Raw genomic sequence first — 72089 nt, 5'->3', positions numbered from 1 at the left:
AATGAAAGAACCAGTTTCTAGGGGAAGTGTCATTGTTCCTATTTATGTTACCGCGCCACCGGATTATGTGGTGAGAGCACCTAAGAAATGAAAGAGGATTATTGGAATCAATAAACCGGAATGTTTGATATGAAAGAAGAGCCACTCGGGTTTAGCCGATCAGGTTTATGTTGGATGACTCTTGAAATATGTTATGGTTGTGGAAAGAGGGGGAACAGGGAGGGGGAGTACAAGAAGAACAAATGCCCTTAGGTTGGATACACCCATCCCAGTCTGTCCGATATGCGGGAAAAAATATTTTGCGTTATGTTGTGAGTATGCTCAGAAACGTGTTAGGGGTGGTAGATTTGGGCAATTCCAAAAGTCCATACAACGAGCTATTGCAGAGATTGTTACTCTCGCCATGAAGGCTTGGAGGAAGACTAAGGGGAATGCTTATGATGTATGCGAAAAGGGTAAATATCAGGTAAGTGGGGTGAGTTAGTTTAGCGGACCCCATCCTCGTTGTGTGAAGTGTATGAGATGTCATTCGGGGGTATGTCACTATGGTACTAATGTATGTTTTGGATGTGGAGTAGAGGGGCTTCAATTAAGGTACTGCCTTGTCAATCTAAAGTCATCAAGTAAGTCACTCCTTAGTACATCATTATGAACACCACATTATTTTCCTTGTTGTATATGTATATCTATATTGAAAGGGCCTACATAAATATGGTCTTAACCAAAATGTTGAATCACAAAATGTTGCATGCACCTACTCTTGTACGAGATGCATTATTCATGAATCCACTCTATCACAAATTCTCTTATTTACAACCTCTTGTGGAACTGAGCTATATAATTATGTCCTTGAATTAAATTACAACTCTAGGAGTAATACTTATCACTTGATTTCCTAAATTCTCAACAAGAGACCATACCTGATGAATTTTGTACAGAACCTTTTGATTCAAATGGATAACATCTGCTCACTTGTGCCTATGCACGCACTACCATAATATTTACCTATGTGGTATCAAATCTAATGTAAAGCAGCCTAGTGTTGAGGTCCTTCTTGACCCACTCTTTTCTCTCCGGTGTATGTTGCTCCTATGGTTTGAACAACCACTTTGTTCCTTTGTGTATATTGTCAAGAATCCTTTTCACCGCTAGTAACATGAGAGCATATTGATTTGAAAGAAAAGTTCGTTGTATCTCTAGTCCTCTTATATAGAATCAACTATCAGGAAGGGTTAAGCTGTCAGAATGATAATAATCTCACAAATGTTCAACTTCTGTTTCATCCTCATTGGGTTTGTGGCATAGATTCCCTGTGTCAAATACTGTTAAGAGTGTAATATAACTTCGTGTATCTTGAAACCCATATCACATTCAGAGCGTTAGAATATTCTCATTTCGAGTTAAACGGATTTTTCCTACATTCCAAGAGGCGACTAGTGTCACATACTTGGCTATCTCACTTTGAGGCCTACTATTGCCGAACAAGGCACATATGAAATGAAATAATTGTTGTTGTCCTTTTCATGACTCATTTCTTTTAAATCTCAGAATCATGAACATGGTCCCCACATTATCAATTCATACTAGGCAACTCTATGCCTCATTTGTCAAATCAATGATGTCATCATAATGATTAACCATGCCAGTGCTATTGGTAGTAACCTTCATATCTCTTAGGATATAACCTCCTGAAATGCCCTGCTCAGCACATTGATGGATTCTTGAAAAATTTCAGCCCAATCTCGGACCTCGTTGTTCCTATTTATAGTAACCTATGGGGGTTGAAGGTTCAAACATGTCAAAAAAGAAGCATCATCCCGTGATCAAATATATTGGATAGGAAATTTTATGGTCATATTTATGCTAGCACATCTTAGAGTAATTGTTGGAGGTCGCCAAAGGTTTACTTTGGGTGTTCGGCGTAGGGATTTAGAGTTGAAGAAAGTGAACAGGCTATTCTCAAGATTTTCTTTATGAATATATTGGTTGAATTGTTAAGAAAGGTAAAACATGTGTAGTCACATTAGGCCTTATGGAATATTAAAGGAAATAGGTCAAACGATGAGTATGATGTTTTCCTATTGTTATCCTCCATGCACCTGATGCATAATGTATCTAGTTTCCAGAAGGTTGTTGTAAATCCTTTACCTATCGTTTCGGTGAAACTATTGAAGGTGAAGTTAATGGGTAATTTGCTTATAAGAGGTACCTAGTTGTCATCTCTGTCAGATAAGTCCGGAAATTGAGATCAGCCTCTGTCAAAGTAAAGGAAGTATTTTCACATGCTTGTATAACGAAATGGTTGTGGTTCAAAAGGGTACTTGTTATGTGTTATGATTTAAATATGTGCAACTTATGTCTAGATACCACTTCTATTAATGTAATGCCCTTAATGTTGAGATCAGTGTTATTGATATATACTGTGATTCTTTGTTGAGTTATGGATATGTTGTTAGGGTGGTTTTGGTGATTCTCTGGCAGATGGTTAGGCCCAATTACAGGCGAGACTCTGCCGAAATTTCTGAAAAGTTTTGGAGTTAGTCAATTTGGGGGATTGAAATGTTTGAAAGAAGAGTCGAGTTATGTTAAGTGTTTGGAGCCGGACTCTACTCCTCATTCGAGGACGAATGATCCTAAGTGGGGGAGAATGTAAGGCCTCGTAAAAATTTTCTAATGGTCTAAGATTTTAAAGTGCGCCAACGGTATTTGGGAATAACATATTGGAGTACTAAAGGAGACCTATGGGATAGAGCCACATCAATGTTGAATTGATAATGTATGTTTAAGATGTATTGGAACATACTAAGGAGTTTTGGGAATGGCAAGAACTTGTGTGGAACAAGTTGGACACATTAAGTGGAAAGGATGTTTCAATTAGCACAAGACCCGACTTCAAATGAATATAACTTCCTCAATATAATGACATAGGTGGTTATCTACCTATCAAATTAAAGTCCTTTGAGTCTAGTTTCCAACGCATCAAACCACTCATCATTTGTATATTCCCAACGCATCATATGTATAGAGAAAGTTATGGCCATTTTACTGGACCTGTGTCATATGCGCGCTCAGATGCGCGGCCGCGCATATTTGAGAGTTTTTGCCTCAGGTGCGTGGCCATATGCGCGGCCACTTGCCCAGGTGCTCGGCCGCATACGTAGGAGCCCATTAAATAACCCCAAGGACGGGTAGAGAGAGGGGCTAAGTCATTTCTTCAAGACTAGGGCTTTCTCTCCACCACCCAACCGGCCAAGGCTTCCAATACACACTTAAGGTGAGTTTTTAAGGGTGTTTTTATGATGATTTCACTTCTCAATCACTAGTTACAACAAGGTTTTGTATTGGATTCCATAGGATTTCTTCAAAATCTCAAGAACACCCCAAAAGTTGACTTTCAAGATTTGGTCTACAAGAGGTAATCTTTCACCCTTAAACCTACATGCATGGATTGTTAGTGAATAAATGAGCAAGGAATAAGTACTAGCACTTATGAGATTATTGGGTGTGGTAGAGATTTTGTAATGAGTTAATTAGTAAAATTTGGTAGATGTGAGTTCATTGATGATTATAATGGTGCTAATAAAGGTAGTTAGTAGACAAAAGATGTCGTAGTATCTCTTGTTGGTGGTAAAGAGGTATTGTTGGATGAAAAAACATCATTACTAGAGGTAGTTGGATGCTATGCACTCTAAGTGTTTGATAAAATACCAAAATGACCAAAAACCTGGAAATATTTACTAATATTGGTCCAATTGAATTATATTAATGTAGATTGAAGTTGTAAGAGTAGTGGGTGATTTTAATATCGCTAAAGAGCTCCATCAAGGTATGTTGGCTAAACTTTCTCTTTTAGAATCGAATTCCATAATGTTTTCGTAAGATCAAGTATGATTAGCTCAAGATTCCTAACTTCTATATTCTGGGTTATTTCCTATAAATTTGATTATCCCGAATGAGCCTTATGTCGAAAGATAGATGTTCAAAGTATGGTTTACATATTAAAATGCTATGTCTTTGAGTCGTGTTCCAAATGAAGGTTATGATGCCAAGTTGTGTGAGCAAATCTCAATATTTTTAAGACTCTTAATTGCTCATATGTGTACCTAAAGTCTTGATTGAAAATGTCTTATTGGTAATAATTTATAAAGATGGTTGGATGTGAAATAAGTGAATTGGGGATATAGAGTGTGGCCAACGTACCTAGAATGAAGGTTATAGTTGTGGCTAGTGGTGCCAATGAAATGAGAATATGTGATAAAGATTATGAAATGCCTCGAGTCAAATATTTTAAAATGACTTCGAAAATAGAATTGCCTAAAAGCTTTCGTACTCAAGGCATGCCATATGTGGCTATTTTAACAAATACTATGCTTTGTGAGTATTTCTAATATGTTTTGCGTTCTTACATATTCATGAGTGGAAATTGTATATTGTTCTTTTTGGAGAAAAATAATTCAAGAATAAATGGTGTGTTACTTGTTGATGATTTTAACTTGCGCATCAATTGCCAATTATATTACTCCATTTCTGGAAAAGAAATCTATTGTGCTTAAATTGTTCATTTCTAATGAACTTAAAGTTGTGATTTCCGGAATATTATATGTATGTTGATATTTATGATGATGATACATGAGAGGGAAGAAATGAAAGTGTGGAATATCAAATATGGCCACAGTGCCTTGAATAAAGAATCTTGTGAATGGCCAAAAGAGCCAAGGAAATATTATCGTTGCGAATGACTGAAAATACTAATGGAGATTTATACAATGTGAAAGATGATGAGGTAAATACATTTGCACCTATGTTATTTTTGTGAATTATTTTAATGGTTTCGTTAGGTCCGGAGAGTTATTTTGGACTTGGGTGTGTGCTCGGATTTTAGTTCCAGTGTTCCTAGATGATTTTGAGGCTAATTGCCGAAAGTTGAAAGTTTGAAGGCTTGGAGAGTTGATAGGTTTGGCCCATAGTTGATTTTGTGGTTATTGATATCTGTTCGGGATTCTGAGCCCTGGAATAGGTTCTTATGGTGATTTATGACTTGTGAGTAAAATTTTTGGTCATTCCGAGTTGTTTAGATGTGTTCAGCGTGAGTTTGGAATTCAAAAATTTATACTAGTTCATTAAGCTTGAATTGAGATGCGGCTCATGGTTTTGATGTTATTTTGCGTGATTTGAGGCCTCTAGTAGGTCTGTATTATATTTTGAGACTTGGTTGGTGTGATTGGACGGGGTTACCGGGGCCTCGGGTGTGTTTCAGGTAGTTTCGGACAATTCTCCCTTGCTATGGAGCAGCTGGTTTTCTGGTGTTTTGGTATTCATCGTGATCGCAGATGCGGTACCGCGATCGTGGAGTGCATTTTGGTGGCTGGCATTTTCCTTATTCTCCTTCACATAGATTAGGTCGCAATCGTGGACTGTTAAGGGGCTAAAGCTTTGCGATCGGTAGTCGCGATCACATTGGTTTGTGTGAGGATATGGGAAGGCAGGTGGTTTGTTCTTCGCGTTCGCGGAAAGGCATCGCATTCGTGCAGGCATGAGGTGTTGTTTTCCTCGATCGCAGGCCTGGGGTTGCGCTCGCATTGGGTCTTCTTATGGCAGCAGTTGTCTTCTGCTTCATGATCGCTAAGTAGGTCCCGTGATCCCGAAAGGGACCCCAGGGAAGACTTAAGTATTCTATTTTTGACGGTTTGAGTTATTTTATCTATTTGGATATTGGGAGCTCGGATTTGGGCGATTGTTGAGGGGATTTTCACTACTTGGACTGGGTAAGTGTTCTTGACTCTGATTTGATTATTATTCATAATTCCATCCTTGATTTTAGCATTTGATTGATGAATCTAATTGAGCAAAGTTAGGAGTTTTGTCAAAACCTTTTAAAATGAAAAAAATAGGGATTTGAACCACAATTCGGAGTCAGATTTGGATGAAAATTATATGATTGGACTCGTATTCGAATGGGTCGTCAGAATTGTGAGTTTTGTCAGGTGCCAGGGTGCGGTACCAAGGTTGACTTTTGGGTGACTTCGCATATTTATTTAATAATTTGACCTTTATCGTTTGGGGTTGATTGCTATGACATTATTTGATGTTCTTGAGTTGTTTTCGGGTAGATTTGACCCGCTCGGAGACCGATTCGAGTGGCAATGGTTTCTTAGAGCATTGATTTGGCTTGTTTGAGGTAAGTATCTTGCCTAACCTTGTGTGGGGGAAAACCCTTAGGATTTGTCCTTAATTTCCTATTTGTGTTATGTGAAAAGCAACGTGTACGTGTGCATGGGTGCTATGTGTGGCTTGTGATCAAATTAGACCTTAGGCTATTAATATGCCTTAATTTGAGGATGCATTATATATGAAACATGCTTAATCACTTTTAGCTATGTGAACATGATCACTACACTTGTTTTAGGCATAGTAAAGCTTTGTTTGTTAAACACCCATCCGCATTTTACTATTTTCATGTCCTTGTGCACCTTGTTGATAAATTATGAACTCATATCCGTGATAAAAACTTTGGCATAATTATTTTGTGATAATTATGTCACATGTGGACATGTTGAGCTGATTGTTTGGGTGTTGACACGAGGTCTTTTTCATGCGAGTGTGATTTATATTGTGGTACGGTCTTTGCCGAGCGAGTGTGATTTATATTGTAGCACAAGGTCTTTGTCGTGCGAGTGTGATTCATATGGCACGAGGTCTTTGTCGTGCGAGTGTGATTGATTTTGGCATGAGGTCTTTGTTGTGCGAGTGTGGCTGATAATGTAGGCACGAGGGGCCATATGTGTGTTTCTAGTTGATGACTTGTTGTTAAAGCTGAGCCTTTACTTGAATTGAATTGTTATCACTAGTTCTGATGAAATTATTATTGTTGTTTTTCTCCTATGCTTTCTATTGCCAGTTTTTGATATATTGCACAGGTTATTTGACTAGTGAGTATCACATGACTTGAACCTCGCCACTACTTCACCTAGGTTAGTCATGATACTTACAAAAATCCAATATTACAGTCATGACTATCATACTTACTGTCACAATTTAAAAAAATATAACAAATTCGTAGCATGAAATCCAATATTACAGTTGTGGCAGGAAAATATTTATATTTGTAGCACACAGTTTCATTAAAATAAGAATATTAATTATTAATCTCTAAACATAAGCAATTTGAATGGAAAGTCAATAATTCTTTGTACAAAAATCATGGCTTTTTTTCTCTTTATCTATTAGCTTTTTTTCTTTTTCTTCATCTTCTTAATTTTATTTTATGTCGAAGCCAATATATTTTCTAAATTTGTTCCATTCGTTTTCTTTTTAATTATCTTTCTAAAGTTCTTCTCTTCCTTCTTTCTTCCTTTCTTAAAATAAAGATCTTACTTCGATAATAATATACGTTAATATATACAAAACGTATATAAAAAAATATATATTGAATTAACACATATGCAGAACAGGGGGATCTCCCGAGGATCCGTCTCATAGTCCCAAAGTAAATATGCAGTACAGGGGATCTCCCGAGGAACCGCTTCGTAGTCCCAAAGTGAATATGTAGTGCAGGGGGATCTCCCGAGTAAACGCCTCATAGTCTCAAAGTAAATATGCAGCAGATAACTGAACCAAAGGAACAACGAATTTACAGCAAGAAATCTTACAGTTAAAGATTTAATTCAAATCAAGGGAAGCAAAAAATTCAATTAAGCATGTTGCACAAATTGCAAGTAAGAGTTAAGACACGTAGACATATGATACTAGGCTAATCGTGATCACTGCATATGCTAAAGAAACTCAGTTAAGGAATTTAAATAGAAGAAAACTCAGCAAGAACCGATATTTCCACAAATAGCTCGTGTACGCACTCGTCACCTCACGTACACGGCGCTCACATATCACAAATTTTTACAACAGTACCAAATCCTAAGGGGATTTCCTCCATACAAGGTTAGACAAGTCACTTACCTCAAATCTCGCTCAATAAATCGATAAGGATGCCTTTCCCTCGATTTTCCGACTCCGAATGGCCCAAATCTAGCCAAAAGTAATTACATAACATGAATACAACTACAAGAAACTAATTCAAATCATAAATCTACTACTTTAGCAAAGAATCAAAAAATCGCCCCAAAAGGTCGACCCAGGCCCACGTCACAGAATCGGGTAAAAGTCATAAATTACGAACACCCATTCGACCATAAGTCCAACTATACCATTTTTACCAAATTCCAACACCAAATCGCCACTCGAATCCCCAACTTATACTCTCCAAATCCCTAGCCTCAAACTCCCAAATAACACCTTAAATACATACTAACTAGTTGGGAAAATCAATGGGGAAACAAGATTATTGATCAAAAATAAGCACAAGGGACTCACCTCAAGAAATCTCTCGAAAATGCTCTCAAAGATTGCCAAGACCCGAGCTCAAAATGTCCAAAATGATAAAAATCCCAACCCTTGAATTAATAGAGTCTGCCTAGGACTTCCGCTTCTGCGGATCACTTGAGCGCATTTGCGGTCTCACTTTTACGAAAAATGCACTGCTTCTGTTGTTAACCACTGGAGTTGGACCTCCGCTTCTACGGTCTTCTCCCTCGTATCTGTGCAACCGCAGGTGCGGAACTAACCATCACGCCTGCGCACCTTCCGCATATGCGACCATCTTCTCGCTTCTGTGAGCTTACGTCTGCAGGGCCATGAGCGCATCTGCGGGCTCAACTGGACAGTCCCAATTCCGCTTTTGCAGCTGCGGTGCTGCTTCTGTGGTGCCGCTTCTACGGTGAAAAATGCGCAGGTGCGATTACACCAGACACAACAAAGCTTCAGCTATGCTCCAAGTCCAATTTTTGATCTGTTAACCATCTGAAAACCACCTGAGGCCCCCGGTGTCACGCCCCGAACCTGAGGGGCGAGACCGGCACCCGGTGCCTCACCTATCCTTGCGTACCAACTTGCGACTAAGGGACTCTAAACATATAATGTCATACTTTGGCCATGGCCACATGGCAAGACAATTTTTGAAGCAAAATATAAAACTGAACGGAAGCTAACACTGACTAAACATCAATATACAACTGGACCGACAAGGCCATCATAACTACTATAGCTGACAAACCAACAAAATAAACATACAAGGCCTACAAGCCCAACATACTGCACTAATTGACAGGATATGTCTACAAGACTCTACTGATAAATGTACTGTGATCGGAATAGGACCCCGACCTATCCATAACATATATATATACATATATACACAAGATGTACGTAAAACTCTAGACCCGGCAACTCCGAAGGGCATGGAGCTTAGCGATCAAGCTGAACTCGGGCAACACGTAATGAGGAGGTCTACTCGTCTGTCTGTCTGAACCTGCACGCATCAAATGTAGCGCCCCCAGTAAAGGGACGTCAGTACAAAATAATGTACCGAGTATGTAAGGCAATAGACTGAAAGCTGAAACTGAACTGATAATATAATAATTGAAAGTAACTGGGAGTCAAAGATAATCTGAAGATATGCTCACCTACTGATACTGACTCAACTCTCTCAATATAGTAAGTAAAATAGATGTCCGGCCTTATAAGGCTCGGTATATATATAACTGCTCTGCTGTAGTAGGCTCGCTCATAGGTGCTCGGCCATACTAGGCTCTATATCTCGGCCATTCTGGGCTCGCTCATATGCGCTCGGCCATAGTAGGCTTGGTATATAACTTACCATCTGATCAGAGGTTGCCCAATAGGGGCCTGCCCATCGATTATAGCTCGATGGTAATGAAAATACTGTAATACTGTATATATAGGCTCTCTTTTCTCTTGACTGGAAGAAGACAATACTCAATTAAATATGAAGTCTCGATAAGGAGAATATTGTAATTTATGAGACTAGGATAATGTATATAAATTTAGGAGTATGAACTTCTCTTTATGCCTCGTTATCAAACACATGTAATTACGAGATCATGCCAAAATGAAGGAAGGGCTTAGCCTTAACATATCTGAGCCGATTCTCTTGACAATCCCTTTAACACTCGTTGACTGCGACAACACGTAACGGCGGATCGAAGTAGGGGAAAATTCGTATGATATTCTTGAGAAAGATTGCACCGTACTCCCTTAAAATTGCAAAATCTCACGTTGCTAAGGTGCTAAGAAATCTCGTTGGAATTTTTGTTTCAAGAAATTCACATTACTGCTACATGAGTTTTTGTTTCAAGAAATCTCATTGGATTCACGTTGCTAACATTGGAATCCTTGTATGAATTGGTTGAAGTCTTAATCCCTTATACTGTAGAGATATTCCATCTCTTTAAGTGATTTAGAGGGATGTTTTAAACTTTGGGGGTGTGGGCCCCACTGAGTGATGACTAAGCTTTGGCCTAAAGGCCCCTAACATGCCAACTTGTTTTGTGAGTTAAGACTCATTATAAATGCCTCTTTGGGCCGCCACGTTGGGGGGGTGTTACATTTATCCAAAAATTCACTCCTTTCCCTAATCAAATTTTTAATCCCCCACTAATCCAATAATTAATCAATTACCCACATAATTAAGAATTATCTCAAATTACTTAAAATACTACTCATTCTTAACACACATTATACATTATACCATCATGGTCATGTGGTACCTTGTATGGCACTAGTCCATAAATATAGGGTATTGTAGCTTGGACTGTATTTTATCTCAAAATGCCAAACTTCGACGAAACTCATTTCCTTCGATTTGCTTACCTTTTCTCTTTCATGAATTTACTCATCACGTGTTTGAAATAGCATAATGCTTATAATCTCCAAATAATCTTGTCCTTGAACTGAGGTCAATTATCTTACGATAATTTCACGTATAATACTATAGGGTGTAACATCGTCGCAATATAATACTGCGGAGCGTAACATCATCGTAATGTAATACTGTAGGGCGTAACATCATTCCCCCCTTTGGAACATTCGTCCTCGAATGTTGACTGATTCACTTATCATCCTCATAACCCAGAGCCCTTACGAATACTTTAACATTCTACTTTCCATTTAGGCAATTGTTCTTTGAATAACTCTAAAGTCCAGGGCATTCCCCCCTTTAGGCCTCTTTCTCACACCACGACTCGTGGTCGGAATCCTTCCAATCTTGTAACTGTTGCTACTTTTTATCATGCAGCATGTACGACTCTGACTTTGTAAGTGCGCTTATGTGACTCTTCTCTCCCCTTTTTTTCCTATCTTTTAGCCAATCTCTAGGCCTCACTTTGTAAACATATACATAGCTTAATAAGATGTCCCTCTAGGCATCTATAGGTATATTGAAATTCTTCGCTCGGTACTTTGTTGAACTGACGAATATTGTTGTATCTCATTTCATAGATCTATTTTTCCATCCGTATGACTTTACTGCATCTAGGTAGGTCATACTATAACATAACTCTTACTTTGATTTATCATTACTGAGGTCTGCTACCAAACTCCAGGTTATTTTCGTTGCTTATCCCATAAGTATAAATCTATGTCCTTTAATGCTTCCTTATTAATGTTCATCTTAAGAATTACGGCCTAATCTCATCTCATACTTTGTGACTTTTGTCCATCCATTGTTGATTCACCTCAATATTGATCTATAATCTACCACTGATAACTTGAAACCTCTTACGTAATCACTAGGGCTTACGTCTCATCGGGGAGCATTTGAAGTGATTTCCTGACCCGCCTAGGGGCGATATGATACTATACTTCCATAATCGTATTTCATAGCATCCCAATATGATTTACCTTACGTGGGTATTTTAATCTTGTTCAATTCATGAAATCATTACTCAATCGCAGGCCCAAACGCCATCCTTCATCTAACACAATTACACCTTCATTCTACTACCAGGGCAGCATTCCGTCTCTTCTAAATGCTACTAGTCTTAGACTCCTTTGAGTCCATTCTTGTCACCTTCTCACTCACCCTTTCTTACCCGTACTCATGTCTTTCTAAAACCTTGTCTCTTTACCATACTTTAGCTTGCGACCTATACATATTTATTTATACTTCTCGCAACCTTCCTTCAACTTGCTTGCACTACAGATTTCTTGTGTTATTTTAGAACATCAAGCGAGACATCACATCGTCTCTAATTCTTTTTTTACTCTCTTAAATGGACCTCTCGATACCTAAAAATCATCGACTGGAAGGTATGCCACTGACGACGCCGCTATCATTCCTGGATACTGAATCCCAGCGCTTCTAGCCTTCTATCTGAAGTATGGACTATTATCACATCTTTTATCTCTTTCATAACCTTCTTTCCACATAGGTATAATTCACATCCACAACTTGAAGCTCTATTATAATACTTGCACCTTTGGTGCATACACAATCTGGTGGGAGCTTCCTAATGACTTCTTATGAGGCTGGTACTTCTTCTAACTGGCTTTTTCATAGGGTCGTTATAGAATATGGCTACTGTATTGTCTCTATTGTACCTCTGATATTAAGAGTGGTCCTGCAATGTTCACAATCACTATGTCCATAATTTTCTGGGTTTAATAATCCAACTCCTGATTTACTTAGTTGGTGTAACTTTTTAGTTTCCTCTTTCCTCAGACCAAACTTTATGTAGGCTTAAGCTATCTCCTGATCTGCGGCTCATGGTATTATTTATTACTTTAGCCTTCCATGGGCACTATAGAATATCCATGATACAATCTTCTAACAATTCAATCCGTTGTTTATACCCTGGGCTCAATTCTTTCTTTTAACTTATACCGGAATCTTCTACGGCTGTATGAATGTCAATATATATGATGCATGGGTAATATTCCGAAATCATAAGTGCGTTCAAGACGTAACTAACTCTGGATCACTGATCGAATAATTCCTTTCGTCCCTTCTCAGCTTTCTTTAAATGTAGGCAGTTACTTTTCCTGGTCTTTATGAACCTTTGTTGCGTGCATACTTAACTTATCTTAGTGCCAATACATATTGGAATTCCATACCACTCATATGATCTTGAATATCACTTCTGATTTTTATTTCCTGTCTGTTAGCCACGGTAGGTGCCACTTTCTTATGGAGTGCATACAACGTTGTTGTGAGACTGTTGTTATAAGATCACTTCCTCTTTAGGTCACTGAGCTTAGGTCGAAGCCTTCTTCCTTACTTCCTCAGCTAGTCTTTCATTGTAGTACTTAGGGAGGACCCTCCGATTATTGCAAGGCTGTGAGCTTATTACATCGTTTACCCGGCAAAATTTTTGATGTTCTTTCTTACTTGTAATTATCCTTACTTACTTACCTCATGCCCTTGTGCTCGTAGGGTTGCTTCTGAGATGATATTTTAATTGTCTTCCCAGTGGCACTCTCTTTTTCCTCTATAACACTCATACGGTACCTTTAACTACTCCAAATCCTATCTTAATATTTCTCAAGGTTACGATGTCATATCTGCGAGACTGAATTCACTATATTGGGTTTTACTATGTTTATCTTGCACGATCTGCTGATTCGTCTGTAACCACCTGTCTATCCATAACTAGGCACTTCCTGAGTTAACTACTAACTACTCTTTGGCCCATTCTCATATCAATATTCCACGTAATCTTTCTTGGGTTATTCCTTTTGTCTTAACTTACCTTCGCACTGGCTCCTTATTTATCAAAAACATCCCGGGCAGGAACCCTTACTTCCTTTCTTTGACGGCGTGTTTGCATAATGTTTTGGAATCGTAGCATATCTGTAGGATTTGAATAAGTGCAATCTCATCCCTTTCTTATTTTTTTATCGCATTCTTTCTTTACCATTCCATAGTTACTAGAACCACTTAATTCTGACTTAATGCCACATCACTCCATATTCCCCCCTTTAGGGGAGTACTAAGATTTAGAGCTACGACGATCTACCTATAGATGTTTTACCTCTTTATCTTTTTCGTCTTTTCACATCATCGATGACCCTTACTCGCCTCGCGGTAATCCTTCTGTACCAAGGATAATAAATTTCCTTACTCGCGAGGGTGACACTTAGTATAACTGGCACATACAGTCCCTTAAGCTGAACTTTGCTCACATTGCTTGCTTTAGGGAAGCGTCTTCCTGAATGACCATTCTCTAAATTTCTCATGAATCTTCTTCTGTTGTCCATTCTATTATCACTGGAACAAAATCTAAAATTCTCATGACGTCGACCATTATCAAACCATTTAGTCCCTAATTCATGTTTAGTTTATCTTGTTCACTAGCCCATACTGATTTCTATTACTCTGGGGTCTAACTTTTCCTTCCGGTAGTTGCGTTGGAGTCACAAACTTATTTCTCGAAATTAGGATATGACTTTATGGCCTATACTCTTTTGCTGTCTCAAGGCCTCTCTCGTCTTTTCCTTCACTTGACTATAGACTTTGTAATACTGTCATCTTTTGATCTACCGTTGTCGTCCATGTATCACATCTTACTCATAATGCTTCATTAACTCTCTTCTTATTTCCACCTAACATCTATGTCTATCACTTTATTCTGAAAACTCGAACAAAACAATCTTTTGCTTTTAGCTCTCCTTGCTCCATCCATTTGCTCTTCCAATTGCCTAACATTCTTTCTTTACTAGGGACGGGAGCCACACTAAGGTAATATTTATCCCTTCAACGCTTCCAGTGCCTATCTTTGTAGTACTCATATCTAGCTGTTCTATTTTAGAGTGCACCATCTGGGTGTATCACAAGGAGATCTATTACCAGGTTTGCACTAACTAACCCTTGGAAATGTCAACTAACACTAACAATCCATCCACCATTTTAGGTTAATCTAACCCCCAACCAGATCCTGATATCCTGTCCTTCTCTTAAACTACACCTGTTAGTTTCCATAAGGCATAACTGAGATGGGTGTGGCTGATTGTACATACCTCTGCTACTGTTGAAGGTAACTCACAATGCTTATATTTTTCTGTCGAAGTTGAAAATACCGATAATCTTCATTAACTGGGTACCTCGTACCCTTCTCATCTTGCTCCTTTTACTGGTTGAAGCTTGTATCTATCTTCTAAATCTCTCATTGCCTTTCACTATATGGGTGGATAGATATTCTTTGCCTTAAGGCTCCTTATCAAGAGGCTTGCACGTCTTAGTACACACATGATCTACTGAAGACCTTACATTTACTCATCATAAGCATCATGCAAAATCGAGTTCCACTGACTCAACTCTTTCACAGCCACCTGCAATCTCTTACCAACCATCTTTCTGGATGTAGGCATCATCGTATTATGAATAATATAGAGTTTAGAAAATTGAGTTCTTACAACTGAGCTCTACCACACGATCTAGAGTAAGAAGAAAGAGTGATAGTCCTAAATGCCCTGTAGCCTCCTGCTTATAAGTGTGGTGCACAACACACCCATAAACAAGACTCTACTAGACACGGCTTGTAGACTCCCTAGGACACAACTGCTCTGATACCACTTTTTCATGCACCGAACCTGGGGGGCGAGACCAGCACCCGGTGCCTCACCTATCCTTACGTACCAACATGCGACTAAGGGACTCTGAACATATAATGTCATACTTTGGCCATGGCCACATGGCAAGACAATTTGCGAAGCAAAATATAAAACTGAACGGAAGCTAATGCTGACTAAACATCAATATACAAATGGGCCGACAAGGCCGTCATAACTACTATAGCTGACAAACCAACAAAATATACATACAAGGCCTACAAGTCCAACATACTGCACTAACTGACAGGATATGTCTACAAGCCTCTACTGATTGATGTACTGTGATCGGAACCGGGCCCCGACCTATCCATAACATATATATACATATATACACAAGATGTACGTAAAACTCTAGACCCGGCAACTCTAAAGGGCATGGAGCTTACCGATCAAGCTGAACTCGGGCAACACCTAATAAGGAGGTCTACTCTTCTGTCTGTCTGAACCTGCACGCATCAAATGCAGCGCCCCCAGTAAAGGGACGTCAGTACAAAATAATGTACCGAGTATGTAAGGCAATAGATTGAAAGCTGAAACAGAACTGATAATATAATAACTGAAAGTAACTGGGAGTCAAAGATAATCTGAAGATATGCTCACCTGCTGATACTGACTCAACTCTCCCAATATAGTAAGTAAAATAGTTGGCCGGCCTTATAAGGCTTGGTATATATACAACTGCTCTGCCGTAGTAGGCTCGCTCATAGGCGCTCGGCCATACTAGGCTCTGTATCTCGGCCAATTGGGCTCGCTCATAGGCGCTCGGCCACAGTAGGCTCGGTATATAACTTACCATCTGATCAGAGGTTGCCCAATAGGGGCCTGCCCATCGATTATAGCTTGATGGTAATGAAAATACTTTTAATACTGTATATATGTAAATTCTCTAATCTCTTGACTATGGTAATAAAAATACTGTAATACTATATATATAGGTTCTCTACTCTCTTGACTGGAAGAAGACAATACTCAATTAAATATGAAGTCCCGATAAGGAAAATACTGTAATTTATGAGACTAGGATAATGTATATAAATTCGGGAGTATGAACTTCTATTTATGCCTCATTATCAAACACATGTAATTACGAGATCATGCCAAAATGAAGGAAGGGCTTAGCCTTAACATACCTGAGCCGATTCTCTTGACAATCTCTTTAACACCCGTTGATTGCGACAACACGTAACGGCGGATCGAAGTAGGGAAAAATCCTTATGATATTCTTGAGAAAGAATGCACCGTACTCCCTTAAAATTGCAAAATCTCACGTTGCTAAGGTGCTAAGAAATCTCGTTGGAATTGTTGTTTCAAGAAATTCACGTTACTGCTACATGAATTATTGTTCCAAGAAATCTCGTTAGATTCACGTTGCTAACGTTGGAATCCTTGTAGGAATTGGTTGAAGTCTTAATCCCTCATATTGTAGAGATATTCCATCTCTTTAAGTGATTTAGAGGGATGTTTTAAACTTTGGAGGGCGTGGGACCCACTAAGTGATGACTAAGCTTTGGCCTAAAGGCCCCTAACATGCCACCTTGTTTTGTGAGTTAAGACTCATTATAAATGCCTCTTTGGGCTGCCACGTTGGGGGGGTGTTACATTTGTCCAAAAATTCACTTCTTTCCCTAATTAACTTATTAATCCTTAACCAATTATCCATACAATTAAGAATTATCTCAAATCACTTAAAATACTACTCATTTTTAACACATTTTATACATCATACCATCATGGTCATACGGTACCTTATATGGCACTAGTCCATAAATACGGGGTATTGTAGCTTGGACCGTATTTATCTCAAAATGCCAAACTTCGACGAAACTCATTTCCTTCGATTTGCTTACCCTTTCTCCTTCACAAATTTACTCATCACGTGTTTGAAATAGCATAATGTTTATAATCTCCAAATAATCTTGTCCTTGAACTGAGGTCAATTATCTTACGACAATTTCACGTATAATGCTATAGGGTGTAACATCATCGTAATATAATACTGCAGAGCATAACATCAACGTAATGTTATACTACAGGGCGTAACACCCGGAACCTCAACCAAATATACCAACAAGTCCTAAAATATCATACAGACCTAGTCGAGCCTTTAAATCACATCAAACAATGCTAAAACACGAATTGCGCATGGATTCAAGCCTAATGAAGTTTAACTTCAAACTTCTACATTCGACGCCGAAATCTAACAAATCAAGTCCGATTGACCTCAAATTTTGCACACAAGTCATAATTGACATTACGGACCTACTCCAACTTCTGGAATTGGAATCTAACCCTGATATCGAAAAGTCCACTACCAGTAAAACTTTCCAAAAATCACCCAATTTTCCAACTTTCGCCAATTGACGCTAAAATGACCTACGGACCTCCAATTCCACATCCGAACATGCTCCTAAGACCAAAATCACCTTACGGAGCTATTGGAACCGTCGAAACTCTATTATGGAGTTGTCTTCACACAATTCAACCTTCAACAAATTCCTAGAACTTAAACTTCCATTGTAGGGACTATGTGTCCCATTTCACTCAGAAACCAAAGACAAATCCTCCCGGCAAGTGACAAAACCCAAAAATGAAATAGAGTGAGCAATAAATAGGGGTTCGGAGATAATTCTCTCAAAACGATCAGCCGGGTCGTTACATCCTCCCCCTCTTAAAACAAATGTTCGTACACGAATGAGTATAGAGACATACCTGATGTGGTGAAAAGATGAGGATAACGGCTGCACATATCATGCTCGGTCTCCCAAGTCGCCTCCTCGACCGGATGACCCCTCCACTGAACCTTCACAGACGCGATGTTCTTTGACCTCAACTTTCGGACCTGCCTGTCCAAAATGGACACTAGCTCCTCAACATAAGATAGATCCTTGTCTAACTGGATGGAGCTGAAGTCTAACACGTGAGACGGATAGCCGTGATACTATCGAAGCATGGAAACATGGAATACTGAATGAACTACAGAGAGACTAGGTGGTAGTGCAAGTCTGTAAGCCACCTCTCCAATCCTCTTAAGAGTCTCAAAAGGCCCGATATACCTAGGGCTCAACTGGCCCTTCTTTTCGAACCTCATAACACCTTTCATGGGCGAAACCCGGAGCAAGACCTACTCCCCAACCATGAATGCAACGTCGCGAACCTTTCGATCCGCATAACTCTTTTTCCTAGACTGGGTTGTACGAAGTCGATCCTGAATCAATTTAACTTTCTCCAAGGCATCCTCAGCCAAGTCTGTACCCAATAGCCTAGCCTCGCCCGTCTGGAGACCGGAATTGTCTACCATACAAAGCCTTGTACGGCACCATCTGAATGCTCGACTAATAACTATTGTTGTAGGCAAACTCCGCAAGTGGCAAGAACTGATCCCAAGCACCCCCAAAATCAATCACACATGCACGAAGAATATCCTCCAATATCTGAATAGTGCGCTCGGACTGTCCGTCCATCTGAGGGTGAAATATTGTACTCAACTCCACACGAGTACCCAACTCACGTTGTACGATTCTCCAGAACCGTGATGTAAACTGCGTACCCCGGTCGGAGATGATAGATAATGGTACGCCATGAAGCCTGACAATCTCGCGAATATAAACCTGAGCCAGCTGCTCCGAAGAGTAAGTAGTAACCATAGGAATGAAATGAGCTAACTTGGTCAATCTATCCACAATCACCCAAACTACATCGAACTTCCTTTGAGTCCGTGAGAGCCCAACAACGAAATCCATAGTGATCCACTCCTATTTCCACTCTAGAATCTCTAACTTCTGAAGCAACCCACCCGGTCGTTGATGCTCATACTTCACCTGTTGACAACTTAAGCACCGAGTCACATATTCCACTATGTCCTTCTTCATCCGCATCCACCAATAGTGCTACCTCAAATCCTGATACATCTTTGCGGCACCTAGGTGAATGGAGTACCGCGAACTGTGAGCCTCCTGGAGGATCAACTCATGCAACCCATCTACATTAGGCACACATAGCTTGTCATGCATTCGTAATACACCGTCATCTCCAATAATGACCTCCTTGGTATCACCGTGCTGAACCGTGTCCTTAAAGACGAGCAGATGGGGGTCATCATACTGACGCTCCCTGATACGATCATAGAGAATAGATTGAGAAACCACACAAGCCAAAACTCTGCTCGGCTCGAAAACATCCAAACTGACAAACTGGTTGGCCAAGGCCTGAACATCCAGGCTAAAGGCCTCTCTGCTACTGGTAGATATACTAAACTGCCCAAACTCTCCGCCTTGCGACTCAAGGCATCAGCCACAACATTGGCCTTCCCGGGATGATAGAGGATGGTGATGTCATAATCCTTAAGTAGCTCCAACCATCTCTGTTGCCGCAAGTTAAGATCCTTCTATTTAAACAGATGTTGTAGACTCCGGTGATCAGTGAAAACCTCACAAGGGACACCATACAAATAGTGTCACCAGATATTCAAGGCATGAACAATAGCTGCTAACTCGAGGTCGTGAACAGGATAGTTCTTCTCATGTACCTTCAGTTATCTAGACACGTAGGCAATCACCCTACTGTCCTATATCAAAAACTTGGGGTGTAACAGACGCATCACAATATACCATATAGGACCCCAAACCAGTAGGCAACACCAACACTAGGGCTGTAGTCAAAGCAGTCTTGAGCTTTTGAAAGCTCTCCTCACACTCCCCGATCCACCTGAACGGAGCACCCTTCTGGCTCAATCTGGTCATAGGTGCTGCAATAGACGAGAAACCCTCTACAAATCGACAGCAATACCCCGCCAAGCCAAGAAAACTCTGGATCTCCGTAGCTGAGGATGGTATGGGCCAACTATGCACTGCTTTAATCTTCTTCGGATCTACCTTGATCCCCTCACTCGATACTACATGACCCAAAATGCCACTGAATCTATCCAGAATTCACACTTTGAAAATTTTGCATATAATTTCTTCTCTCTCAAGGTCTGAAGCACAGTCTTCAGGTGCTTCTCATGATCCTCCCGACTCCGAGAGTACACCAAAATGTCATCAATAAACATAATGATGAAGGAGTCAAGATAGGGCTGAAATACACTGTTCATCAAGTGTATTAATACTGTTGGGCGTTGGTCGGCCCAAAAGACATCACAAGGAACTCGTAATGACCATACCGAGTTCTGAAAGCAGTCTTTGAGATATCTGGCTCCCGAACCTTCAACTGATGATAGCCTGAATGCAAGTCGATCTTAGAGAACACACTGGCACCCTGAAGCTAATCATATAGGTCATCAATACGTGGTAATGGATACATGTTCTTCACTGTAACCTTGTTCAACTAGAGATAATCAATACACATTCGCATAGAACCATCCTTCTTCTTTACAAACAAGACAGGAGCACCCCAAGACGACACACTGGGCCGAATGAAGCCCTTATCGAGCAACTCTTGCAATTATTCCTTTAATTCTTTCAACTCTGCTGGGGCCATCTATCGGGCGGTGTGCCCGAAAGATTTGCTGGAAATACATCTGCAAAATCCCTCACTGCCGGAACTGACTCGATGGTAAGAGTATCAACTCTAACATCTCTCACATAGGCCAGATACGCATCATCCCCTTCTCAACCATTCGCTGAGCCATAAGAAATGAGACAACCCCGCTAGGAACATGATCTAAGGTACCTCTCCACTCTATCTGCGGTAGACCTGGCATAGCCAACGTCACCGTCTTAGAATGACAATCAAGGATAGCGTGATAGGGCGAAAACCAGTCCATACCCAAAATAACATCAAAATCCACCATACTTAGCAATAATAAATTGGCTTTAGTCTCAAAACCACTAACAACAATCAAACACGACTGATACATACAGTCAACAACAATAAAATCACCCACGGGTGTAGATACATAAACAGGTGAACTCAGAGAATCACGGGATACACCCAAATACGAAGAAAAATAAGATGACACATAGGAATAAGTGGAGACTGGATCAAATAAGACTGATGCATCTCTATGACAGACCGGAACAGTACCTGTAATAATAGAATCTGATGCAACTGCCTCTGTCCTAACATGAAGGGCATAATATCTGGCCTGGCTCCCCCTCTAGGACGACCTCTACCTGTCCAACCTCCACCTCTAGCTGGCTGTGCAGGTGGGGCGGTAGCTGGTGCTGTAACCATAGCCTGAGGACCTAGTGGAGAATGCGGTGTCTGAGAAATATGTGGAGGTGCACCCCTCCTGAATTTGGAGTAATCCCTCACCAAATGATGAGTGTCACCACACTCAAAAAAAGCTCTCAGAGGACGTGACTGTTGCGACTGGCCCGGGCCTGATCGACTGGACTGATCACTGGAAGCACCTCGTACAGAAGGCATACTAGACACTGGCGGTGCATAATAAGGCTCATGTGGCCTAGTAGTGGCCGGAGCACCGCTGGAGGCTGGAAGGGATAAATGAACAGGGCGACCCATATAACCTCTGCCCTGATGAGTTGTAGCTGGGGCATGAGTACCACTATAAGTGCCAGACTCTCTAGACCTATTGGCCTCTCTCTCCTCTCTATCCCGAGTCAGCATGCCCTCTAACCTCGTAGCAATCCCCACTACTTGCTGATATGCAATATCCATCTCCAACTCTCGGGCCATGCTCAATCTAATGCTGGGGTTGAGCCCCTCAATAAATCGATGAACCCGCTCTCAAACAGTAGCAACCAAGGCTGGTGCATGCCTAGCCAAATCACTGAATCGGACCGCATACTCTGACACGGTCATAGCACCCAAGCGCAACAGCTCAAACTCTGTGCGCCAAGCATCTCTGAGACACTGGGGAACATACTCCCTCAAGAACATATCTGAGAGATGAGTCCAAGTGAGTGAAGCTTCCTCAGCCGGACTATCTAACTCGTATGCTTGCAAACACTGATAGGCCGCTCCTCTAAGCTGGAACGTAGTGAAAGAAACCCCGCTAGTCTCCGCAACACCTATAGTGCAGAGGATATGGTGGCACTCCTCAAGAAAACCCTGGGCATCCTCTGACGCCAATCTACTGAAAGTAGGAGGGTGGTACTTCTTGTACCTCTCGAGCCAGAGCTGCTCTACCTCAGAAGCTGTTGCCCTAACCTCGGGCTGAACTGGAGCTACCGGCTATATTGGTATGATCTCTCGATCCTGGTCTACCTGAACCCGCTGCTCTGGGGTACCGGCGACGGGAGTCTATGCTCTTCCCCCGGCCTGAGAAGTGGCAGGAGCAAGCGGTATCAATCCTGCCTGAGCCAAGGCACAAAACATGCTCAGAAACTGGGCTAGAGTCTCCTGGAGGGATGGTGCAATAACAGGCGTCTCAGGTGCCTGCCCTCCAACTGGATCTACTGGTGGATCCTCTGTAGTAGCTCATGCAGGTGCTCTACCTTCTCCATGTGGACATCCTCGGCCTCTAGCCCGGCCCCGGCCTCTCGTGGCTCTAGCAGGGGGCGCGGGTTTCTGGTCATCCGATCCAGCTATACGTGTCATCACCATCTGTGAGAGAATAGAAAGACAGAAATTTAGAGTCCGAAGTCAAAATCTCGCACGATAAGGAATCAAATGAAGTGAAACTTTTCCTAACAGTTCCATAGCCTCCCGAAGATAAGTACAGACGTCTCTGTACCGATCTGCGAGACTCTACTAAACCTGCTTGTGACTCATAACACCTATGAACCTAGTGCTCTGATACCAACTTGTCACGATCCCAATTTCCCTCCATAGGATATCGTGATGGCACCTAGTCTCTAAGACTAGGTAAGCCTAACAATTTGTGGAATAAATGAATAATAAACAGAACTCCGATCTCAACACATGATATATAAATATAAAACTGCAAATCCATAATTACAGCTCCCAAAACCTGGTGGAAATAAGTCACAAGCTTCTAAGAGAAAATACTAAGTGTCTTTATACATCAAGTCTAAAGAGAATAAGGGGAGACAATATAATAAGGATAGAAGGGGACTCCGAGGTCTGCGGACGCTGGCAGATATACCTTGAAGTCTCCACGTATAGTCCACCTCACTAGTATCTAGCCTGGTAGGAAGAACCTGGATCTGCACAAAAAGATGTGCAGAGTGTAGTATGAGTACACCACAACGGTACCCAGTAAGTGCCAAGCCTAACCTCGATAGAGTAGTGACGAGGTCAGGTTAGGGCCCTACTGGTTTAAAAGAAAAGTAAGGCAGAAGATATAATAATATTTGAAATAGCTGAGAATTTAAATAACGAGAAACTTCAGAAAATAATAGCACAGCAAACAGAGGTAAACAACAGGGGCGCTCCCGAGGTACCGCCTCGTAGTCCCAAATGTAAATATGCAAGACAGGGGGATCTCCCGAGGAACCGCCTCGTAGTCCCAAAGTAAATATGCAGTACAGGGGGATCTCCCGAGGATCCGTCTCGTAGTCCCAAAGTAAATATACAGTATAGTGGGATCTCCTGAGGAACCGCCTCGTAGTCCCAAAGTAAATATGCAGTACAGAAGGATCTCCCGAGGAACCGCCTCGTAGTCCCAAAGTAAATATGCAGTACAGAAGGATCTCCCGAGGAACCGCCTCGTAGTCCCAAAGTAAATATGCAGTACAGGGGGATCTCCCGAGGAAATGCCTCGTAGTCCCAAAGTAAATATGCAGCAGATAACCGAACCGAAGGAACAACAAATTTACATCAAGAAATCTTACAGTTAAAGATTTAATTCAAATCAAGGGAAGCAGGTAATTCAACTAAGCATGTTGCATAAATTGCAAGTAAGAGTTAAGACACGTAGACATGCGATACTATGCTAATCATGATCACTACATATGCTCAGGCAACTCAGTTAAGGAATTTAAATAGAAGACAACTCAGCAAGAACCAAAATTTCCACAATTAGCCCGTGTACGCACTCGTCACCTCACGTACACGGTACTCACATATCACAAATTTTTACAACAGTACCAAATCCTATGGGGATTTCCCCCACACAAGGTTAGACAAGTCACTTACCTCAAATCTCGCTCAATCAATCGATAAGGATGCCTTTCCCTCGATTTTCTGACTCTGAATGGCCCAAATCTAGCCAAAAGCAATTACATAACATTAATACAACTATAAGAAACTAATTTAAATCATAAATCTACGACTTTAGCAAAGAATCGAAAAATCGCCCCAAAAAGTCGACCCGGACCCATGTCACGGAATTGGGTAAAAGTCATAAATTACGAACACCCATTCGACCACAAGTCCAACCATACCATTTTTACTAAATTCTGACACCAAATCGCCACTCAAATCCCCAATTTATACTCTCCATATCCCTAGCCTCAAACTCCCAAATTTCACCTTAAATACACACTAACTAGGTGGGAAAATCAATGGGGAAACAAGATTATTGATCAAAAATAAGAAGGGACTCACCTCAAGAAATCTCTCGAAAATGCTCTCAAAAATCACCAAGACCTGAGCTCAAAATGTCCAAAATGATAATAATCTCGAACCCTTGAATTAATAGAGTCTGCCCAGGACTTCCGCTTCTGCGGATCACTTGACCGCATTTGCGGTCCCGCTTTTGCGGAAAATGCATCGCTTCTGCGGTTAACCACTGGAGTTGGGCCTCCGCTTCTGCGGTCTTCTCCCTCGCATCTGTGCAACAACCGCAGGTGCGGAACTCACCATCGCGCCTGCGCACCTTCCATATTTGTGCACATCTTCTCGCTTCTGCGGGGCCATGACCGCATCTGTGGGCTCAGCTGGACAGTCCTAATTCCGCTTCTGCGACTCGAAGGCCGCTTCTGCAGTGCCGCACCTGCGGCCCAAAATGTGCAGGTGCAATTACACCAGACACATCAAAGCTTCAGCTATGCTCCAAGTCCAATTTTTTTATCCGAAAATAACCCAAGGCCCCCGGGACCTCAACTAAATATACCAACAAGTCCTAAAATATCATACGGACTTAGTTGAGCCTTTAATTCATATCAAACAAAGCTAAAAACATGAATTGTGCATTAATTCAAGCCTAATAAACTTTAAAACTTCAAACTTCTACATTCGACGCCGAAACCTATCAAATCAAGTTCGATTGACCTCAAATTTTGCACACAAGTCATAATTGGCATTATGGACCTACTCCAACTTCCGGAATCAGAATCCGACCTCGATATCAAAAATTTCACTACCGGTCAAACTTCCTAAAAATCACCCAATTTTCCAACTTTCGCCAATTGACGATAAAATGACCTACGGAACTCCAATTCCACATCCGAACACGCTCCTAAGACCAAAATTACCCTACGGAGCTATTGGAATAGTCGAAACTCCATTCTGGAGTTATCTTCATACAATTAAACCTACGACCAATTCCTAGAAGTTAAACTTCTATTTTAGGGACTATGTGTCCTATTTCACTCCGTAACCAAAGACAAATCCTCTCGGCAAGTCACAAAATCCAAAAATAAAATAGAGGGAGCAATAAATAGGGGTTTAGGGATAATTATCTCAAAACGACCAGCCGGATCGTTACATTATATCTATATTATATTTACATATAGCCTAAATTACCAACAAATAATCTATATTATATTTCCAATTGTTTTCTAGGATACAGGGCACATGTCTGACATTCAAAATGAGGAGAATATTCCTGTAGGTGTTGCCTTATCTTCCCAATTTCAAGGGGCATTGGAAGAAGAAACTGCATATATGATTTAGTACATTTTATCTACATATTTCACAATACATATTACATCTAAGCTACAGGACAGAATATAAACAAATTAACTACAATTAAACTATAATTTATCTACAGTGTTGTTTTTGTTTATTACAAATAATCTACACTTTTATTAAGTTGTATACATTTATTGTAACAGAGAAGGAAACAATGCATGTGGACTCTCCAAAATAGGATGCAAAATTTGGCATACAAGGATGGCATTTAAATGAGGAGAAGGATACTATGCCTTTGCAATCTCCCATTCAACAAGCAAATAATATACAACAAGGAGATGATTGCAATAAAGATTTCACTGATATTATATGTTACAATATAATTGTAGGAAAAAAGTAACAGCTTTCATATAAGTTTCAGTTTTTCCAAAAGAAATAATGCAACCAACATAAAATATTGTTCTTTTGTTTTAAATATTGTAGGTGAACCAGTCGACTACATCAATGTAGGTGATTCAGACAATGACTCCAGGTCTGGAAAAAGAGCATTGACACTTGATGATTTTGAGCTTCCAGAGAACTTCTCACAGATTGTTAAGTTCGGAGAGATAAATGAAGATGAAGCAACCCCTGTGCATCAGGAAAGAACAAGGGTTCCTGGAAAGCATGCCAGATCCCCCTTTCTCCCTTATTTCAGTTCTGGGGGAAGCACTTTTGTTGGACCTCCTTCAATTTTTAACGCCAAGCATCCATTTATTGGGGTTATTGGCGACGATGTTGATCCTGACTTGTTGGAAGAATTCAATAAGTGGTTATATTTAGGTACTGACATGGTTTCAAAGAGGTTAGATTATATAATTTTTTCATATTATCGAGTGCATACAATTTATGGATTTCAAACTGAAACTACATAATAATTGTACTTGCTATGTCTTTATATAGGAGGAAGGCGCCTTATACTTTAAAAGATAACCACATCAAGCCGTGGTTTGATCTTGGAGTGGAGAAAGTTGATAAAAAAGACTGGGTTTATACTTTGGCACATCTCGGGCAAGTACTCAATAACACGGTACACACATACCCTGGCAGAATTTAATGATTAGCTGTAGTATTCTATTTTTGTAGAAATATGTAGATTTTTTGTTTGAAAATTGTAGTTAAATTGTATGAAGCATTGAGAAATAATGAAATCTATTTTTTTTGCAGCACATTGATGTTATTTTATACTATTTGAGGAAGAAAGGAAAGTATGGTCCTGAAAACAAAACACGGTTTACAACCACTGACTGTATGTTCAAAACTAGAATTGAACAAATTTATGAGAGTTACATTAATGCTCATGCCGATAAGAAGCTTGTTGTTGTCAAATCCCAGGACAACATAGCAGAATACATATTGGGGTACCGATTACTTATAAATATTGCATGAGACAAAGTTGATTTTGTGATTATGCCCATAAATATTGTGGAGAAATTTCATTGGTTGTTGGCCTTGTTTGACATCACCGATAGGGTTCTATATGTTTATGATTCTATGGTCTCTTCGCGAAATCACAAACTTGTTGAATCTGTTGTCGACAAGTTTGCTATTATGATCCCCTCTACTTGTCATGCACCGACTTTTATGGAAAGCGTCCAGATATCAACTACAAGAACACAAAGGCATACATTGAAAAAGGTGTTACTGACCCTTTTGACATTGAGTGGTAGGTCTGTAGGATACCCTAGCAAAAAGAAGGATCACTGTATGTGCTGCTTTCCTTCTATCTATTTAACTAATTGTATTTAATATTGAATGCTAAAACTTTTTCCCTATTATTTTTTGCAGTGACTGTAGTGTATACGTGGCGGCATTTGCAGAATATGTCAGCATTGGAGAGCTATCGATTTCAAATGAAGACCTTTCTGATATTGATCAACACCGTCGACGCTATGGAACGCTCCTTTGGGATTATGCTAGGAAAAAGTAAGAGCTTGGTGCAATTAGTGAAAGTGAGGTGACTGGCAGATTAGCAAGAAGAAAAGGTGCACCAGTTGTGAATGAGAGAACACAAGTCCAGAAAAAGAAGAATTAGTTGCCCTTATAAAAATTGTAGTTAAAGTGTTTAGATGTAGCTGGATTGTAGTAAAGTTATAGATAAATTATTTATTAAGAAAGAGTCAGCTGCAATTTATTTGTAGCAGATTTGTGCTACAGCTGTTTTACCTTTTATTTTGTTATTTTGTCCAGAATTCTACTACATATAATAGAAAATATATGTGGCTTTTATTTTGGTTGAAAGTTGTTAGTACTTGAAATCGATATTGGTACTATGTAATTTATTTACAGCATAACTACAATTATTTCTACAACTACTATACAAAAATATATAATCTATTAAATTTAGCAGTGTTGTTAGGAAAGGCTGAAAGTAATAAATAAACCCAGTATTTGAACAAAACAACTACAAACCAATTGCATTAAGAGTTAAAATCTATTTAGCAAACATTCATTATATGAGACAATCTTTATTCAAATTAGCAACACAATTACACCACAACTATAATTCTCCAGAACAGAACAAATACAACTTCAAATGTCTTAAAGGACAGATTATTATCAACAGTACTTAGTAAAAAAAAATTTAAACTGTATTAATTTTTATTTCCTTTTGGGAGTATTCCTACAAGATCTTTTGTTATGCGCTCCTAGTCCGCAGTTGCCATATGAAACCTTGTACTTTTTTGTATTTACTTCATCATATGGTTTGTATCTTTATTTTTGAGGTCTCTCTGACTGGCTTTTCCCGGTAGGTGACTTTACAATTTCTTCAGCTATATGTTGTGGCACATTCCATTTGCTTTCTTCAAGCAGGGAGCTACTGGTATTTCATAAGTCTGCAAAAGGCTCTCCCTCGTATAATAAGGAGAACAATAGTTTTCATAATACTCGTTCCTATGCCTCAAAGCCGCCAAAGCATGTGCACAAGGAAGTTCATCAAGCTAGAATTGTCCACAACTACATCTCTTGTTTTGAAGGCAAACAATGAAGCGCTTCACATCATCTATCACAGTATGGATGTAATCTGTTGAAGCTCTCACCTACAATTTCATTACAAACACACAACAAGTTATCAGCAACAGATACAAAATAAAAAAACTACAATTATACAACAACTTTTCTGCAATTAACAGTATATATTTAGTTTGATGGAATCAATGATCTGATGTTATTGGCTTTAGCTTACTCTCATCTTCTGCGATAATGTCCTGTTGTCCTCCAACTCTTTGTTGTATTTTTTCTCAAGGTATGTAAACGTACCCTTTGCATTCAATAACTTTTCATTAGTCCAACATTCAAGAAGATTCCTCATGTACTCTAATAGTTCTACTACGAGCAGCTCTCTTGTATCTTTGATTACCGCATTCAATGACTCTACCATGTTTGATGATATCGTCCACGTTCTGTTCACCGTAGCATGTACCTGATACCATCTGTGATAGCCAATATCGTATAGGTATGCTTTAACACGTATGTCGATCTCTTCAATCTTTGCCATTCTTTCATTAAATTCATCAAGCGTGTATGATCGTGCCGTGGAAAAATACAATTCGCTTAACTTTAGATGACCCTTCTTGAACTTTGACCTTACATTTGTCCAAATATGCCACATGCAAGCATAATGTGGTATGCCGGTATAAACAGTAGATGTTGCCTTCAAGATACTCTCATTCCGGTCCGAAACAATACACATATTTAGTTTTTCACCATATGCATGTTTGAATTGCTTAATAAACCACCTCCATGATGCGTCATTTTCTGAATCAATAACGGTGTATGCTAGTGGTAATATGCTACCTATCACGCAGGTGGCAAAAAGAAATTCAACTTCTGTAATAAAACTTGAGAATATAAAAAATACAGTCTCAAAAATAACTTTATAACAATATTTTTACAATTAATCTACATTACCTAACGCATCCTTTGTGCTAGTTGCTAGCATGATTCCCCTATATGCCGACTTTAAGAAGGTGCCATCAACTACTACAACTGGCCTACAATGCTCCCAACCCTTGATGGACGTACTAAGTGTAAAAAATGCATACAAGAAACAGTCATCTTTCAGTCTTCTATAATTTCACTACCGACCCCGAATAAGTCTTCTCCAGAATATACAAATAACTCGGCAAGCGACTGTAGGAGTTAGCAGGATGACCTCTCAAAAATTTCAAAGCCTTTTCCTTTGCTCTCCAAGCTTCCATGTATGTTAAGTTCACATCATGATCCGACAACATGTCAGTTTGTATGTCTTTTGGTGAGTATATTATCTTAGGATCCGCATATTTTGGCATCACCATGCTGCCAACTACCATGGCAGTAGGTTTGCATTGTATGTATGTGTCGTCCATCAAAGAGCATATGTGCAAGCTGTTGAATTTTTGAACCTTGAACAATACTGATTCATTTATGTTGGTGGACTTGAAGTGCCACGTACAATTGTCCCCAACACATACGAGGCAGTAACTACAGAATAAAAATAATTCAAAAAATATTATGCAAATTGTAGCTACAAAAAACGAGGTTGTTTATGCACAAAAACTTATCTTAAACAATTCATATACAACAAAACTACAACCTATACACAATATGAATTTGACAAATAAAATGTTCCTACCTTCTTGCACTAGACCTTTTCACCCTAAATTGAAACTTATTCATGATAGAATAGTGCGTCATTGCACTGATAATTATTTATTTATCTTCGTAAACTTGGCCTACTTCAATTACACTTGGCGCATGTTCTATTATGATGATACTTTCATATTCCACAATTGTACCACGTTAGTATTACGATAATCAGAAGAACTTGCACTCAATTAAAACTATAGCAATTCAGACCTCTGTATATTCATGTGTTCAGTATTTGACAGAATACTTGTAGAGACATAATAGTTGAACTACATTTGTTATGTAGTAATATTGTAGATAATTTATAATAAAATTGTAAAACACTTGAAATTAAAAAAATATCAGTACTGGAAAATAGAGCAAACATGCAATTGTGCTCGCATTCGACATACTGCATTCCAAATTGAAATCACGCACTGTTATACATAGCGGATATTTTCCTTTTTCATCTCCATATACACTCGAACTCCCATATACCTCCGAATTTCCATTTGAGGACAACGTTCATTGACAATGTATTTGATTTCGATGATTTTTGCGGAGGTATCTATCATTAGATGCTCTGCAATTGCGGAATTCAATTGACTATAATTTGAATCGTCATTGACTATAATTCCGTCAATATCAAAATCTTTATATCTCCCAGCGCTATCCCATCGACTATTGAGCTGAAGCATAATTGCTAATTTTGATATTATGTCGCGAAATTCAATTCAATTGTAGCTAATTGTTTATAATTATTTTGTTCAAAACCTTTGTTTATGGAAAACCAGAGAAAATCAGAGAATAGAAGGATACTGCAGATATGTTACCTTGATTATGGTGCGATAATAACTGGTGAAAATCTGTGTAATAGAATGATTCTACAAATATGTTGCCTTGATTATGGTGTGTTGATTGCGTCAATAAAATCTCTAAGCGATCCCAAAATCCCGCGTCTAAATAAGGAAGACTATCGCATAAAGGATTCTAGTTTAAACAAATGTATATATTTTATAGTTAAACCGTGTTTAGGTCGGGTAAATTAAAAAATATGGATATTTTTTCTAATAATATTTTAAATAGTGTATAGGAACGAGAAATTCCCTTTCATAAATCATGCGAGTATATGGACATATATTATGGTTATACTATTTAAAAGTTGTGGCTGGTTTTCAAATTGAATTGGGTGGTTTGTTGTTTATATGGGATTTTTTCAATGAGCTTAAGCTGAGAGAGAGTAAAGAAATGTTTAGGTCGATACAAGATCTAGGGGAATTTGTATATAAAATGAGCTTATACAGATTGTCAAATCAATTAAATAACCAAATTAGAGAATATAGTAGAATCTTTTATTTTTAGTTTCGGTGAGTCACATATCAATAGCAATTTTTGAAAAGATTCTTTATCGATTTTGTATTTATTTATTAAACCTCAATTATATCATCAAAAGCTACATAATTATCAAACTCTCACCAAACTAATTTATTATAATATTCCTACTCATTCTGCACTGACTATGAATCTTTGTCAAATTTTAAAAAATATAAAAATAGAAATTTTTGTCAAATTTATTTGAAAATGGCGCTAATGTTAGTATTTAATTTACCAACGGTTAGCTGCTAGTGCGTTTGTGGGTCACAAATAATTATTTCCAGGAAACCAAGGCCCTTTTTCTTTCTCTCCTACTGACGTTTTTTCTTCTGTCAAAAAAAAAAGTCGTTTTCTTCTTTTTCCTTGTCATGATAATTATACCATTAACATATCATAATCAAAGTGAATCAACGTACTTCGTCAGTGAAATCAACATGAGAGTTGGTTAAAAGCACCTCTACAAAAAAAGTTTATTAGAAAAGGAGTAACTCTCATAACATACCCAAGGTACTTTTCCCCAACAATACAACAACAACCAAAAAAAAAAAAATAGAATAAACACTGGATTAAGATGGTTAGAACATATTTGAATTGAGATTTGGTTGGGAATAACATATTCGAGTCCAACGGTTATTTAGATAATTCTTTAAAACTTTCTCCATATTATAATGTCAAAGCTTACACCGTGACATTTGTGGCCTTACCCTTAACAGTCTCAAATAGTTTGCTAACCATAATAGTGAAGTTTCAACTAAAAATTTTGAAACACTACTTATTATTAAGTGAGAAGTTGGAATTACTATCATGATGTTTTCCCCCCTTCACATTTCCCTCTATTTTATTCTAAACACACCTTTTTATAGCATCCCTATCTTAATCAGCATGCACACAACTTGACTATTTTATTAGGTATATATTATATTCCATCAGTCTGTCTACCAAACTTTAGACCGATAAGAAAAAAATCAACTAATTTTTTCTTGTCTTTGATAAAATTTACTCATCCTATCTAAAAGAAAAAATTGTTATGAAAATAATTATATTATGGATGTCCATTTATTACTCCGTTATAGATAATCTTCCTGAAGAATATTATCCATTTAGATTACTGTTTACTTCTCTAATTAATTTTTCAGGTTTCATTTATGCTTTGACAGCCATGTGCCTTAATATTATATCATCACTTGTATAATGAAGCGTAGTTGAATTGTCATGTGGATAACAATAAAAGGTCCACTTAAACTCCAGTAGAGTTTGCAAAAAATATAATCACCAGAAGTGATTATATTTCGTATATCTCATTGTAACTAAATTTTGTTAACCACCAGAAGTGGTATATGCCTATGACCACCATAAGTGATAATATAGGCTTTCTATGGTTACAATTAAAGATAAGCTAGAGAAATATTCTATATATTACATGCACGCCTCGATTTGCTCCTGAAGTAGTAAATATTTTAAAAGAGGTTGGAGCATCACAATTTGATGTGATTAATGCGCGTTCAGATAATTATGTTCGATTTCCTGAAGGATGAGAATTTTTGATAAATATTAATCCATTCCCTGAAGTGAATGTGATAATATTAATAAAGTCGTAAATATGAACGCGCTCTTGATGTAAATATATTACAATTCACCTATAGAAGAGTTAATATGATTGAGAAAATATATACTCAATATTTCGTATTTTAAATTTACTCCTGAAGAAGTAATACAATTGAAATTTCCTCCTGGAGTAGGAAAATATTATGAAGAGGTATTTTTTTTTTAGTAAATCCATTAGGCAGTATGCCTAGGGCTAGTTTTTATATATATAATAAAATAAAACAAAGTAGCATGGTGTCTTACGATAAGTAAGACGATAATATATGTGCACTACATAGATCCTATTATCAACTTTGAGCTTGTGAGGCCCAAAATTGATATTACAATATGATTTAATAAGAATATGAAAAATAAGGTCTAAAATATGTATAAAAGCTAGCCTATTACAAACATAGCCATGTACTGCATTGTCACGCATTTGTTCTCCATTGTTGCCTGTTCTGTTGTGGTTTTCAAATGTGATGATTTCCTTTGTATTTGCATATGTTGGCTGATTACATGATCTGCATTCATTGATCTTTGCATCTTCAAGATTCCAAATATGGCTATCTGCTCCTGCTGTGCATATTGTCCAGTGCCAAACTTCTGTGCTGACATTGCCTTTTCTCGTCCATAATTCAAGAGTGATCCATGAGTGAAACTGTGATTTTCCTGCTCTGTTGTGTTCCTTGTATATCTTACTAGTTGTATGAGATAAGCTTCTTGATGTATCATAATGCATAGCCTCCAAAAATCCAGTTGGAAAATGCTGCCTCGATAATGAATAACTGGACTCTTTATGACTATTTCCAGCTCTTGTGACCTTCATTATCATGCTTGTGCCTTCCCCAGCTTGCCCTCCAGTGGAATGAGTACGAAGTACTAATACCACCACTTGGAAGCTGGGCCAAAGGATGGGCATAATTACAATAATATTTCATGCATCTTTGCACCATCTGCAATCATGTGTGTAGTTGTTCCTTTTATAAGTACATGCGTGTGGATCAAAATACCACTGCTGCATATTTCTAGGCAGCCTATTCCTATATTCCCAATCTGGTGCATTGCTCTTGTATATGCCATGATGAATATTGCCTTTATTTTCTGTAGCATTGCTCTCTATTTGAATTGGAAACATTTGTCTCCCAAGTGTGCTGCTTCCTTTACTGAACACTGACCAACTGTGTGGTCTCTTTGACTTCATGCTTGTGCTTATTATATTAACTCCTTCAAGGGAATGAGCACTAGGTGCTAATACCACCCACTGAATTCGTATAATATGAAAAGGCATGAAAACAGTAGCTTTTCCTGCAAAACAGAAAAAAGAGTTAGTAAAAAATGAGCTCAGCATATCCCCCTCCCTAAGGATTTGAATATGCAGCTCCAATGATCTCTCTTGTCCCTTGCTCTTCATTACATCCTTACTCCTTGTAGATAGCTTTGTTCAGCTGTTTACTGATCCATTGAACAACATTCCCACACATATGTCTCCTCAAATAAGCTATGCTTTTGATGTGCTCATATCTGAATCTTTCCATTTTTTCTGGTATTTTTTGTGCTTTCCATTGCTGACATGTATCCATCCTTGTGCAACTATCTTCCTTTGTCTTTGAGGTATTAGGATGAGTTGATCATTTTGTAGTAACACCTCAGTATATCTTGATTCATACCATAAGGAATCTCTTACATCAGCTGTAGGCAGTAGTGTATTGCTGCTTGAAAAAATACCTTTGCCTATTCTTAATTTTCTCTCGTTGGATTACCACCAACTGAGATTCCATTAAAAATAGAGCCAAGACATATCACCTTCACCTGCAAAACAGAAAAAAATATTAGTGAAAAATAAACTCATCATGCTCTCCTCCTCATGGATTTGAGCATGATGATCAGCTGTGTATGCCCCTGCTAACACCTTGTTCCTGCTCATGTTACTCATTTTCTCCCCATTTACTAATCTCTTGCAACCTTCACTCTTATGTATGGATATTGTAGCTTATCACTATTCACAATCTTCCTCCCCTTGACATCAAGCTCCAAAAACTATGACACTCCAAAGGACCTGTGTCAATAGCATAATTTGCAATATGGTCTGCTAGTTGATTACCCTCTCTGAGTGTGTGTAAAATCTGCAAATTACATCTGCCCATTAATTCCTTTATCCCTTCCACTTCTGCAGCAACTGTCCACGGTATAGCCTACACCCCTTGAATCACATTTTTTTACCAACATCGAGTCTGTGTGAAGATCAATCAGTATATAATCATTGTTCACACAGAACGTCAAAGCTTCCAAAATAGCCTTCACCTCAGCTTCTGTGTTTGTTCCTTCTTGGATTTCTTTTCCACAAGCATAGACTACATTTCCTTCCTCATTTCCCAACACATAACCAATTGAGCTTCTTTCTAGATTTTCCCTAGATACACCATCTGTATTTACTTTTATCCAACCCTGCTCAGGAAGTTCCCATAGAACCTTAGTATATTTCAACTTAGGTGTATACTGCTCCATCATGGTTATTAAGTCTGACCATTTGTGTGGGATATTCTGTAGGCTTGGCTTCCTAAATTTCACCAATGATTGAACCATTATTTAAATCTGATATATAACTCTATTGATAGAAGCAGGATTCCCATACTTATAGCCATTTCTCCTTTTCCATAATTCCCACACTACGATTGATGGTACAGCTTGAATGATTGGTTTCAACCTTGGAACTGTCTGCAAAGTCCAGCATCTTACAGTCGCTTGATGGAAAGTCAATCTATCCACATTAATACCTGCAACTGTTAGAAAGTAATTCCACACCTTTCTGGCAGCATGCGAAGTGAAGAACAAGTGTGTCATCGTCTCTTCTTGTGGCAGCACACAACACCAACATTTGGAAGCCATTAAATAGCCCAACCTTTTGAAGAAATCATCTAATGGCAACTTGTTTTTCCAAACCTTCCACATGAAGAATGAAACTTTGAATGGCAGCCCCTTTATCCATATATTCATATATGTATTACTTGGATCTCTTCTTCTCCTCGCATAATCCCAAGCTGACTTAGCACTAAACTCACCTCTTGGTTCTAGTTTCCACACAGGTTTGTCCAGCATTCCATCTTGAATTGGCTTCAATTGCTACTGGATATACTCAGCTAAATCTGCTGGTAATAATTGGTTAAGCAGCACTGTATTCCATCTATTTCCCTGCACCACCTCATACACATTTTGTATGGACTCATCACAGAAAAAATCAGGTGGAGTGACAAAGTATAGAGCACCTAGACCTGTCCAATTGTCGAACCAAAATAGTGATGAACCTATTTTCGGTTGCCATGCTATTTGATGCTCTACACTGTCCCTACACTCGAGCATTTTCCTCCACACATGTGATCCATTTTTTCAAGGAACAACGATAGCATTCAACTTTTTATAGTATTTTTTACTCATAAATGAACTCCACAATGAAGTATTTGTTCTAAAATTCCACCTAAGTTTGCAAAATAAAACTTTAGACACATCGTGTAATGATCTAAAACCTATTCCTCCTTCATCACATGGTAAGCATAGATTATCCCATGATGCCCAATGTCTACTCCTTCCATCAACAGAATTGCTCCAAAAAACTCTTGTCAACAGTTTATGTATTCTGCTAATTACAAAAGCTGGAGCATTAATAGCAGATAGTAAGTGTATGGGCATACTCTGTAGGACATGAGAGATAAGTACTGCTCGACCCCCTATCGATAAAAGTTTTCCTTTCCACGACTGAATTTTATCTAGGATTTTATTGATTAATCCTTGATAATATTCGAGTTTTCTTCTTGCATAGAAAATGGAGCATCCTAAATAAGTGAAAAGAAAATCTTGTCTACATATTCCAGTTACGCACTCGACCTTCCTTATCACTGATTCATCAGTGAGATGATGTAAATATATAGCTGATTTCGATTTGTTAATGAGCTGACCAGAAGCTGCCTCATATGCTGCCAGAACTTCCATTATTAAGCGTAATGAAGTTTCATCAGAGGAGAAAAAAATAATCGTATCATCTGCATACGACAAATGATTGATCTTAGGACTCCATTTTGGTAAACCAAAATCACATAAGTATAAATTTTGATGAAGTGAGTTCAATTCTCTCGACAAAGCCTCTGCTGCAATGATGAACAAGGTAGGTGATAATGGATCACCCTGCTTAACTCCCCTTGTCGATTTGAAAAATCCATAAGGCTGTCCATTCAAAAGAACAGAATACCAGTTATTGGATATAGTCCCAAAAACTAAACCAATAAACCTCTCATTAAAGCCCATTCTTCTCATAACTTTCGTTAAGAATATCCACGATAGTCGATCATATGCTTTCATCATGTCCAGCTTGATAATTACATTGGGACCTGCCTTGGTTCTCAACCTAATGTCTGTGACTATCTTCTGCATAAGCAGGACATTTTCTACAATACTTTGACCTTTGATAAATCCTGCTTGTTCATCTGAGATGATATTGGGAAGCAAACTAACCAACCTTTCATGAATTACTCGAGAGAAAACCTTGTTTATAAAGTTACTAAGACTTATTGGTCGCATATCTGAAAAGGTTTTAATGTCCCTCTTCTTAGGTAACAACACTAGGTTAGTATGAACCTAGGTAGTTCCTGTCCAGAAAAGAAGGCCTTCACCATTTCAACCACATCAGTTCCAACTATATCCCAGCATGTATGAAAAAATTGGCCATTGAACCCATCCGGACCTCCAGTACTATCAGCATTGAGTCCAAATACTGCATGCTTTACTTCTTCCTCTATAGGTTCCTTAATTAGTTCCTAGTTCTGCTCTGTATTGATCATGCAAGGTACATGATTAATTATTCCAAAATCAGTAGGTACCTTATCTTCATGGAATTGTTTTTGAAAAAAGTAACTGCTTCCTCTGCCATTCCAGTAGCATCGTCAATCCAGTTTCCTTCACTATCTTGTATTATTTTCAATTATAATCGCTTCCTTTTCCCATTGACATGTGCATGGAAAAATTTGATATTTCTGTCACCTTCATTAAACCAAGTTATGCCAGATTTCTGCTTCAAAAACTGCTCCTCCACTGCTAAGTACCTAAACAATTATGCCTGCACTTTCTGCAATCTTTCCTTATTTTGCAAAGTAGGCCTGAGCTCAAATTGTGCTTCATGGACTTTTACCACCTCCTCTAGAATTTAAATCTTTTGGAATATATCACCATATGTTGCCCTACTCCATGTTGACAAAGCCTTCTTCAATTTTTTAAGCTTGTGATTGAATAGGATAAAAGGATTAGGATAAAAATCTTCTTGCCAATTCTCCCTTACCACTGATTTTAAGGATTCATGCTTTATCCAAAAGGATAGAAATATGAAACTCTTTTTAATCTGGACAGCATCTGGATTACATGTGATTAGCAATGGACAGTGATCAGATCCAATTTTTGATAGGTGTTCAACTTCCACTCCTGTCCATAGTTGTTGCATCTCCATATTTGCAAAACATCTATCCAACCTCTTGAAAATACAATCTTGTTCAGTCTTCCACTCCACCAAGTGTAAATACTTCCTTTGAACCCCAAATCTGTCAAGTTATAGGTATTCATACAATGCCTAAGTCATCTACTTTATTCAACGAGACAAGAAGGCCTTCAAACTTCTCCTCCTCATCCTATATAACATTGAAATCCCCCCTACCATCCATGGTATAGTCATGTCACTAGCTAGATAGTACAATAAGTCTCACAACTCAATTCTCTCAATATGATCACACTTAGCATAGATTAGTGTTAGCATGAATTCCTTCTGCTCCTCTGTATCAAATAGCTTCAAAGTTAACTGTTGCACAGTATTAATCTCCACATTTACATCATATTTTCCATCAATGAAAGCCTAGATCTTATTAGAAGTGTTCACAAATGCTTGCTCAAACCCAATCTGCCTCCTATATTTATCCAGTTTTCTTGATATTTCCTGTGCATTGTGATGAGCCTTTCAAAGGCTCTTTGTGTATTAACTAATCTAATATTCCATATTAAAGCATGCATATCTAGTTAATGGATTTAGAAACAGTCCTTCTTGTTTGAACACCTGCTGGCTGCACAATATTATCCTTTCCTTGCTTCTTTCTACCTCTACCAGCTGATCTTCCTTTTTCAATTTATCTAGGAGATAAGTCTCCTTGTCTAGCCACATTTTTGAAGTTCTGGTATGTTGATTCTGCATCCAAGTCTTTCCCTTTTTCTCCAGTATTCTCTTCCAAAACCTTTTGTTGTTGAGGTGCTACAATCTGTGTTTTAACATGTTTAGGAACCACATATTTTTCTGTATTATCATTGTTCTTCTGTTCAGTCTTCTTAGCAACTGTAGTGTGGTTTGGCTTCTGCATCAATTCCATCCTATCCTGTATTGCATCATGACTCATCTTATTCTGCTGCTCACCTCCACCTGAATCACCAGGATCAATTGGTTCTTCAGAAGCTGCATTTGAACCATTAGTAGTTTGCTGTAGTTTTGTATTTGAACCTTCAACCCCAGCCTCAACATCAGTTCTATTTGTTTCCTTTTGGATGGTCTGTATATCTTCTTTGCTAGTTTTTCCATTAACACTTATTTTTTCTCCTTGTGGCTCATCTTCAGCTTCCAAAGCAGTATTTTCTTCCTCTTCATATCCTTCTGATAAGTCACCTTCATCTGAGTCATCCTCCTCTTGATCACACCATAATCTCCCCCCTGTGAAATTAATTTTCTTTGTCAAAACTTCCTGTTCAGCAAGTGCATCTGTATCTAATGATTGTGAGGGTACTTCTTGGCAGTATTGATTCACTGTTACATTGTTTGCAGAAAATGCTCGATTAACCCATTGAGTTATGATTTCCTTAACGGTGTTTTGTCCCTTATCCACCTCAATATTGCCTTACTTTGTAATATTAGTCTCATTTGCTTCATTATTATCATTTGGAGTAGGAGTAAAGCTAGGTGCTGCAGGATTCAAACTTCTAGTGTCCTTAGGAGTAGGTTGTGGACTTTTTTGAACAATACTGGCAGTCATAAGAGCTAGTTGCTTATCCACATGTGCGTCAGTTCCTTTAGTAACAACTGGAGTTACTATCCCAGCTTCTTTTGGTACATGTACTGGACTTTTTGAGCTGCATTTGCCTCCACTAAAGCTAGTTGATTTGCATCATTAACCTCACCATCCTACACTTCCAAAACAGCAAATTTATTGGTCGTTTGAATTTGTTTTGATGCTGCATTTTCCACAGCAACAATTTCTTTCCCAGTTGCACCATTGCCTTCAATTTGTTTACCTTTATTTTGACCTCTATTGTCTCTAACTTCCTTCCATTGAGGTCCTACATTACCAACCACTTTACCACTACTAAGTATCATCAAAGGAGCAGTTTGTTTTTCCTTTTCTATATTCCCTTGTACCACAGCTTTATTAGAAGCCTGTTGATCGACAGTTTTGTTCTCCATTAACTCCGGATGAATTCTCCAACATTCAATCATGTCATGCCCTTGTAATTTACACTATTTTTAGTACTTTGGCAGATAGTCATATCTAATCGTCACCCACTCAGTTCTCACCTCTTTTGTCACTTCATTCTCGATATCCATACGTACCTTCTTAGGTAAGTCGACTAGTAAATCCACCAACACTTTCACTCTTGCACAACTTGGCCTCGTTTTGTTAATAGTAGCCATATCAAGATGAAGTGGCTTTCCAACAGTAGAAGCTAACGAGAATAGACATTCTTTTACAAAAAAAAAAAGTTGGCATTAAATTTGGAAAAGAAATCCATGCCATCACCTTCGATGTTTCTTCTCCGGCTTTGAATTTTATATCATAAATCAAGGTTCTCAATTGGTATTCTTGTCCAGCCTTATCCTTGACATAATAGATACTTTTTGACGTAAAATCGATATAGTCCTGCCATAATGTCAATCGTATCAAAATGTGCCTATCACGAAGATAACCAATGTTGCACTCGCCTTTAATTTCACACTGCATTGGAATTATTCTATGTAGTTCTTGTAATTCTGGCCAACCATATGAAAACTTACACACCACGACAAATTGCAAACCTTCAATAATGTTCATGCGCTCCACTTCTGCTTCAGTAAACCTTACCAATGGCTGTCCTTGAAGAAAAGTAGCTCATCTAGGTTGAATAGGATCCACAGTCGACGTAACACCAGCATTGTTTTGCGCAGCACTATTGATCATAGCAGGTTTAAGCGCTCCAGCATAATCCATGGGCTTAGAAGTTGATGTATTGTTGTTAGGGGTGGTGGGGGATGCTTGGGAAGGCTGACCAGTCATTGGAGGAGGCCGGTCACCGGCCGGCGAGGCCATTGAAGAGCTCGCGAGGCAGTGCGATATTTTCTTCTCCTGATCGCCAAATCGCCCCTTTACTTTAATAGTTTTTTTTTTAATATGAAGAGGTGTTTTTTTGTGCTTAAATAATTATTTTATATTTTTTTATTTGATTATAATTTTATCTCATGATACCAGAAGTGTCTGAGCAATATTTGATAGTACAAAATGTATCAACTCCTGAAGAGATAGTTGTTTGTCTTGAAGACACATGACACCAGTAGTGTCCGATAAATATTTAATTGCGGACAATAAATTGAAGGCTTCCGAAGAGCTTATATGCAAATTTATCATTCATATTATATGATTGTGGTCAAAACATATGTTGTAATAAACCAGAAGTTTACTAATACAAATGGCTATCACACTGAGACTACAAATGATTGGAAGACTGAAAATCTTCATGTTTCCACAATCATAGGGGATAAAATAATATGTATGTGAGAAGTTACCTGTTTTATTCTTCAATTTGTACTACATCATGTATCACAGTAAACCAGAAGTTTATTAATACAAAAGCAGCTACAGTAAATCAAAAATTTACTGATACAAAAGTAACCACAGTACATCAGAAGTTTACTAATACAAAAGTTTGTGCCATAGTAAATCAAAAATTTACTAAGAGATAACACATACCATGATAAACTTGAAGTTTTTATTTGTCATTTTTAAATGAGCTATTTGAGAATTCACATAAGCATATGCTAAAGAACTAGAAGATTCTTCAAGAATTCTCTTGTGTTGCTTGTTCTCATAATAAATTGATTATACCAACTAAAGTTGGGACTAAGACCCCTGAATTCTAGAATATATAAAAGGTGAATATAGGCATATTCACCTATCATGTGAACCACTTATAGATGCATATATGAGATGGTTACATGTGTGTTTATTGTCAACCTGTAATTTGGCATTTGAAATTGCTTTTCTTAATTAATAGCATAACTTTCAGATTATGAAATCAAGACAGTTCATCCTGATAATGCTGGTTTATATTCAAGCTGATTTAGCATTGAATATCTCCTATTAATAGCTAAACTATTGCTTATGAGAATAAAACTCTATGTGTCGGTCTAAGATTTTTTAAATTGCATACAACAACACTTATATGCATCAGACCAACAAGATATGATAAGTCCTCCCCTCACAATTGGTTCTGGATCAGAATCCAAATATTTTTACTATCTAATAATTGTTGATGTGTGGTATATGATTAATTACTCTACCACAATGCACAAAGATAGGTTCCCCAAAGAAGATTGAGGATATATGTTAGTTTTTCTAACATTTGAGGGATGGAATAAGCAGCTGGAGAATATGCTATATGAATCGAATTATCATTAATATGATCCTCACTCAGAAGATAATTCAAGTCAAATGCTAGAAGCATTTGTTGATCTAAAATTAAATATCATATTCCAGTTGCAAATACTCCTATTAAAATTAAAGTCTCGAAAGGATAAAGTTTACTGCACGCATGAAGCGTAGTAAACCGATCGGTTCCAAAGGTAACAATCCTTGAAAAATGATAGGAGCAAATGATCAAAATGATCATAATGAGGAGGAAATGAGCTCTAGAAGAGCCCACGACATAACATTTTATGAAACTCCAGAAGAAGTCCAGGTACCTGAAAATAAAAAAAGTGATGAAATCTCAACAAGTTATGTCGCTTAGGAGCCGATACAAAATAATCGTCAACGATATATTTAATACAATATAGTGCACAATATTGTAAAAGATTGTGAGGATCAGACCTGTAGTCCAGACACCTGAAAATGTCATGCCATTTAAATGCATGCCATAACCTATATGACTCATTTGATCAAATTTATATGAAGATCCCTGAAGGATTTAAAATGCTTGAAGCATATAATTCAAATTATCGAGAAATGTACTCGATCAAATTACAAAAATTTTTGTACGATTTAAAGCAATCTGAGCGTATATGGTATAATCACCTCAGTGAATATTTGCTGAAAGAAGGTTACATAAAAGATGTTATTTGTCCATGTATTTTTATAAAGAAAATGTGATCAGAATTTGTTATACTTACTGTTTATATTGATGACATAAATCTTGTTGGAATTCCAGAAGAACTCCAAAAGGCAATTGAATACCTTAAGAAAGAATTTGAGATGAAAGATCTTGGAAAGACAAAATATTGTCTTGATCTGCAAATTGAAAATTTAGCCGACGAAATCTTCATCCATCAATCTGCCTATACAGAAAGGGTCTTAAAACACTTTTACATGGACAAAGCGCATTCATTGAGTACACCAGTGGTTCTTCGATCACTTGAAGTGAATAAGGATCTGTTTCGACCTCCAGAAGAGGATGAAGAACTCATTGGTCCTGAAATACCTTATCTCAGTGCAATTGGTGCACTTATGTATCTTGCTAATGCTACAAGGCCTGACATAGCATTTTATGTTAATTTACTAGCAAGATATAGCTCTTCTCCTACACTGAGACATTGGAACTGGATTAAGCATATATTGCGATATTTAAAGGGAACTCTTGATATGAGTTTGTTTTATGCAAATAAAGGTAGTGCAGATCTTGTTGGTTATGCAAATGCAGGTTATATATTTGATCCCTATAAAGCTTGATCCCAAACCGGCTACGTGTTTACATGTGGAGCAAGTAGGGAATGCATACAGTTGAGATCAGTGATTCATTTCATTCGAGAAAATATGGTTTGGAATGTGATAGAAGACCCACAATTTTATACGAAGACAATGATGCATGCATAGCCCAATTAAAGGGAGAATTTATAAAAGGAGATAAAACGAAGCACATTTCACCAAAATTATTCTACACACATGATGTTTAGAAAAATGGTGACATTGATGTGCAACAAATCCGTTCAAGTGACAATCCAACAGATTTTTTCACTAAATCTTTGCCAACTTCAACTTATGAGAAGATGGTATACAAGATTGGAATGCGGAGACTCAAATATTTGAAACAAGGTTTTCATCAGAGGAGTGAAATACGCGCTCTACTCTTTTTTCATTACTAAGATTTTTCCCATGGGATTTTTCTTGTAAGGTTTTTAATGAGGCAGCTAAAAATGCATATTACTAAATATGCGAACTCTTTTTTCCTTCACTAGGTTTTTTTGCACTGGGTTTTTCCTAGTAAGGTTTTAATGAGGCACAATATCTTTGAATGAACACCCAAGGGGGAGTGTTTTGAAAATAATTATATTATGGATGTCCATTATTACTCCGCTATAGATAAGCTTTCTGAAGAATATTATCCGTTTGGTACTCTATTGAAGTTTATCTACAAGCAGCTGATGCAGGCAGGTTGCAAGCAACTCAATGAAATGATTTGCAGCAACTTCTTATTAAACAGTCAGGTTGCAAGCAGCTCATGCAGACAGCTTGCAAGCAGCTAGCACAGCAGCTTACAGTAGCAGCTTACACAACAGCTTGCAGTAGCAACTTACACAACAGCTTGAAGTAGCAACTTATACAACAGCTTCCTTTCTTCTATAAATAGAGGAGATTTCGGTTCATTATGTATATGAATTTGAAGTTGAATGATATATCAATCTTTCTCTATACTTGGCTTCGATTTATTTACTTTACGATTTTTATTTTATAACAAAAAGGTCTTTTATCTAATTAAAGTAAAGAGAGACAAAAATTGAAATAGGTTCCCTCTCAAGTATGAACGACTCCGTTTTACAAGTAAATTTTACCACAACAAAGGGGTGTGGTCTTTTACAGAATCTAGACGTTGTTGTCGTTATTTGATCCAACATAGTCCAACGTTACACTGCTATCACTGTTCAGTTTTCAGTACTTTGTTACACTCTTTTTTTGATAACTTCACCCTTCCTCCTTTCCCTTCCATTGTTGTCTCTCTTTTTCCTTGTACTACTCTCTGTCATTATTTTCTTCTTGTTTTTACTTTATAATGGATGCTTCTGAAATCTCTAGTGCCAATGCTGCTGTGAATTTGTTCAGTTCTTGTACTGAAATGGAGGAGAAGGGTTGTGTTGTTAGGGCAGAAATTGACACTTCTGCTCCATTTGAGTCTGTGAAAGAGGCTGCTACTCGATTTGGTGGAATTGGGTTTTGGAAACCCATTCTTCACAAGTCATTTGAGGTCTCTTCTTTTTGTTTCCTCTGTCCATTTTCGTATCCACAATGCAGAGTTTTTATGCTTAAATTTGTGATTATTTTACCTTAGACATTAGAGAAAAAAGTGAATCTTTTTGGGTACGTCTACCTTCTACCAAGAAACAATATGGAGTACTTATTGTTTAACGGAAAAAGTAGACTATTTGGGCAATACTGTAATTTAGTCTTATGGGAAAACATTTCTGAAGTTCTTGCACAACCAATGTTTGCATAATTTCGTGAATCTTGTAAGTTGTATGTGACACTCCTACTCCTTTGCCGCAGTGGGTGCTAACTTTGTGTTTGTGTGTATGTGGATTTAACTTAAATACACTGACAATCAAAAAGTTTTTGCACTATCAGTGTGCTTTAACCCGTTGTATCAAGGTAATCTGCTATTAACTACTATTACATTGTTAATTGCATGGAAACAGAACAGATTGGGGCTCAATTGATTTCCCACCAGGAAAAGATATTATCTTTGCGAGGAGATGTCCAGCTTTATGGGAGTTGCTTCCTTGAGCGTTTGCATCTCCCTTGTATTTATGACAGTTTCCCTAGTCCAGGGGTTTCAAGTGTTTGGTTGCTTTTGTTTTCGAAAAGCCATTAGAGGTGTGTAGCCTTCTGCTTTAGGTTTGGGATGATTCAGAAGAATGTCATTAGGTAATGCCACTTAGAAATAACCTTAGCATATACTTGTGGAAGTGCTACAATAGCATAATTGTATGTTGCAATTTCTTGACTAAATTCTAAGAAGCAAATTCTTCAAATGTCAACATCTTAGTCCTAACTGTATTAATGGTGGTCCTTGCAGTATTCGTGGACCATTAAATGAATTTTTATAGTTCCAATATTCCCAATCAAAATCCTAAAATAGTGTACCTAACTTGCTTCTTCTATGCTATATGTTCAATTATTGATTTTATTTGGCTGGTGGATGTAGGGTGCTGAAGAGAAGGTTGACATTGCAAAAGTGGAGGAACAGGCTGCACAGTTGGAAAAAGATCTGATTGTGAAAGAGAAGGAAACTCTTGAGGTATTAAAAGAATTGGAAAGCACTAAAGTAATGATTGAAGAGCTGAAATCAAAGTTGCAGAATGAGGCATCCGAGGTCACTGCTACACTAACTGCTGATGCCGAAGCTAAGAATGTACATCTTGCTGGTGAAGTGGCAGAGAAGGAAAACCATGAAATGAATATTGTGAGCAATAATCAGGACACAACTGGTGGTTTGGATCTGTGTCCCTCTTCAGCTCCAGGTTTTATCTTATTGGAATTAAAACAGGCTAAACTAAACTTGACCAGGACAACTAGTGATCTTGCTGATATTCGAACCAATGTTGTATCATATAACAAAAAAATTGAAAAAGAGAGAATCTTGCTTGAGAAGACCCGCCAACGGCTATCTTCAAATTCCTCGAAAATCTCATCTCTTGAAGAAGAGTTAAATAAAACAAAAGAAAAACTAAAGTTGGTGAAAGATGGTGAAGTTAGTTCTTGTGATCCTGTGGATTTGACAAGGGAGCTTCAGAGACTGACTGCTGAGACCGAGCAGTTTAAGAAAGTGGGAGAAGCTGCAAAATCAGAAGTCTTGAGGGCTTTGTCTAAGATTGAACAGACAACGACAAGGATCAAAACAGCGGAGATCAGGTTGGTTGCAGCCAAGAAGATGAAAGCAGCAGCTAGAGCTGCTGAAGCTGTTGCCCTTGCTGAAATCAAGGCTATATCAAACAGTGAGATGCAACTAAGGCCTGAGGACGGTGTAACTCTTACCTTTGAGGAGTACTCGTCTCTACTGTCCAAAGCACAAGATGCACAGGAAGCTAGCAAGCAAAGAGAAGTAGATGCAATGATGTTAGTGGATGAAGCTAATGTGTCAAAATCAGAAATCTTGAAGAAGGTAGAAGAAGCTACAGAAGAAGTTAAAGTTAGTAAGAAGGCATTAGAAGAAGCACTGAGCAGAGTGGAGGCTGCAAATGAAGGGAAGTTAGCGGTCGAAGAAGCTCTGCGCAAATGGAGGTCTGAAAATGGCCAGAGAAGACGGTCTGTACAGAACTCGACCAAGTTTAAAAATCATTCCTCATCTCAGCATAGGAAAGATTCTGTCCTGGTTGATGTCAATGGCCTGACTCTTGTCAATGATGAGTTCAAACCAGTTCTAAAGCCAACTCTATCAATAGGGCAAATATTGAACAAGAAGTTGCTTTTGACTGAAGAGTTTGAGAATGGAAGAAAAAAGGCTGGAAAGCATACATTGTCGCTGGCCCAGATGCTCGGGAAACCCACTGGTGAGCTGCAGTTAAGTCGGAAGGATGAGAAGGAGAATGGACATAAGCATCATCTCCCGGCAAAAAGAAAGAAGTTTGGTTTTGCTCGGATTTCGCATCTTGTGACTCAACACTCCAAGAAAAAGAAGCAGCACACTGCAAGTTTGAGGTGCAAATCAGCTGAACTGAATTAATACTAACTCGGTTTGTACCATGTGGATAAATTAGATCAAGGTCTTTCTTGTAATTTGCCTAATCTAGATTTGTGTTAGCTTGGTTTGCAACTTATGTTTGCTATGGTCAGTGTATGATTTAGTTAATTTTATCCATTTGTGCAGATCAGCCGATTGAATTAGTACTGACTTGGTCTGTACCATGTGGATAAATTTGGTCAGGGACATTCCTATGGTTTAACTTGTTTGTGTTAGCTTGATTTGCAGCCCATGTTTATTGTTTGCTATGATATGATTCAGTTGATTTTGTTCCATTAGTGTAGGTTGGCTGATTCTTTAATTACTAACTCGATCTGTAGTATTGTGTACCATGTGGATTAATTAATTAGATCAAGGACTTTCTTCTGGTTTTATCTAATATAGATTGTGTTAACTTGGATTTGCAACCTATGTTTGTTGAACAATATATGGTTCAATTGATTTTATCCTATCTCTGTATGATCCTGTTTACCAGAATCAGTCTGCAATAATTTTACAAAGAACAATGAGTTGGGAACAAGTAAACTTAGATCTAGATTTTTAAACTTGTTTTACCTTATTAAGCTTTGGACTTTCACCTTTAGGCTTGAGCTAAGCACCTAACCCATTGGATGGGACCGTCCTTCTATAACTAGAATTGCCCGAAATAAAGGAACTTTGGTGTGAGAATCTATATTATATTAAAAACATATCAGCCCCCTAAACTTGCATCAGATTTTCAAGCCGGTATATGAACTTTCGTCGCTCCCATTTTAACACCATTACTTAATGACTTGAGTACTATTAAACACATCTGACCGTGCGTGCTGTCCAATTTCTACTGACGTGGACAAAAGTTAGTACTTTCGACTGCCATATCTTTCACTCATTCACAGTTTTTTGACACTTGTAAATTGTGATCCTACTAATTTTCTTCGGTCATTACTTTGTGAGGTGTATTTTGCAGGTCCCTCTTTTATAAACTAATTTATTAATTTAGGCCATTTCGCTATTTATTTTTTTCTCTTCTAGTTCATAGTAAACACCAACTCTGCTCCACTGTGAACCACCACACCACCTCAAACCACCAGTCTTATCCCAATCTCACTCAAATAAACCAATCATAATAGACAAACAAAAATAGTCCTCTATAATTTTATTTCAGCAACGCACTACCACCACCACAATCATGCTATTAACACCGCGCCACCAACTAAAAAGAAAAATCATATGCTAGTCACCACCTTCTTCGAAAATACCAGCTCCTTTCTGATCTCTAATTTTTTTTTAAATTTCTTCAAAAGTATCTCACCGGTTCTTCTAGATATTTCATCAATATTCCCCTGCTTGAAAATTCATAAATGGAAATTAAAGCCCATGTTAGTCAGCTCTTAACCTCGTAAATTACAGAGAAATAGAGATGTACAACAAGTCTTTAATCTAGAAATGGTTGGTAGATTTAAAATTGTAATTCAATATAGCAACTTTGACCGCATCCTTGCCATCAGACCCACCCACTGCAAATCTAAACATCTTAAGAAGGTGAAGCAGAAAACGAGAAAAAGGGGCGGGGGAAAAGAAAAATAATAGAGGAGGGTGGGAATCGGGAAGAAAGGGGTAGGCATAGGGGATTTGTTTTAATCTTGTTTTTTTTTTGTCCTTTAGTATTTGTTTTCTGAATTTTGTACGTTTTTAATTAAAGTAAGTCTATTCACGCGCTTTATCAGCGTGATTAACATATACCTTGACCACATCAGCTGTGTCTTTACCACATAATCATGGTCAACGGTCAAATGGGTTTATTATTATGCAAATGAATAAGTAGAAGTGTCTAAATGAGAAAGTCATAAGTTCATTTACCGGGTTGACAAACGGGTGCAAGTTTAAGTGGCTCGGAGGCTATTTTGCCTATATTAAAAAGAGGGTAGTACTGACTTTAAGAAATAAATAATCAGTGTGAGAATCTATATTTTTAAAATTTACTTAAGATATTAAAGACTTATTGACTTTAAGAAATAAAAAAATTCAAGCAGCAAAATAAGATCTTACATAAAATATACAAATTATTTAGAAGGTAAGAAAAAAACTAAATAATCAGTAAAAAATATTTTAATAACAAAAATAATAATGTCATATTAATATTGATAAATCGGACAAACGAATATTTTATACGTAAATATTACAACAACATTTAGATATAATATTTTCAAACAAATAAGAAAATAGTTTTCTATGTTTTATATCTGAATTGAGTACAGTTAGTTTAAGTTTGAAAGCATAACATAATATTTTGAAAATGCGGTCCAATTTAGAAAATAGAATGATAAGAATTATCTTAATTTGAGATGGTTTTTTTTTTTTTGAACTATGATAAGAAAAATCATATTTTGGAATATGAACAATAAAGTCAAAGTTACTATTGAAATAATTTTTAATTTTTATTAATATTATATTAGAATGAGTGTGGTAGAAATAGATATTAAATTCAAACAATTCAAAATTTTTACCATAGAAAAAAAGGGTAAAACTTAAAATAAATTTGAGATGAGAATGTTTTTTATATTATGATAAGAAAGGTCATAATATGGATAAGTCCACGTAACTCAAGTCTAATAGGTAAAATCAAAAACTAGAAATATTGAATAATAAAAATAAATTAGAGATAATGTGAGGAAAATTTATAAATCATAAGTTTAGAAAATAAAATAAAGTAAATATAAAATACTTAAAAATATTATTAACAGATTTAAATAATTTAAAATTTTCGAGCAATAATTCAAAATAAAATAAATATTTATTTTATGATTAAATAAATTCTATATTTATCTACATTATATTAAACCATAGTAGTTGATAATGATATTAAATAAAGTTACAAGTTAATTAAAAACCACATAAAACGTAATAAGACTATATATTAGATTAAGAAAATAGCAAAATTAAAAAATAATTATTAAAAACTTACTATTAAAAATGAAAGGGAAAGACTATTTGAATTTGTGATTAGAAAGTTCTTAAATTATGATGAGAATGCTCAAACTATGGATAAGACCACGAAATTGTAGTCTTATTTATGAAAAATAAAATATTGATAAAAAATAAAAATACAAATAAATTTCTAATATAGGTAACTTTACTAATGAAAATTATAAATTAAATTTGTATCTTAAAACTAAAAAAGAAAGAAAATTTACGTAAAGAAATAAAATGACAGTGAAAATATTACTACAATATTTATATATAATGTGTTCAAACAATTAAGAAATTATTTTTTTATGATTAAAATAAATTGTAAAAATACATAATAAATTTCTAATATAGTTAATTTTACTAATGAAAATTAAGAATTAAATTTGTATTTTAAAACTAAAAAAGAAAGAAAATTTAACTGCATCTAATATTATTATAAGAAAACTCAATACATTTGGAACATAATAATCAAATAACTTATGTATTACTATTTTAGACTAATTCGAAGTTACAATTTAAAATAAAATGTTATTTTATTTTTTTTGTAGGTAAAACATTAATATAAAAACTAATTAAAATTTGTAGTAGGGAAGAGAATGTATAAAAAAAGAAATAGAGGTAGTGTGAGGATACTTATACTTTAAATTAATTTAAAAATAAATAAATTAAATAATTAAATTATATTTAAAAATATTGCTGATAGATTTAAATGATTAAAAAATTCCAAATAAGAGGATATATGCATAAAAATATATTAAATTTCAATAATAAAAAAATTATATTTATTAAAAACTATTAAAAGGATAATAAGCAAGACATTAATTTAATTATTAAGCTAATAAAAAATTATATGATAGCACAATAATATTAAATAATAAATAATACAATAACTATAAGAAAAAAACAAAAAGAAAAAAGAATTTGCATAAAAATGATGTGATGAATAAGACATATTTGACTTTCAGATAAAAACAAAGTGATAGTAAGAATTTTGTTAAAATAATATGATCTAATGTGTTCAAACAAGACAGGTCACAACGTGACATGTAGTATTCTTTAATATTGACAGGAAACGAAATACAAGTACTAAAATCAAGGAGTTAGATTGCTACAGATAGAAAAAGAATAGGTTGTCCACTACGAAATTTAAAAAATAAATTCATATCGTGCTTCTTAATTAATATCTAATGTTTATATAATTTTTATCTGAGAGGTTTATATTTTACAGTTATTTGCACATGATTCAAAAAAACCTACATCACAATTTTATATGATTTGTATCCGCGCATCGCGCGGATACTAATACTAGTTCAGTATATACAAGTGTTATTCTGTGAAGTAATTAATTGAATTTCAAACCATTCACTTGCTTTAACTAAGACATGTATGGGCACTCACATCGTACAAGAATCGGTTGGTTCGGGACAAAGATATCTTGGAATTAGAATTCCACATTCTATATGGCATAGATAATACCAAAATTTTAATATAAAATTTATACTAATTTTAGCTAATTTCAATAACTATACGAAGAATAAATATAGTTCCAAATTTTATGCCGGAATTAGTATTCTAATCCCAATATAACCAAACGATCCTTGAATTTGTTCATTCTCCAGCTAGGATTAGGAGATAAGACTTTTATGCCCCCTCCTTAAACATCAATTTTGCTAATTACTCCCGCTCTTCGTTCACTTTTACTTGTCCACTATTGACTTTGCATATCCCTTAATAAATAATAATTAAAGTGCATAATTTACTATAATACTTATATTAATTGGTGTTTAGTCTTAATAAATTTGAAATTTGATTTGGAATAAGTAATTAATGCTAAGGGCAAAATAGGAAAAATAAATTATTTTTTCTTGATATGCAAAAGTGGACAAGTAAAAGTAAAAATCTATTTTTAGAATAGTGGATCCGTAAAAGTGAAGGAGTATAAAATAACCCATCTAGGAATCCGAACTTGGAATCTAAGTGGTTTATAAAGAAGAAAAAAAGAAAAAAAGACAATCTAAAATATATCATTTATTAAAAATCTTGGTTGCTCCTCTGACTTCTCGTCCAAATCCATTTGATTATTTTTTTGGATAACCCACTTGCGTATAATATTCCTTCAATATTCTGTATAATTACGTAGGAGACAATTTTTTTTTTTTTTCATTTGACAAAGATGTTTCTAATGAATCATTAAAATAAAGAACCATTGTAGGGTATAATTATCGAAAGGAAAGGAGACTGAAAATGCTGAAGTTTCAAATAGCGTAATGACAGGGACCTTATTTTATGGCAAACAGCTACAACATTTATGGTAAATACTACAACTTTTAACATTGTAGTAACAACATTTTGGTGAAAGTAATTAAATAGAATTCTTCCACAAAATGGATTTCAAAATTGAAATCTTTTAATTTATTACTCCCTCATTTTCAAATTAGATGATGTACTTTTCTTTTTAGTCTGTTTCAAAATAAATGACACATTTTTAAATTTGAAAATAATTCAACTTTAAACTCTTTATTTTACCCATTTTACCTTTAATGAGAAGTTTTTATAACCACACAAATGTCATGCCCCACAAAGCTTTTACCCCTTAAGCTTTTAAGACCACAAGTTTTAAAAGTCTTTTTTTTTTTCTTAAACTCCGTGTGGAGTCAAAGTACCTCATCTAAATTGAAACGGAGGGAGTATATATTATAAAGGCCAAATATGTGTACGGCCCCTTAAACTTGACTCCAGTTTCCATTTTGATACTTTAACTTAGCGTTTTTCCTATTGAACACTTTAATATTATATAAAGTGATCTATTGAATACTTTACTCATAACCAGTAAAAACAATAAGGTGCGTGTAATTCACACATGAATGACTTAGCAAAATGACAAATAATAGGGAGACACGTGGCATTTGGGTCCAAATAGTCAAAAAGAAGTTTTGAAAACAAAAAAAAGATTTATTTTAAACACCCCCCTCCCACTGTCACCCACCGTCACCTTCTTCCCAACCACCCCCTTTCTTTTTTCATTCCATGGAATCTCATAAGCCCCTTCCATAGAAACCCACCTCCGTCTTCCCCAATCTCCTTGGCTCTTCAACCACCAGAAGACTACCGTTTTCATCTGCCAAAAGGAAAAAAACACAGGTACCGTTTTTGGATTTTCAGATCTGGGGAAGGGAGAAATTTATGTCAATTTTTTTCTTTCTTTTTTGGGTTGAAAATTCATTCTTTTAGCTAACTCGAGAAGAAAAAATCCAAGTTAAGAAAAAAAGGGAAGAAACAAAAAAAGAATCCGGTGATTCTAGCAACCACCGGCCATTGCTCATTTCCTTTTCTCCTTCATCTCTATTATTCTGTTTCGTTGTTGTTTTAACTGATAAAAGAGCAGAACTGAAAGAAGTAACCGGACATTTAATATTTCGGGGTCTACCATTAAAATCGGCGATATTTATCACCATTTCTGGTCTTCCATCGTTGTGGTATCAGAGATTCGTTCGTGTTCTGTCTATGACTGATTTCGTGGTTGGTGTGTAAATGTTAAAACCTTGATAACATATTATTGTTGTTTGTCGCCTCTTTGGACCTGGCCGGAGTTCTGACTTTTCCAGCGATCTCCATTAATTCCGGCAATAAAATTTATTGCCGTTCTTCTTTTGTTTTCGTTACTCGTCGGGGATCAGGTGGTTATGGGTGGCCTTTAAAAAAAAAAAGTCAATTTTGATTTAAACAAAAAAAAAAACATGATCTCAAACCCATTAAATTCACGCGCGTATGAGGGGGTGAAATACAACTCTCTTGCCATGTCAGTTTTTGAGTTTAATAGGCATACATTGATTTGGGTTGAAGTGTTCAATAGGTAATGAGCTTAGTTAAGGTTTCAAAATGAAAACTGGAGACAAGTTTAAGGGGTGTACACCTATTTGGCCTATTATAAAACTCGTGTGAAAATTTTGGAAAGAGGTATTAAGGAAAACTTATTGAGTAATTACTTCTCGGGTGGTCCCGCTAGATATTAAAGGAAAACAAATACTACAATAGACAAGCTTGGATTTTAGAAAAGAGAAAAAGACAACAAAAACAACTTTAATTTATCCCTCAACATGAAAGAGAATTTACGCATAATAATCTTTATTATGGAGTACTTTAAGAAAAGAAAAAAAAGAAAACGAAATGTACGGTAAAATCCATTTAAAATCAAACTGTAACTCAAATGCTGACCTTGCTATTGACTCCTTGAAACAGTAGTATTATAACTTTATCGAGCAAAATTATATCCATAATGCGAACAAAAAAGTTAATTTACTAGCCGGTTGTATAGTGATCCTAAAGATAGCAGGAGCAGGAAAATCATATCCAAGTAGGAAACTAATACAAGACAAAAGAACAATAATTCGGACAGCTTCCTACAAAACAGGAAAAAGAGCCATTGCTTGAAGGAATAGCTTCGTCTTGCCATTCTCTCTATTTGTCAGTACAACTCCAAAACTCAAATCTTCTTTACAGGTGAACATTCTTGAGCTCCTCTACAATTCACCCTTTTCTTCTGCTATTGGTCATCCTTCTTTGTACCCTCTTTTTTAGTCAAAGTTTCTTTCTTTTCCTTTACTATTATCTGTCTCAATATTTTTGGACTGTGAACCCAATTGTTATTATTATATATTAACTTGAGTATTAACTACTTATAAACTGTAAATTATGGATCCGCCTCTGAGTTTCACTATGTATAAAGAAATCTTTCATGCTGACTTTGTATTTTTATGGGGTTTTCTTTTGTGGATTTTGATTGATTTTTCATTATCCGATCATATTGTTCACCAGGCATATATTATGTTTTATTTTTTCTTTGGTTCATATATGTAGAATTGGGGTTTTAACATGGTATTCTTCCATATTAGTCTCTGTGTTAAAAGGGGGATAAAAGATGACTTCTTTTGGTGAAGGGTATATTAAGCATATCAGATTATCAGCATGGTAGAATTAATAGTTTATTTTTGTGCTTAGAGTAGTTTAGTGTTTCTCTGATTCATGCTCATAAAATTGGGTTCTTTTTAGATCCCAATTTATAAAATAGGCTGGATAAATTGGTCATTGGATTAGTCAAGGTGCAAGCAAGCTGGTCCGATATCTCATATAGGAGATGAGAATGATAGTTACAATTTGATCTATTTAGTGCTTAGAATAGTTTGTTTTTATTTGATTCGCATGTGCAAATTTGGGTTCTTTTTAGCTGGAGCAGTTCTAATCTAGTCTAAGAGTTAAACGAAAAAGGAAAAAGATTAGCTTTTCTAAGTCTCGGGGCATCTTAAGCATATTAGAGATCACCAAATAAGTATTATAATTTATCCATTTTGTTGCTTAGAGTAGTTTGATACTGGAGTAGTTGAGATTAGCTTAAGGCTGATATTCTAGTCCTAAAGTAAGAACGGCTTGGAATTTGATGAGCCTGAAAATAAGCCAAGCGAAACAGAATTAAATCTTGTTCTGATTTGCTTGCTTCTGCTGATTTTATCTCCTTGAAGTTCCAAAAACATGATATTAATTGCGAATCATGACAACACACTGTAATTATTGCAATGACATCACTGTTCTGATTGCTTGTGCAACATAAGGTTCTTCGGATCCTCTAATTCTCTGATTTGGAATGTATTATTCGCGATGAATAAATGTGAGATCTAATTCTCTGTTTAATGAAAGGAAGTCTTTATGTAGGCATAAGCTTCATTTGTGTATTTGTATTGGTTTTACAGTTCTTGTCAGATATACTTTGTCGGGACAGAAGTACTTTGTTAATTCACTATTGAAAATTGAAAACCCTTTGATACTCCCAGTTACCATTCCTCAAGTCCTATTAGTATGTCTATTGGTAGATTTCTTTCTTTTTGCTTCGATTTACTGTTTCCTCAATCAAGACTGACTGATTGTTCTCTCGTTGGCAGCATGGATTTTAGGGTCTGCCTGTGTCTTTTCATACTTGGTTCTAGCTGGTGCTGTACTGCTAGAGAATTATCAGCGCGTAACCACCTTATTACTGAAACTGAATATATTTCTGGTACTTTCTCTTTTTTTAGTTTAATGCAGTCGTGGGATAGCTGTACTGCTTTAATTGAGCAACCAAAAAATCGATTAATTTATGAACCTTATTTACAGCTTTATTTGATTTCTCCTATGGTCAGCGTCCAATTGCCCTTCCATTAACAAGAACCTCCTTAATTCTCCACGACATCACTAGTTATGTAATGGATATTTGTTATTTTCTGCTAGACCGCTACTTGCAGTTTATAAATTTACTTCCTCCATCCTATTTTCATGTGACATAATTGGATTGGCCGCATAGTTTAAAATGTTGATAATGACTTATTGGTAGTGGTGGAAGAAAACACAAGGACAATTGTTTGATTGAGGAAACATAGCCTCAAAAAGTTTAATTTCATATGGCCAATTGAATTCGTATTCTTAAAATATTTTGAAATATATCAAACATTTTGTAATGTCTAAAAATAAATATATATCCTGTAAGTCTCGAGACGACTAATTTGCCACTCCTCAAAAATTCTTATTTGGAGTGCAACTTCGACCTTCTCTAATCGAAACTTCTTTGCCTTCATTATTCTCTTTCCATCCTCACCAAATGAACCAAACCTTCCATTGACCCTTCCCATTAATATACTTGTTTAAGTCTTTCTGTCTTTTCAATTGAATAACATTTGTATCATGTTCCTTTCAACTTTGAAGGGGCTAGGATGAAAACCAATATCTGAAAATGTTCACGTAAATAGGAGATCGAAACATTACGTACTACATTTACAAGTCTGCCAATGTGAATTATATTATGTTGTGCTCAATTGATTAGCATCCATAAGGCCTCTTAGGATTCTTATATTCTCCCTTTCGAGTGTCAGATATTGGTTGGTATATGAAGATAGGCAGTTGGGTTATAAATATGAAAGAACAAGTGTTTTGTTATAGCTTCTTGCTTATAACAGGTTGCAATTCATGCAAATGGTTCTAGACTATTTCTGAAACTTTATGAATATGTAACTACTTGACTAGGGATCTCTTACTTACAAGTTCAGCAATCTTTGCATCTTTTTATTATCCATTTATTTGGCTTCATTAAATGAATATGCGATGCATCTTTCTTGTTGAGTATGTCAATCTTACTTGCTAGCCTAATGCACTCTTTTTACCTAAATGCCCTACAGTACATGATTTGAACTGCTTGGTGTATTTGTGTAGCTTCATTAATTTGAAAAAGAATTTGTTAACAATTGGCTTTATTGCAACAGTACTGCAGATAAATAACCTAGAGGTGCCGAGACAAGTTCAACCTCCGGAAGAAGTCGGAGGAAATGAACAGTTGTGCACATTGTGTGAAGAATATACTGCCAAGGCACTAAAGTACATGGCTAATTATAAGACCCAAACAGAGATCATTGACCATCTTCATGAGTCCTGTTTGAAGATGTCATTTTACAAGCAGGAGGTACTTATAATCTAACTTGAAATTGTCTATCTATTGGCCATTTCTTTCACCTTAATGATTGATTTTCACTGCACATAAGAAGGCTGAGTCAATTCAGATGGTGTATTGTTTAATGAACTACCGATGTACAGTCATGGATGTTGCATTCGTATTTTAGTGTGTTTTTCTGTCTGACATCCTTAAATGCTTGGTAAATTTTTGTTGAGATAAATTTATTTTGTTCACAGAGCTTGAAAAGAACTGATCATTTGGGGTTCCCTTGATGAGATCAAAAAAGAAACTTAATTAATTGATTGGATGTCGTCTTCATTATTATAATGAGTATGTCTAAGCTTCCAACTTCTTAAGAAATCAAAATTTACCAGAGAAAATAAAGTAAAGTACGGGAATGAAGGAAAGATTACGTGAGAATTAAATTCATTTTGTCTGATATTTATCTACTATCTCGCATCCTTAAACGTTGACTGAAATTGTTCGAAATCGTTTTGTTTTTCACGGTCTTTAGAAGAACTAATCAGATGAGGTTCCTTATACTGTAATGAGCAAGTATAAGCCATATGGATTTTTTAAGAAGTCAAACTGTACGTAAGTTAATAAGAGAAGGAACGAAATCATAAGCGAAAATGTGCAAGATGAAACTGAACTCTGTGTAACAGTCAGTAGCAATAAGCGTCCTTCCTTTGTATTTATAAATTATTTGGGTGGCCTGTTCGGTTTTGCTGTCAGTTCTTTATTCTGAATTGCTTAATATGAGACTCTGAACGGTTTCTATAGCTAGGTTGTGAGTGAATCTCTTTGATTTTTTGGCTGCAGTGCGTCGTACTTGTGGATTATTATGCTCCTCTCTTCTTCTCTGAGATCAACAAAATAAGACCTGAAGACTTTTGCGAAAAGTTTGATCTCTGTGAACGAGTGGTTACCGTTTCTCAGGTGCTTTCTGGACAGAGCTGTGATTTATGCCACCAAGTAGTTACAGAGGCCGAATCTAAGTTGAAAGATCCCGACACCCAGGTGCACTATGTTTAATTTTATGTACATAACATATTAATAAAATTGTATATAGTTACCTGAACTAAGTTCAAAAGAGATGAACATCTTTTTGGAGTTATGATCCACTTTTAGTTGAGAAGTCTGCTGTATTTTAAAATTGGATATCTGCTACTAAAGACAGCTTTAGGACTTCTAATATTATTTCTGCGTGTTAGTAGTTATATTATAAGCAGTAATGCAGAATATCATGCAATGCCTAAATTTCCACTTTTATGCATTAATATTTGGATGAAATCTTTCTAACGAAGAATGTTTTAAAGTACTTCCCCAAGTAAGTTACTTCCATGAATATCCATGGAGTAGTTAGTTTCCGATCATTTGTGTGCTTTAGATTTGTTCGATAAGTTCTCAAAAAAAAAAAAAGAGCAGGAAGCCAAATGCATGTTGCATGGACCAATAAAGATAATGTTAATTCATTCCAATCCTTAACATACCGAGAATTTTCGAACATCTGCATAGGACTTTAGCTCTGTTCAATAATACCTTTCGTTTATCTTTTCTCAACTTGCATATATACGAAATAAGAACTCCATGTAGGATTTCTTTGCAGTTACCTGTGAGTTGAATTTTATATACATAAGTATGTGATTGGAGGCGTGAGGTAATATACTCACTTGGAATATGTTTGCTTATTCATTTTTATTTTTGACATCCTTTCAGTTGGAAATACTTGAGCTGCTCTTGAAGGCATGTGAAGCTGTCAAACTCAAACCTTATGCCAGAAAGGTTAGAAAAACATCTGCGATTTAATTGTTTGATCATATCTAAATCTGCAAGCTTGCTGCTAGTTTCCAGATTTCCAGTGCAACAGATTTTTGGAATTCCGGTAGATATAAATAATATCATAATTAATGTATTTTGGACCCCTTTTGAAGTCTATGAAAAGATTTTGCAATCCATGTATCCATGCACTGCTGTCCTATGTATAATGTTATCCATCGAAAAAATTTCAAACCATGCTTAAATACTTGATATCAAGCCTTGACAACTCTTAAAATTGATTATAAGGATGAATAAGCGCTACAGTTGTCCTACATTATTTGGAATACTTTTGCATCCAGGAGAACTGTCAACCTTTTTACCTGATGATAAATATATGAAGGATATACAAACCCTGTTTGATATCTATGTTGATGTTTTTATTCTCACTCTCCTTTTTGTTATTTTTTGGCAGTGCAAGAAACTGATCTTTGAATATGCGCCAGTGATTCTCGTAAATGCTGAACAGTTTCTGGAAAAAAATGACGTATGTGCTATTCTTCATGATTGTGAGCCTGCAGCAGATAAAGAGCTACAAGCATCACCAAAGATGCAAGCTTCATTGCATTCGGCCTCTTAAAGAATTCAGAGTTTTTAGATTTGGTTGGGGACGTACGTATTGTTGTATGTAAAGTGTAAACGATTAAACACCATCATCAAGTTTCTGAAATGTTGTGTATAGCGTGATAGGTTGAGACTCAAACTTCATTTACAGTTATTTATGCAGGAGTAAATATATATGTCTAAGTTTCCAAGTTACAGCTTTAACAGAGATGGGGTTCTATATATATGTATTGGATGTAAACTGGTATCCCATATGCCAGATGCTGTGGCAATTTTCAAACCCCATTCTCGTAACCCGTCCAAACTGTCTATCAAATGATATTCTAAATACAGGTTGAATACAAGTAAAGATGGTTTCAGATGGGGTTTAAAGTCGGCATATACTGGTTTGTGCAATGTTTCATTATGTTGTGGTCCTTTCCCCAAAAAAAATTGTTCACTCTTGATATGCGTAAAGTGATAAGTAAAAATAAAAATTTATTTTTAGTATACATGCCAAGTAAAAGTGAATAGAGGAAGTAAGTTTTAAGAGGAAATTGTTACTGCTATTACACTGTTGAATTTTGTGATCATCCTATTGAAAAACTTAAGCTGTTAAAATAGTACACTTTTAATTATTGAACTAATACACTCTCTCACTTTTTTTCGTGGCCAAACATGTGAAAATTATTCTTTATCAATGATGGTGGTGAGACTTGAAACCTCAGAATATATTTTTTTTATGCTATTGAATTGCGTACCATCTTATCAAGAAAGTTAAGCTATTGAGACCAGAGAATACATTTTTAATTATTTTAAGACTAGAAATAACATACTTTTAATTATTTAATTATGTCTTCAACACAATTTTTGTTAGTAAACGAAAGCTACTTTATTCACATTTGATAGCAACTTAAATAATCCCACCTCTCAGTTTTTATTGCAAAACAAAATTATTATTATTTTTTTGTTGAAAACCCTCCCAAATTAGGAGAATCAATAGTGTTTCCATTGCTATACACAAAGTAGAATCCAGTTTTCTTTTTTCCATTTATTATTTTGTTTTAGCTGTTTCTGCTAAAGTTAGGCAAAAGTCTACTGTTTAATCCAAGGAATATGGAGTTTTCACGTTGGACCAGGGCACCACATGGAACCATAAATATGGAGTCTGCTGTGCTTCACCACGAGGGATATAACTTAAACAAAAGAATAAGAAGACAATCTATATATTTATATAATATAGGGGCTTAAGGCAGGTGATGTGGCACTCTATATGATTAGGAAAGTTATTCATCTTTTTTCACATTTTTTTGCTATTTACTCTAATTTTCAAGTTTAACTAATTCCAGAAAATAAAAAAGTGACTGTTCATTGTCTATAACATCTTTATCCACCGTTTCATTTTCTCTACTAAAGAAGAAAAATGACTGTCATTTTTTTACCTTTCTCTTGACAAAATGAACGAAGGTGTGTGTTCATTGGCTATAAAGTCTTTTAGCCACCTTTTCATTTCTGTCTCGAAGATTAATTAATTAAAATCGAAAACTCTCCACGTACCGTGGTATAGCTAAGTACGCTCTCTTTCTCATGGTGAAAGACCGCCATTTGTCAAAATTAAATCTAAATTTTGTCACAACTTCTATCTTTGAAACTAAAATTTGTAAGTTAACTGTGTGAAATATTTAAAATTAGTTTTTCCTTTTTCCTTTCTTCCATTTTCAAGAGTTAACCATAATGGAAATAAAGTTTAGATTATTGGTTCAGTATAGAACTTTCATCTTACCTAAAACTTTATTAAATATATAACTTGGTTCAGTGAAAGCAAATAATATCAAAATAGGATCTCACATATATTCCTTGATAGGAGTGACATTCAATCCAAAAGAAAAAAAACACTTTTCTTTTCTTTTTGATCGATTTCTATGGTATAAACTTATTGGATAGTTCTTTTTTTTTTTTCATTTTTTGTGCTTTGTGTTAGTAGAGGAAAAAAGTTTTGGCTCCAAGCAAAGAAATATTTTATCTCTTCTATCTAAATTTATGTTATTAAAAATTATTTCTAAATTCACTAACTTACCGCGCGAAGTGCGAATAAATGTACTAGTAATAATAATAATAATAGGCACTTGAGGATATTGTTTAAGCGGTCAATAAAGTAGGCAAAAATTATAGGAGATCGAGGTTTAAATTAAAAAAAAAAAGAAATAGAAAACACTAGTCGATTTCTGTCTATCTACCTTAAATTTGGTGGATATAATTATTCGGTACTTACTAATAAGAGGTGACACGTAATTAATGGAATAATTGAGATACGTGCAAACTAATACAAACCACAACATTATTAACACGGAAAAAGAAGGAGGAAAAGGACAACAACAACAATACCTAAATTCTTTCATTGTGAATGAAGATTTATTATGTTTTGTGTACAATCCTTGTCCAATAAACAAGTTTGGTGAGTTCTTAAGTTGCTTCGTCAAATCTGTTCTGCGAGCATATCATTTGTCATGTGGATGGAGATTAGCAAATCAACTTTAAATAATAAATCGTGATATATGTTTGACTCATGTTCAAAGGTCTATGGCAACCAAGATTTGTGCCAGATTCTACAAAAAACTTAAGACATTGATTAGGTTTAAGACCTTTTCTAATAAGTGCACATTTCTACAAAATCCTAACTCTCAGCTGTTACGTGCGCCACTTGTTGCCAATGTTGGCTTAGAGTTATTGGTTAAGTGTCTTAGTAAAGAATTTAATCTGTTAATCTTAATCCTACTCCTTGAATGATATATTTGTTTAGATGATAGGCGTTTAGTGACGTATAAGGGGTTACGTTCTTACAACAAATAGTAACAAAATACATATTCTAAACTTGAACTTTATGAATTCGAATTCGAAATTTTATCACAATCTATTTGATTTCAAGAGTTTGAAATTGTTGGGCTTATGTCCCAAAATCTCGTGTGGGCTTGACCAACATTAGTTAATTTTTGAGAAACACATAGTTTTAAGGAAAACTACCAGCTATGTCCATTTATAAGTAGTTTATTATAAAAATTGGCCAATTCATTAAATATTACTAATATTAGCCAAATGTTATTAATATTAGCCAATTAACTATTTGTAGCTAAAACAAAGTTAACTTTTTTCTTTCTTTTGAGTAGGCGTTATTAGAATAGATTGAGTACATCTTAAGGAGTTTGAATCTCAGTTTTGGTATGATTTGACGGGGTTTTGAGGTGGTTTGAATTGAAAATTCGAAGTTGAAGATGAAACATGAAAAAAATGATTTATGTATCATTTGTGTATCAAATATGTATTATATTTATATCAAATGTGTATCACATGTATATCCATGTATATCTGTGTGTGTGATACTTAAGAAGAATTTTTTGAACTCGATTTTAACTACGAATTTTGATACCAAATCACCTCCAATCTTCCTCAAAATTTGTATATCGACTCATCTATATGTTTTCAATGAATTTCAACCATACCCATTGAAAAAGGTCCTTTTTTGCTTAGATTTTTAGAATCTTGTATATATATTTTTTTGTATTTCATCACTAGTTTGCTACCTTATCCATGGAATTTTCTTTCTGTCTTGCATCTAATATTGCTGATCACACATAAAAATATGAAAGGAGATCTTTGCATGTGATTTTTGGAGAGGAAAAACCTTATTTATTTGGATTTTTAATTTTTATATGTGCTTGGCTAGTTTTGGAATCTATGATTAATGGCTAGAGGTTGGTACGTTGGAACTTATTTGGGATATTTATGTAAGATTCTCTAGTTTTAACCGCTTCAAAAAATAATCGCAGATAAAATACATATTATTTGTATATATGTGTATTTTTTTACATATAATATACATATTTTGTACACTTTTTAGCTAGCGAATGCAATTAGTTTCGACAAACGACCAATTTTTATATTGATATTTGCACATGCGGCGTGACAAGGCGGGATATATATATATATATATATATATATATATATATATATATATATATATATATATCTTAAGATGTATATATAGCAAGGTGGGGAGTTCTTGGAGGGAGAGAGCCGAGGGTCTATCGGAAACAACCTCTCTACCCTAGGGTAGAGGTAAGGTCTGCGTACACACTACCCTCCTCATACCCCACTAGTGGGATTATACTTGGTTGTTGTTGTTGTTGTTGTTATCTCTTTAACCTAATTTTTAGAAGATTCATAACTTTATGAGAGAGAGATTATTTTGGGAGCTTGTAATTCTCTTCATCCTCGTTGTGTCTCTGTTGCCCCTTGAGGATTCTCCTGTTATGGGTTTTTACAAAAATCTGCGTGCCATTTTTTATTTCTTTTATATTTTACTTCTCTTATTCTCAATTGAATTTGTTCTTGGGTGCTTTCACTATATGCTTTAATCCCTAGCAAGTACTATCAGAACATTGTTATTCAATTGGGATTATTACCATGTCGACTATGACCAAGTTCGATATTAAAAAGATTGATGGAAAGATCAGTTTCAACATCTGGAGAGTTCAGAAAAAAGACGTTCTCACCCAAAAGGATTAAAAAGGCATTGCTTAGTAACTTAATAAGCCCGCCGGGATGACTGAAGAGCAACAAGATGAGTTGGATGAAAAAGTGCTTTATGTTATCCAACTATGCTTGTCTAAGAAGATTCTGCGTGAAGTTGTCCATGAGACTTTCGCTGCGAGATTGTGGCTAAATCTTGAATGATTATACATTACTAAAAGCCCCTAAGTCTATCACAAAGAGCGGTTATACAAGCTCCGTATGATTTGGGGTACTCATATTCAATCTCATATTGATGAGTTTAATTCTATTATTATTGATGCGAAATTCTTGATGTTAAAATTGATGACGAGGATAGAGCTATTTTGTTGGTTGTCTCGTTGCCCTCCTCTTACAAACACTTTAAAAGAAATTATGTTATATAAATATCATGAAACTCTTAACACTTTAAAAGAAATCATATTATATAAATATCATGAAACTCTTACTTATGAAGATATTAAATCTATTTATTGTCACAAGAAAATTTTGACATTAATGTCCATGCTAAGGACAAGGCTGAGAGTTTCTTTGTAAGAGCTAAGAGTCACGATAAAGGGAGTACCAGTAAGAAAATAAGTTTAGATCTAAGTCTACGGGACATAACTCCAACAAGACCTGTCATTATTGCAAGAAATTTGGGCATGATATTTTTGAATATTATAAACTGAAGAATAAAGAAGATAAAAAAATAACCTGAAAAGTGTATTGAAGTTAGTATTGTTGAGAATGAGTTTAACGGTGATGTGCTCTCGGCCACCTCGGAGAAGAAGAATAAGACTGAGTAGATTCTTGATTCTGGTTGTACCTACCACATGTGTCCCTATAGGGATTGGTTTGCCACATATGAATTTGTTGGTCGTGATATTATCATGATGGATAATGACACCTAATGCAATATTACTGAAGTAGGTACTGTTCAAATTAAGACTCATGATGGTATTATTAGGACCTTATCAAATGTATGTCATGTTCCAGATTTTTTTTATCTCTTTGGGCACTCTAGAGTCTCTAGGGTGCAGATACTCAGTTGAAGATAAAGTTCTTAAGTTTTGTAAAGGTACCCTTGCATTGTTAAAAGCTAACCGTTATGGTACTCTATATGGCTTGAAAGGTTTAATTGTGACATATACTAGGTGTTTCATTATGTATGACTGAGTATGATGTCACCAAGATATGGCACATACACCCGGGCCATATGAGTGAGAAAGGCATGTATATCTTGAGCAAGAGGGATCTTCTTTGTTGTCATGTTATTGGTAAGTTATATTTTTGTAAACATTGTATTTTTGGGAAACAAAAGAAGGTTAATTTCTCTACTACAACTCATCGAACTAAAGGCATTCTGGATTATATACAATTTGAACTTTGGGGACCTTCTCATGTTAATGAAGTTTTTCCACTTTCAAGGATTGAGATACTCGTTGAGAACCAAACTGGGAAAAAAAGAAGAAGAAGCTCAAGACTGATAATGGTTTGGAGTTCTGTGAAGGTGACTTTAATGAGTCCTGCTCAAATCATGAAATTTATAGACATCACACCCTTGTAGGGAAACCTCAACAAAATGGTATTGCAGGACGCATGAATATGACTCTTCTTGAGAGAGCCAGATGTATGCTCTCAAATCCTAGGTTGGGACGTGAATTCTTGGTCGAGGTAGCTTCTTTAGCTTGTTATTTAGTAAACCATTCTCAATATTTCTCACTTGATTTTAAAATTCTAGAAGAAGAATGGCCAACTAATCCTATTGACTACTATAATTTAAGAGTTATGTCTTGCTTATGCACATGTTAATGAGGGAAATTATAACCTATAGCTAAGAGGTATATTTTTATTGGTTATAGATCTGAGGTGAAAGGATATCACTTGCGGTGTCCTAAGTCATAAAAATTGATCATTAGTAGAGATGTGACTTTTAATGAAGATGCTTTATTACATCTTCAAACAGACTCTCTTGCTTTTTCTTCTACTCGTACATGTGATTAGAATACCGAGCCTAGTGGTGTTGATGATGTCATTGATAATTTTAGTACCGATATTCTTGTCCAGTCATACCAAGAGAATTATTCTATTGCCCGAGATCGTCCAAGGAGAATAATAAAAAGGCCTGCTAGATACACAAATAAGGATGATTTGGTTGCGTATGCATATCTGTTGCATAGGAAGTTGATTAAAGTGTGGAACCTTCTTGTTACTCTAAAAATATTTCTTGTGAGGTGTTTACCCAAAAAACAGATAGAGTTAAATTTGTACGTAGTTTTAAGGGTATGTGGTATAACTTAACACAAATCATAAGAATGAATAGAGATATCGAGTATTAACTGTAGAAAATAAAAATTAAGCAAAGTTGGAAAGAAGATGATTTATGGATTAAGCAAGATGAATCAATCTATGAAGCTAAAAAAGGATAACTCTTAAATATGGGAGTGTATGATGTCTCAGTTATAATGTATGTGAACTTGCCCTTATAGAAATAATAACCATCTTCTTTATAGTGGAGGGATCCTACTTTAGATATAATTAAAAATACATAGTGGGAGACCCATGATAAATCAACTTTTTCATAATTCCTGCCATGATTCTCTCCTCTAGTGCGGTTGCAACGACTCTTGTCTATGAACTTGTTATTTCTCGAGCTTGATATCGAGTCGAGCTCTCGATCTTGACTCGAGCTCAATTCTGACTCGTAGGCTTGTATTGATTCGGGGTCAGTGTTGGTCGGTCTCTACCTCATAAGCTCGATAACTCCACTTCGCATCATAGTTCGATTTGGAATCAAGCTCGATAATGATAACGAGCTCGACATTGATCGGTCCCTAGGGCTCGAAGCTTGATGACCTGACTTCGGACCTCAACCTGATATTATGAAGACGCTCTTAGATCCAAAGCATTACTATTTTGACCAGTTCATACGAAGAACTAACCGGTTTTGACCGTATACAGATAGTCCCCTCGTTTCTCGGGAAGGATATAGCGAGAAACGACATGATTTTTTAACGATACGATTAGATATATACTGACCTTTGCATCGAGTCCGATCATGACGCGTGTTATAGTTGTCCCGTCAGTTCAGTTTACCGAGGCATTTAATGCGTGTCTGATGATGGTTGGCCATTATTGAAATTGAACCGTCACTGCTCAACATATAAATAACCCCCCTTTTCACTTTTACATCTCCAAACTCTAAATTTTCTAACTTCTTTCTCGCACCTTCTGAATTCATCTGTAAGTCTACAAAATTTTCCTTCTGCGTTTTCTACTGCAAAATCTTTCTTTAAAACACCATATCTTTGATATCTCCTTCTTTAAATCCAAAAATGATAAAAACATAAAAAACCGTTCCCCAAAAAGAAAAAGCTTCTTCTTCCAAGTCTGTCGCCGACAAAACACCGGTGGATCCATGGCCTGAGGAGTGCGTTCCTGTGGCGTGTGTTCTTACCTCCGATTTTAAGGTCGACAAAGGCTCGTCGGTTCCCGACCGATGTGAGCCAGTATCGAGGTATATGTGTTCAATAACCGGGGGGTATCTCGAACAGATAAGAAAAGATTCTAACTGGGAGAACAAAAAAGTGGTAGTCTCCTATCCCGAAGAGGATATTACTACTCACGTGAAAGGGTTTTTAAGTGTGTACACTTACCCTTTCACGTTAGGCCCCCTCGACCCTGTTATTATTGATTTTTGCCGTAAATATCAAATAACCTTAGGCCAAATCCATCCTTCATTTTGGCAGATCGTTATTTTGATCCGTTTCTTTGTGAACAAAATCGAGGGGATGTCTTTCACCCTCGACCACCTCATTAGACTTACTGCCCCTGCCTCTTTCGAGGCGAGTTAATAAAACTACAGCACCGGGCCACCAAGGTTCTGTTCTCGAGCATAGATGAGGACAAGGATCGAGGCTGGATGGGAAGGTTCGTTCGAGTGAAGACGTCGGACCTTATACCGTCCGAGAAGATGCCATTTCCCGAAGAATGGAACATGAAGCGTAAGTGTAACTCTGATGTAATCTCCCATTATTTTTCCCCTTTGTTTCCTTTCTTACTGATATCTCCTTTTGTGGTGCAACGGTTCCTTGGATGCCCGGTGCGGTTCCCGACCTCAAGGACTAGTTACGGGCTCTGGCATCGACTTCTACGTACGCCGAGCGCTCATGGCGTGATTTGTCAAAAAGCCGATGGGAGGCCAAAAATCATGGTAATCTCCTTTTCCGCCTCATTGATAGTTCGAACTGTTTTTCATACACTCAAATCAATTTTCTTGTGTGTAGGTCTGGGCAAGGATGCAGTTTTGAGACCCCTGTCCAGCGAGGAGGAAACTTTGGCCTCGGTTTCTAAACTGGCGAAGGACAATAAGAGAAAAAGGGCCTCTACTTCCAAAAACCCAAAACCAAAGGCTCGTAAGTCGAGGAAGAATACCATCCCTTTAACCTTAGAATCGGTTTGACGTCTAAGGGATGAAGAATAGGAAGAAGAAGAAGACGACGGGTCCGTACTGGTGGCCCGAGTGAAGAAAACCATCAATGCCCCACAGGCAGCTGGATCGATGGTGGTTTACAAGGCTCCACCTCGAACTGAGGGTATATCGGAAAAGGATTCGGGCAAAGTCCCCGAGCTGTTGGAGATCGAGGATATCTCCCATCGAAGTCAACAGATGGTGGATATGCTTGAAGGGGCCGTCCCTGAATCTCTTCTAACCGAAGAGAATGCCCCAAGCGACTCACTTGGGGCAGTAGTAATCGAACACTCGCCCACTTTCCCTGCTTTTTTCGAAGGGGCGATTCGGGAAGCCAAAGCATTGGGGCCCCTCGAGATAGATGGATCTCATGAGGGAGAGGACCCTTTTCGTGATTTGTTTACTGGTGTCGAGGACATTGCCGGCACTAGTGATGCATCAAATCTTTTCCTCGGAGTGCAGCAGGCTTTGTATCGGGTAAGCCTTAACTTACTTCGTTGGTATTACCTTTATGGTTATTTTTCCTTTCTAACTTCGTTTCTTCTTTCTTTGTAGGCCGCATCAGTTCATCGAGAAGCATGTTCTCGGTCTTGAGCTGAGCTGCGTCGATACGAGGCCGACCTTTAATGGGTCATGGAGTAGAGGTATGCCCTTAAACTCCTCTTAGGGCAAAGGGAAGAGGAAATCAAAGACCTCCGAGTTGAGTTGGCCAAGGCTCACCAAGATCAGACCGATCTATCCGAGTAGTTAATGATACTATTAAAAGCCTATGGGCTCGATATCGGAACGATGGCTAAGTTTTCGGTCTCACAGCTGCAGCAGAAACTTGAGATGATCGGGAAACTCCATGAGGAGGTCTATGTGATAAAGGCGGAATCTTTGAAGTGGAAAGAAGGTATGGACCACTTTGCTGCAGAGAAAGAGGCTGCTCGAACCCAATTATCATCAGCCGAAAACCAACTTCAAAGCATGAAGAAGAAAAGCTCGGTTCGGGCGAGAAGAATAGAGGATCTCGAGGCTCGGTTGGCCTCTGAACTTGCCAAGGCCAAATCTGACGGCGAAAAGGCAAAGGCTGATGCGGATGCATTCGTGGCCGTCTATCGGGCCGATGCTGAAGCTGCTCAGGTACAAGCAAGAGAGGCAGCCGAGACCGCCAACACTCGAGCACATTAGGTTGCTGAACTAGCTAAGTGCCGATCTCAGACCCTCGAGGAGATCCATGCTCGAGGTTTCGATCTCACCGAAGAGATAAAAAGGGCTAAAAAGCTCAAAGCCGATGCTGAAGCCTTGGCTTCCGATGATGATGATGGTGACGCTGATGATGATGGTTATAATGGGAGCAAGAGTGGGTCCGAGAGCGGGGAGGATCCCGATGGATAAGAGACTCCCCCCGTAGATAACCAAGAAACTTAGACCTTAGTTTTCATTTTGGTTTTTTGTGTAGGGTTCTGTTCGAACATTGTAAACATTCTTGTATATATATAAAGATCTTTTCATTTTCCAACTTTCCTCTGTTTTATTCTCTGCCTCGTGAAGATTTTGTTTCATTCATGCCTTATGAAGATTTTCATAAGG

General features: G+C 36.8%; 3 protein-coding genes across 5 annotated transcripts; 2 read left to right on the top strand and 1 right to left on the bottom strand.

Annotated features, from left to right (window-relative positions):
• Nucleotides 1–36312: 36312 nt before the first annotated feature.
• LOC142166776 (uncharacterized) lies at nucleotides 36313–36822 on the bottom strand. Its single transcript, XM_075225991.1, has one exon. The coding sequence runs from the start codon at nucleotides 36820–36822 to the stop codon at nucleotides 36313–36315; it is 510 nt and encodes a 169-aa protein (XP_075082092.1).
• Nucleotides 36823–45864: 9042 nt separating this feature from the next.
• Nucleotides 45865–48985, top strand: LOC107812768 (WEB family protein At2g38370-like). Its single transcript, XM_016637941.2, has 2 exons — nucleotides 45865–46221; nucleotides 47179–48985. Exons 1-2 carry the CDS (start codon nucleotides 46030–46032, stop codon nucleotides 48694–48696), a joined length of 1710 nt encoding a protein of 569 aa, XP_016493427.1. The 5' UTR covers nucleotides 45865–46029; the 3' UTR covers nucleotides 48697–48985.
• A 7024-nt stretch (nucleotides 48986–56009) lies between these two features.
• On the top strand, nucleotides 56010–61704 carry LOC107812754 (uncharacterized). 3 transcript variants are annotated; one of them, XM_016637922.2, is made up of 6 exons: nucleotides 56010–56163; nucleotides 57597–57709; nucleotides 58947–59143; nucleotides 59957–60154; nucleotides 60854–60919; nucleotides 61368–61704. In XM_016637922.2, the coding sequence occupies exons 2-6, from the start codon at nucleotides 57598–57600 to the stop codon at nucleotides 61530–61532; spliced, it is 738 nt and encodes a 245-aa protein (XP_016493408.1). In that variant the 5' UTR covers nucleotides 56010–56163; nucleotide 57597; the 3' UTR covers nucleotides 61533–61704. The 3 variants fall into 3 exon arrangements, with proteins under 3 accessions (XP_016493408.1, XP_016493416.1, XP_075089008.1); XM_016637930.2 differs by having other exon boundaries at nucleotides 56024–56163; nucleotides 57597–57673; XM_075232907.1 differs by lacking the exon at nucleotides 56010–56163 and adding an exon at nucleotides 56167–56212.
• Nucleotides 61705–72089: the final 10385 nt, after the last annotated feature.

Source organism: Nicotiana tabacum, chromosome 2 (assembly GCF_000715075.1).
Source record: "Nicotiana tabacum cultivar K326 chromosome 2, ASM71507v2, whole genome shotgun sequence".
NCBI classification, from domain to species: domain Eukaryota; kingdom Viridiplantae; phylum Streptophyta; class Magnoliopsida; order Solanales; family Solanaceae; genus Nicotiana; species Nicotiana tabacum.
Note: the sequence above shows the minus strand (reverse complement) of the source record. Positions and strands in the feature narration are given on the sequence as shown.

What these genes read in the sequence shown, in the direction of transcription:
- LOC142166776 (XM_075225991.1), bottom strand. Translation starts at nt 36,822, where the DNA reads ATGCTGGACAAACCTGTGTGGAAACTAGAACCAAGAGGTGAGTTTAGT.
- LOC107812768 (XM_016637941.2), top strand. Translation starts at nt 46,030, where the DNA reads ATGGATGCTTCTGAAATCTCTAGTGCCAATGCTGCTGTGAATTTGTTC. An exon ending in TTCTTCACAAGTCATTTGAG is followed by an intron (nt 46,222 to 47,178) that starts GTCTCTTCTTTT and finishes TGGTGGATGTAG; the next exon opens with GGTGCTGAAGAGAAGGTTGA.
- LOC107812754 (XM_016637922.2), top strand. Translation starts at nt 57,598, where the DNA reads ATGGATTTTAGGGTCTGCCTGTGTCTTTTCATACTTGGTTCTAGCTGG. An exon ending in TGTCATTTTACAAGCAGGAG is followed by an intron (nt 59,144 to 59,956) that starts GTACTTATAATC and finishes TTTTGGCTGCAG; the next exon opens with TGCGTCGTACTTGTGGATTA. An exon ending in TGAAAGATCCCGACACCCAG is followed by an intron (nt 60,155 to 60,853) that starts GTGCACTATGTT and finishes ACATCCTTTCAG; the next exon opens with TTGGAAATACTTGAGCTGCT.